Raw genomic sequence first — 72,089 nt, forward strand, 5'->3', positions numbered from 1 at the left:
TGCAAAATATGTGGAGGTTTTTTAACCTGGCACAATAAAAGTTTGATGTTCAGGATCCATGGTTTGCTGGTTCTGCTTCCTTTTTTTGCTTTACCTCCTATACTGAGTCAACAAATATTGTCAATGTACTGGCCAACAGATTCAGTGCCAACTCTCTCCCCCATCAAAGGACCAATCACAATATCAGTAGATTGCAAGGCACCCAGTATTACTGCTGTACAGATTAAAACAGCATGTCCAAGGCCAAGAAAACAGCTTTTATGGGACCTGACAATATCCCTGGCTGTGTTATTCATGAACTACAGAGTGAACTGGCACCTCACCTGTGTGCCTTGTTCAATCACAGCCTCACCTCAGGCTTTGTCCCTTCTGAATGGCGCACTGCTACAGTCATCCCTCTCCACAAAGGAGGAGCAAATACAGACCCTGGGAACTGTTGCCCCATTAGCTTGACAAGTCTGATATGCAAAGCTATGGGTAGCATCACCATGGACCTAATAAATAAAGATATAGGAAACCTCCAAACTCTGGATCCCACGCAGTTTGGTTTTGTGAAGGGTAGATTATGCCTGCTCAACCTGGTTGACTTCTTTGAGTCAGTTACCAGAACTGTTGATGAAGGCAAGGTGGTTCATACAGCCTACCTTGATCTGGCCAAGGCCTTTGATACCATCCCCCACTCAGGAATCATAGAAAAACTCACTAAGCTAGGCATAAACCCCTATATCACTAGGTGATTTTCAAATTGGCTCACAGATAGAACCCACAGTGTGAAAATAGCTGACTCCAAGTCAGACTGTCGACCAGTCATGAGTGAAGTCCTACAGGGTTCGGTCCTGGGTCCTCTCCTGTTTAGTATCTACTTCTCTGAGGTCCAGGCCAACATGAAGAGACTCTGGCTGACAAAGTTCACAGATGATTGCAAGTTGGGAGCCATAATTAACTCCCCAGGTGATGTTGACATCCTACAGAAAGGCCTCACTGAGACCAATGATTGGTGTCAGGACCATGGCCTTAAGCTCAATGCCAAAAAATGTGTCATCATCCCCTTTGGGAAAAACCCGGTTCCCATGAATTACCACATTGATGGTAGTCCACTGAACACAGAAGGTGTCATAAGAGATCTGGGAAGACAGGTTGATAGCAACCTCTCTTTTGGTGGTCCACGTTGCCACTGTGGCCAAAAAGTCTTTCTATGTGGCTCATCTCATTACTAAGGGTTTTACATCCAGGAAGAAAGAGGTCATTGTCTATTTCTACTCTTCTCTCATTAGGCCAATCATCAAGTACAATGCCCCATTTGGCATGTACCTCACTAGACACCTACAACAACTGGAGAAGTTGTACGAAATGCCTCACAAAGAAGATATTAGGCCTTAAACACTTGTCCTATATGGACAGACTCAAAAAACTCCAACTATTCTGTCTCATATCACCTACTTAGAGGCGATCTCTGCTTGACTTACAAAGCCATGTCTGACCCAGCTCTGTTAGAAATGCTACATATAAAGAAATCCCAATCCCTCCACACTACATGCTCCAGAAACCTCAACCTCATTACCACAAACAACAGAACAAGCTGGAGGGACAGGCTCATAACCCACAGACTGTCCATGCTATGGAATAGACTTCCCATACATGTCAAGTGGAGTTCCTCACTGGCCCTCTTCAAGAGAAATCTTGATGAGTGGATGGGAAATAGAAAATTCACCCCGGGGATCACTCCAGTGGCTCTATTTGACAGAGGCACTGGGAACTAAGGTTGGGCGGCACGATGCCAGGATAATCCTATGGGCTAGGCTTGTAAAGGCTCCAGGGCCATTAGCTTAGTACACACTTATGAACCTATGAACCTATGAATATATTATAACTTTGAGGCAAGGTCTGCCATTTTTAAATTGGTTAGCACAAATAAATGTGTTAAGTTTGTAATTCCTACCTGACTGCCCTATGCGATGGAAATGTCACTTATAATATTTATTTTACTTTTCTACTGATACACTGTAAATTGTTATTGTTAATGCTGCATTGTATTGCAGAGTTGCATAAACCTGTGTTCTCTGCATTATAGAACTGTTATAGATTGCTTGATATTTCATTAAGAATAATTTGTTTGTGGGTGGGGCTGTCCTAACTTATGTGTAGTTATAGGGAGCATTACCTATTAAATAATTTTGTGCATAACTGAAGCATGCATTCATACATAATGAGTTCACAGCCATCCTGTCTGTGTATTATATATTTAATTTTGTCTGTTTTCTGTTTCATCTCATTCAGGAATATTGAAACCCAATAAAAAAAATCTGTGCTTCACTAGCCACCATATACTGATGCAGAAAATTATGTCATTATCCAGGCCTTATGTCACCATGGAGCTTTTCTCTTAGGGACAGGCAGAGGAGACCAATCTGCCCAAAGGGTATATGACAGCAGATGGTCGATGAAAGCAATGCTGTCAGAGAGCATTGGAGAAGCGACTCCCAGATACGACACTAGGAAAGTGACATAATAACCTCTGCCCAATCTAGGGAAGGTACAGATGCCCAGGAACAGGTGGCTATGGGAGGTGGTCCTGCTACCAAACCACCACTAACTGAAACAAATGAGTTCCTGCCCACTGCCAGAGATCCAGATAGCTTGGCAAAGGGTTCATAAAAAAATCCTGACATTGGTACTGATGTAGACAACAGACTTAGAATGCCTCAAGCAGAACCTCCAGGTATGTAAAATGCAAATGTCATTGTTATATCTTTATATGTGTGTATCTTAGATGTCTGATATATATATATATATATATATATATATATATATATAGAGAGAGAGAGAGAGAGCCAGTGATAGGTGTGAGTCAGATGACACAGTAATACAGACCTATGCAAGGGTGGTGGGGGACCCAACTGTTCTTTACATTTTTATATTATGAGAACATTCTTAATTTGCACATGTGAAGGGGATTGTCCTCTTTTTCTTGCTTCATTTGCAGTGTGATACTTATCACCCTTCTTTCTTTCCCCTTCCTCACATACAAGCAAATCTAGGTTGCAGGCTGCCAGTCCACCTCCACATGGTATGTACACATTTGATTATTGTTATCACTGTATATAAGGTAGATTCAGTTCTAAATAAGAGTAAAATGTGTGTTGCTCTAGCATCTCTTACAGTTTAACATACTTTTCATATAAGAAAACTATGTGATCAATGTTATTCTCATTTTCTCTGTTTGTTAAGTTTATTGCTTGCTATCATGGGTGATCCTGACAGTGGAAGGGTAGAACTCCCTTCACCTGATGTCAGGGTATCTGTAACCTCTGACAATGATGGTGGTAATGTAGAGGCATAGTCTGGAAGTGCAGAGGGTCGGTCCGACACTGAGATTGTGACTCCCACATCCACTGTCCCTATTTCAGACAAAGTCAATATGCCTACATACAGTATACCCATGAGACAGAGACCTCTTAGGTTTAGGGTGACACAGTTAAGCAGGTAGTGTGGTTACTCTGGTTACAGAGCTGATTGCTTCTCCCTGTAGCCATTGTGAGGTTGAGGTGCCACAGAGGAGGGTTGGAAGATGTGCTTGGAGGAGACCTGCTGTCCATCCTCCTCCTGATGCTGGAATGTCATTAGATGCCGCCAGAAGTATGTGTAAGTCCGTAGTTGAGGCACAGGTATGTTCCGTCTGGGACTTGGAAGAAGTAGTGCAACTACTAAATATCATGCATTCTGATGTGCATAACTCCCTGAACTGTTGGGAAACTCCTTGGATAGAAAGGATGACATCCTGGATCAGACAATGTCTGTGATGGAACATCTTTTGGAGAGAGAGTAGACATCCATGTGGCCAGAGAGCTGCTACATCTTCTGGTGTTAGCAGATGTGGCCATGCAAGATCCTACTCCCATAGTGACAATACTTCCACTGCTCTGTCAGTGATTGTGGTATCCACATCCAGACATGGGTGATCATGGGGTCATGATCCTGGACATAGTCATGAGGAGAGCTCAAACAGCAGACATCACTCAGATTCAGGTAGCACTCTGACTTCTAGCCAGGGCCATGGAAGTAGCAGTGCAATTCCTAGCAGAGGTGGTTCTTGAGGTTGGGTGCAATGACACTGAGCTGACTACTCTAACATGAAGGGCTCACATGTGTCTGAGATGCCAGGACATACAATATTGCTAGCACAGTCCTTGACTGTGTTCATGCAGACACACAAATTGAAAACAAAATACTTGCCCATATCCCCTCACACACAGGCAAGCTATCTAAACAGTACTGTTGAGTGATATACATTTATTGTTAATGGCACTGACCACTGTATACACTGATAGATACATGTGCTTCTTATTTGCACACACTCACTTCTTTGGTGTCAATTTTGCCATCCTACCACCCCCTCCTCCACCATGCAAATGATGATGACCGTGCTCTGACCTTTGTACATGTCTTTGTGATTAAGGGTTGCATATATGTCTGACACACTGTGGATAGCTAATGCTTGCATACTCACAAACTTTCATTTCTCAATATGTATTGCAGACTAAAATGTTTTGAATTCTTGTTCCTGCTGATTTGCAAATTATTGCTTATATAATTGTTGAAACACATTGTATTTCAGCTAATACTATAAGTAAAGTAGTGGAAGCATTAGGTACTTCACTCCTGCTTCTTGGTATAGTTGTGCAAATGAGGGTATAATTGCCTTGTTCCATGTTTTATGGACAGTGATCAATTGAAATTCTTGATGCCCAGTATTGACTATAATACATTACCTAATATAGCAAAAATCTGCCATAAGAAATATTTCTGACATAAGTGTATACCTCAGACAAATGATCTCTTAGGGACAAATACATATTTCCATTAAGTAAAGGTTTTAGAGTTTGACAGACATTCATTTTCCTGTATGTATGTACATGGGATCTTAAGTTTGACAACGATACTGATTGTGTGTGCTATCCTTTGCCAATTAGCCAGAGGAGCCATAGCACACAATACACTATTCCATCTGCCGGCACCATCTGAAGCTGGTGGTTCTCCCTCAGACTCCTCATCTGTATCTGCTGCTGCTGCTGACCCTGCCTATGGTCCTTGAATCTGTGGTCCTGCCCCTTGCTGTCATTGTTGAATCTGTTTTCTGAGAATTATATTGTGTAAAATAACACAGACTGTAAGTATTTCAGCAGAGATACTGGTTCGTACTGCAGTGCACCTCATGATGTGCCTAGACACTGAAACCTTGATTTAAGCAGTCCAAACATACATTATATAATATTCTTAGTTTGAGCACATTCCTCCTTGAATCCTTGCTCAGTGGGTGCTAGAACAGGTATCAATGTGCAAAAATAGAGTATTCCTTTTGCATAAGTCTAGAAATACAGCCATATTAAAACAGGCTTCACAGTTTTCATACAGTTTCAGTAAATGCACTTTCAATCAGTCAAAATAAACTTCAGTCAAGAATACTGATAATAGCAGAATGTGCTGTACACACACATCTTGTTTGTATGCTACAAGGCTTGGCTAAAGACACATGTAGAACTTTACAGGGTTTTGCTATTATTAGGAAATACTTCAGATACATTTAGTTAAGTTAGTTCATTTAGGCTGATATGCAGATAGTCATGGCAGTGCAGTCTTTAGAGGGCAGCAGTGGCGTAACTACGTTAGAAGCGCCCTGAGGCAAACTTTTCCTAGGTGCCCCAACATTCCTTGGGGCCCCCAAGGAATGTCAAAGTTATAATTATTTGTCGCTCCCCCCCCCCCGGGAACCCAAGCCATCGAGATGACCGAAGCCAAAGAAATCACATATAGTCACGTTCGCTTGTCCTATGACAGTGGCATAAAACACTGAAATCTGGAGACGTGCTATTTTAGCAAAAAGTAAAAAAAAAACAATTATTCAAACAGTGTCAAAATGTTAACACTACAGCCAAATGTACCTTTTTATTGCATGCACTTAGATAATCGTCAATCTATATATCAAAACAAAACAAGCAACTGATTGGTGACGCAATCAATGACGTAAATTCTTGAATCAACTTACGGGAAAGAGGCATGACTGGCTCTGCAGTAAGTAAGTAGCTTTCTGATAAAAATGACGGGTCGAATTGTTGCGCTGTACAGGCAGGACCGACAGGCGTCTGTTAATCTAAACTGAACCAATATCTATATTCATATAGATACACCTCTCGAGAGCATACCTCTCAACCTGGAAACATCAAAAATCTGGACAAGGCCCATGAAAAATAGGTACAAATCTGTACGCTGATTAACATAAAATTAGCATACATAATTGTGTAACCCCACGCACTGGAATTATGGGATACCAACTTTCAAATGCAAACTGAATGGACAACCAAAATATGGCACTAGAGTCCCCTTGCAGCCATTCCAATGTCCCATTACCTGGCTATTTCACCCCATTTACCATAAACACTAATGTACATACTGCTTTACTTCTACATTGATTATTTGGACTTTATTTTTGCATTTTATAGCACAATGCACAAACATTACTAGGTATCTGCTAAACAAAGCAATACTGTCTCACAATGAAAATAAACATAGCATTAAAACTTCTCTGCCTTTGAAACTCACATTCATTGAAACATTGAAAACTTGAAACCTACACCACATCCAAAGAAAATGCATCTGGTCAGTGGTGGATAAATATACCTTTGGGCTGTTTTTCAAATCATAGCCATAGGCCCCTTGCACACAAAACAAGAAACATACATGGGTTCTTTGATATACCTTCCTGACTTCTCTTCCCCTGAAGCTTTCAGCTCCTTGTATAATCCACTCAACACTCAACTGTATCTCTCAACTTTGCAGCACAAGAAATCCAAATTGTATTTGGGGGGAGGGGGCAAAAGCCCTAAAAACAGGGACACATTTTAAACATTGCTTATATAATTTTGGAAAGTTGCTAGAATAAAGTGTATGTATTTCCTTGGGCTCAGGACCCTGTGCACTACAGTCAGAGCAACATACCACTATGCCAAATCAGCAGTTTCCTGAACTTAAATGGCTGTCATTTAGTGAATTCAGTTCTCACGTCTTACCATAGCTCTTAATCTCTTAGCACAAAAAACCTGGACAACACCAACAATGGGGAATACAGAATTCAGTTCTCACTTCTCACCATAGCTCTCAAGTCAACCTGTTAGCACAAAAATCCTGGACAAAGCCAATAATAGGGGAATACATTACAGCCCTAAAAATAGGGACACATTTCAAATACTGACCTTATAAACTTAGAAAATTGCTAGAATAAAAGGTTTTGTGTTATTTAATTTTCTGAAGAATATGGTCTGAAATTCAAATGCCTGTCATTATTTATTGACTTCAATCCTTCACTGACTTGCCACAAAAAGCCATAAAACCACAGATTTTATGAGGAACAGAACAAATATGAGGCATAAATCCAGAGCTTTCACAAGGGGCTCTTGTCACTTGTACCAAAGGTTTAATTTGCTATTGTTATTAAATGTTCTTTTACAATGTACTGCTAACGCCTATTTAATTAAAAAAAAAAAAAGATCAAAACTGAATGAAAAAGTTGCTTAGATAAAAGTATTTGCAAACTTTGTCTGAAATTAATCACATAGAACAGGTTGTACTGAAAGCAAAGTTGAACTGTTCAAAAATAAAAAAAAAATATGTTACTTCTGGTTTAACCACTTCAAACCAATCAAGCTCTAACTGCAGGGATCATTTAAACATAGGTTCATAGGTAGGTACTAGGCTATTGGCCCTAGGGCCTATGTAAGCCTAGCCAAACAGTACCCTGGCTTTTGCCACCCAAGAAAATCACTTTTGTTAAGCACTTTCTGTACATTTTCACCTGCTGTCACTATTTTTCTATTGATTAAACTGTCTTTACTGTAACTTGCTTTCCACTATGCAGTGGCTGAAAAACATGCATACTCTGGTTGTCAAATACCTAAGCGGAAAGAAATAATTTGTAATAACAAAACTACTCGTATTTAGAAGAACCACTGCAAAATCAAATTACACTCCTCGGCAAAAGCAGCAAATAAATAAAGCAAACAGGACTGCAATGCACAGGTCAACAATGCATACGAAGGGGGCATAACAAGCGAGTCCAAGCAACTTTTAGTCTCAAAATGCCATCAGTTTAAAAAAAAAAAAAAAAAAAGCACTGTGGTAAAAACAAAAGATCATCCATCCATCCTGAAAGCTCTGTATGAAAGAGGAAACTGTTAAAAGTCTTAGTGTCTTGTTCTCTTTGGCCCATTACACTGAAATCACCACACGTTGGGGATTATGAGCAAAACCCTGTTCAAAAACAAATTGTGACATTTCGGGAATATCCACAAATACCAACCAATACGGCTGATACTTAAAAAGACATGGTAACATCCTTAGGTCCCATGACCATCTCACAGATTAAACAGCAGTTGCACTCTAGCTCGTGTTATGGATTGAGACTTCACTGCATTAACACTGAGAGCATACAATACCATACATTTTTTTTACAATATAACAAGTCAGAATCGCAGCACTAAAACATATAAATCAGTCACACAAAAATGGTTTGGAGGGGTTACTGCCAAGTGCCAATAATCACACAAGAGGTGAAACCATCAGATCTATACATGCACACGGCCTAATAAACAAATGCTAACGGATACACAGAAAATCCAGGATCGCAGAGAAATACGTAAGAGCAAACTTATTACCAAGACTATATCTTACGACCGACCCACTTGTTCCGGCGATCCCAAGCCTTGCAAAGGCAGACGGCACACACATAAGGTTTCCTTTGCTTACTTGTGTTACTTGCTTGCCAGTCTGCCATTCCTGCATACACACACCAGGTTTCATTTCCTTATAGGTCCGGGAACTCCATTCAGTGCTGCTGCTACCGTTCTCCTGCACACACAAGGTTTCATCAGAGCTGTCCTGTCATTCCTAACCTGCACACTCATACACATCAAGGTTTCGTTCCTTATACCTGCAGACTGCAGTACTCGGCGCTCGCTGTTTGCATTTATAATCCATTTCTGGAGGCTGTTCCCGCTCGCATTTGAACAGAACTTTGTTTTTTTGCATGAATTACGTGAGCTCCTACGTAACGTCCTTCTGTGTACTATCTTTAGAAATTCAGCAGTAAAGCAAACCATCCGTGACAACATCCGTCGGCCCAAAGCGCCCCCTGCCGCTTGGCGCCCTGAGGCAATTGCCTCACTTCGCCTCTCGTAGTTACGCCACTGGAGGGCAGTACAGATACTTGAGAGTGGGTGCAGAAGTCAGGTCAAATATCCAGCATTTCAGAATATTAATTATAGTATTAAGGAATAAAGGAATATAAAGAACTTGAATGTAGAGGACTATTTCAGTTTATCAAAGGAATATAAATATGAACAGAGCAGCAGTACTTCAAAACATCTAAAAAACAGCAGTGTTCCTTCAGAAATTCAGACTCTCCAAAATATCAGTGTAAAAGACATTATCCAGTTAAAAGCAACATACTTCATCACCTCCAAAACAGACGACAGATTGTCAAGTTTCCAGTGTGATGTCACACAGCCAAAATACAAAAAAAAGTTAAAAAAAAGGATGCAAGATGCCAGGCTACCTTCTTAAGCAATATCAGCATGCATTTTCTAGCTAAGTCAGACAGTAAATCTCAGCAATGTTTAAATGCATCAGTGAAGGTAAATTGTATAAATATGTCAAACTGTACTTCTACAGTAAATACACCAGTAAATATGAGGTTTAAAGTTAAAAATGGGTAAACAGTCTAAAATGTTCATTTAAATTTCAAAGTTATGAGTTCAGGAATGTTAACTCTTTCTAGACACAAAAAGATTAAATGACAGAAGTACACTGCAACAGACACACTGTCTCATGATTTTCAGAATGAGTCAGTGTCTATCAGTATGGTTTCAGACTTAAATAACACAAATTATTATTTACAGTCTTCAGAAATCAATGTAAATAATACAGCACATGTAATTCAAAATACAGAGTTAAGTCACAGTATTGCAAAAACAGATGTCAACACTGTCTGTGTATGTAACATGCAGATTTTCTGACCAAACAGAAAGCAAAAATTTGCAATGTCACAAGTTCATGTTATTTCAAATACAAATGTTCAGAATATAATAAATTCTAGTTTACTGTTTTCAGAAGCCAGTGCAAATATTGCAAAGATGGGGGATAAGATGGATCAAAGTGCAGATTTTGATCAGTTTGATAAAGCATACACTGACTGTGTTGATGTCTGTTTCTGCTAAAGGGTCAAAGATTACAGCAGTCAACAGTTCTAAGTGTAACAACAATGTACTAAGTATGGACATTTAATCAGAATCACATGTTGTTTTAGACTTCAGTAACAATATTTTATAGAAAAATAAAAATTATGCAGAATGTACAATAGTACATACAGATATCACTTGTAAGAGTTTGTATGCAGCAATTTGTGCAAATGTACAGAATGTAGATTTATAGGTTAAAAATAAAATAAATTCTAGTTCAGCTGCCACAGCTGAAGTGCAGGGAGTCAACGATCTACATACTGAGAGATGCCAGTAAGAAAAAAAAGGTAACACTACACATTTGTCATTCTAGAAGCATGTTATGTAGGTATACCAGAAATGACAGTCAAATTAATTTGCAGAATAAATGGTTTACAGTTACAGATCTGTAAAATTATTTTTTGTGTGTTATTATTTTGTTTAGCAGACATTGTTAAGACCCTTGATTTATGGTAGTAGAGTGTCGAAATGCATAAATAATATCTTGAAACAGACAGACATAAAAAGCATTCACAGATAATAAATGATGTTTTTCTAGTTTACAGAATGCAAATTTAAAGTCAGTGCTACATTTTAAAAGTGACAATGCATTCAAAAGTTCAGATCCCATGCAAGAATTCAGCTATCATGTTGTACTTGTATAAAGGACAGACAAGTAAAGTTCCATAATCAGATCAATTCAACTCTAGTAATAAATGTATATACTATATGAAAAAAACTTCACATACTTGTATAAAGGACAGACGAGTAAAATCCCAGAATCAGATCAGTTCAACTCTAGTAATAAATGTGTATATCTAAATGGTTGAAGATTGCATATATTTTATGCAGAAATTGCAGTTTACCAAGCACACCAGAGCCACAGACTTATGTAACTGAGTTATCAGATTACAAGGCAACTCAGTGAGCTGAATTAAAGACAGCACTGTGTGCCATAAAACCATATGGTAAAGATCAGTTTAATATTATCATTGACAGTTTTATGCAGTAACAGTTCTTACAATTTATCCAAGAAAATTGTAGACAGTAATGATAAATCCTTGCAGCATTCAGTAGTACTGAAAGAATTAAATCACGTCAGCTAAAGAAATGGGTGGAGACTTGCACACTGAATAGTAAATTATGACCTGGGGGTCACAGAGTAAACATAGAGAGTTCAGCAGTTAAGATTAATTTTATAAAGGTGTAGAAATACAAAAAATATTAAAATATTAATACAGTGTCAGATTATTTTCTTAGTTTGATTTGAGGTTATGCCACTGAGGTTTCTGTTTGATTTACTAATGAAGTTATAGCCTTTACTTTTCACCATAGTACGTTATCAATTCAGTTACAGACTTACTAGAATGCATTTATTAATAACATTGGTGTAGTTCACCATAATACATTATCAGCTTGCTAACAGACTTACAAAAGTTTATTAGCAGCATATGTTTATTTCATGCAGAAAATATAAATGAAGTCAGGGCAATGAGCAATGCTATCAGTTTATAATTGTTAAAACTACAAATATTATGTTAAGGACCTGATGCTGCTTTTTTATGTTTTACAGATATTGCTACAATAATTTCCAGGTTAATTTTCCACTTTGATTTTAAATACAGTCAAGGAAAATATTATATCAGCCACCCAGCCTTGTACAAGAGATGGGATGGGGAGGTTTGGAAGGCCTAAGTATATCCAGCATTCCAACTCATCAAAGAACTCTAGGGAGGCCCTTCCAATACCTCAGCAGTGACTAAGACAATGTAGAGTAAGGCCTGAACTTGGCAAGAGCTATGGTGCACAACTCAAGTATCTAAAACGTGCATTTCTTCAATGTTTATTTACATGTGTTTTACTTATCTAAATTCTTTGAAGTTAAAATATGTATACAGCAAATGTGCATTTCTCAATGTTTGTTTAAATGTGTTTCAATTATCTAAATTCTTTAAAGTTAAAAATGTGTATACAGCAGATGTGCATTTATGCAGATTAGAGTTAAAGCAAGCATATAGATGTTTTAATTTTCTCAGACAATTGTATAACAGTGCTAGTTTTCAGATTATGTTTTTATTTGCATTCAGATAACACTGGCAGAAAAGGTATTCCTTTAGTATTAGTTTAGTTAGTTTCCAGAATATAATATTTACACACAGCTGTTTTAGATGTTCAGTATAAATATGTATCAATTTAATGTAAATTTCAGTCAAGATTAGGAATATAATATGTTCAGTATAGTTCATTTCAAATTTCAGAATATAACTTTATTACTCAGTTATACATTTCTAACAGCATTATTTATTTATTTATTTGCCATTTGTTAACCGGGTTAGTCCAACTGAGCCATTGGTCCATTTTCAGTGGAAACCCGAGGAGAAAAGCTCCTGGAATACAAAAACTTTAGTATAATGATTACAATACAGTAAAATGTAAGAATTTAACAATGCATATACAGAAGAGAAAAAAAATGAAATGAGATACGTAAAGATAACAAAGTCATGTAGAGTGTACAGTAGAGGTACAGATGAATCCATGTATATGCAAATTAAGTCTTAACAACTTAATTCAATTGTCATGCTCCATTCTCAAACCACTGTTAGTTATTAAATGAAGCATAGGTCTTTAGAGGATATTCTTTACATGGAAGAGTAAAAGCTTGTGTATGACTTTGACAGTTTGAAACAGAATTGGAGAAGTTATGGCAAGAAGAGGTACTTGAGTTCATGGAGGATTATGGCATTATTATTATGTAAACTGCCATTATGGCATTATTATTATATAAATTTCAATCAAGTTTTAGAATATGACATTCATACTCAGTATAGTACATTTCAGTCAGATTTCAGATATAACGCTCATACTCAGTTATACATTTGTATTAGTTTTAAGGGAAAGTGACAGAATTATTTGTCCATCACACTTCACATTATTCAGTCATTAGATTTAAGGGTAAAAGTGACAGAATTATTTGTTTACAGGCTTATTAAAATAATTTTTAAAAATAAATAAATAGTAATAGTTATTTAATTTTCAGAATACAGTGTACATTGCATAATAATTATTGTACATTAAACAGAAAGTTAAAAAGACACTGACAGGGTATGCAAAGGCATAACTCTAAAATACAGAAAGCATATGTGTTAGTAAAGGTACTTCTGTTACAGCACATAAATATTTACAGAATAAAAGGCAAACATCTATTACAGCACATAGAAATTAAATAGGTAAATAGACAGGATTAATAGTCTGTAGGTGGATTGGACACTCTAAATTGGCCCTAGGTGTGTGTGCGTGCATGTGTGTGCCTTCTGTGGAATGTTGGGCGCTGGGCTGGCAACTCGGCACCATAAATACTCCACTGCCAATCATGAGCGGAGAGGTGATCCATTGTGGTGACCCCTAACCGGGAAAAGCCGAAAGAAGAAGACAGGATTATTAGTAACAAATCTAGCTGAAGATTTACAGACACAAGTTAATACAGTATATGGTAATTATGCTTCATGATGCGCATATTAAAAGCTTCTTAAATTGCTTATTAAAATCATAGCATTTTAATAAAGCTTTCTGACTTACAGTAATGTTTAAACCAGGGAACATGCCATTCCTGCACTCTGCAATGTAGATGGGAGAAAATGAAATAGGTAACAGACAGAGGGAATGAACTGAATGCAAAAAAGGTAACTGATATTGTTTATACTTCATCATATTATGTCCTTTGTTTACCAAACTGCAAATGTTTATAAGGCAACTGAACTTTAGATTACTGTTTCCCAATAGTTTTTAAAGAGATGTTCCTTTATTCCAAATAAACAAATCATTCTCAATGTTTTGTCAAAAAATCTGTGAAAAAGACATTTATGAATTTATCTTGTACTGTTTAAAAAGACAGGTTTAGAGAATTTGATATCTAATAATGAGCACAGACAAATCGAGTACCATAGCTGTTCTGCACAAGGAAGAATACATCAACGCCATTAATAGTTTATTACATCATACATTATCATGTGAATTGATGACTACCTTTGAAATAAGTCAGATAGCTATGATGATGAAGACTGAGCTACGACATGGGTATACAACAAACGCTGATGCTGATTTTTTAGCTTATTTTTATGCACCTTACTATCACAGAGAGAAATTAATGTAGCCAGAGGTATTTGAAAGAAGTTCCAGGGAACTAGTACATCTTGGAATGGTTTGCAATGTTAACATATTCCGCTGAAACAAAGTTTTATACATCACTAAGGAGGTTTTTACAGTTTTAATGTTTATGCAAATTGTCTGACACAAAATGGGATATATCTACCAGAATGTAAACTGTGTACTTTTTATAGCGGTAAGTGTAATCAAAATTGAAGCTTGCTCTTTAGTTGAGAAATGTCAGATCAGGGAATGGATCTTTTTTTTTTTTTTCTTTTGCTTCTCAATTTAGAATTGAGGACACCAGGTACTAGATGAGCAATTTAAAATATATTTTAAGGAGTGCTCATGTGAATCTCTCTCTGAAATCAGGAGAATGGTAATAACAAATATACTTTGTAGATACATTCAGCAAGCTGGGAAAGAATATGAGGTTTGTTTATTGTATCACTAGTACTAACATATGACTAGAGAAATGGTGATATTTTAAATATTTTAAATATTTTAAATAAAACAGTGCTGCTAGGATACAAATGGATTACAGAGTTAAGGGTTGATAGGTTTCCTGATTTAAACAATACTGTCAACATAAAACCTGTAGTAGAATGTCACGGTTTTAAGAATTAATTTAACAAATTTTTAATGTGAAATTTTGTTTTGAGTATCATGCAATTTGCATTGAAATTAAAAGTATAAATTCCATTTTTATGAATTTATATAATTAAAAAAAGCACATATGTGACAACATTATTTTTTAGTAAACTATTTGCCCATTGAAAGCCTTTTGAGATGGTCTTTCTCAGCTTCGTTATATGACAGAAAATTTTCTAACATGTACGAGACAGCAGACTGCAGTCTAAGATTCTCTTCCATACCATACCACACATCTAGTGCTGGAATGTTCCAGATGCCAGTATGTGCTGGAATGTTCCAGATGCCACTATGTTCAGTGGTTAGCACACTTTCTTTCACTTTTTTTTTTTTTTTTGAGGATGAGATTACTCTGCAGGCTGTGTGCCATCCTGACTACGTTACACATCTATCAACAATCTTCTAGCCAAATAAATAGTTAATCTGCAGTTTAGTATGATGGTTAGAGCTTCATCTTCTGACGGCATCTTTCTCTGCAGTTGGCTATGTTTGCTAGCCATTACCACATTCATCTGATATAGTGCATTTGCAAGAAGTAATAACATTCTGCCTTGGGCAATATTCACATTCTGGTATTTTCCTCAAGTTCTTATTTTTTCCATTCAGATTTGTTGCATACTGTCTCAACGTATCACATGACATACTTTGAGTAAGTCATACTTGCATAGTTTGTGATTTCATTCCATTATTCCAGGGATTCTTTCAGAATTAAAGATGTTCTTGTAAACATCTATAAGCATATTGAAGTGTCTTGCTCTGAGAGCAAATTATTTTACAGTACATCCTCAAATGTGCATCTTTGTGTTCCCCAAAAGGAATGCATCATTCTAAATTCAGAAGTTTTTCACACATAAAATATGAACAGGGCTTAAAGAGAAATGAAAACCGTAAGTTCGCTATGTTTGCGAGCCTTATGGATCTTGTGAAATGCTTTATCTTACATCTGAAGGGGAAAAACTGTCAGCTGCAATTAAGAATTGAAATCTTGATTTCTTAAGCATAGTTTAAGAATCTGGTGGAAATCGATAAATTTGTGCAAAGAATAATGGCAAGCTATTTGTCTATCTTTTGCCATTTGAAGGAAGCATCCTAGCAGATGGGTCTAAAAATTGTATAACCCCCATGTGTACAACTAGAGGTCAAAAGGTCAAATATATCAGCATGTAAACAATGAAGGAAACAGAAGGGCATATGAAAAAAGTCACACACACAAAGTGAGACAGATACATACAGCTCAGGAAACAGATTGCTAGATGTGTTTGTTTGCATATAAATATTTGAAATTTATATTAAACACACACACATATTTATATATACTTGTATTTTTAGACAGATAGATATAATATATATCCTTATTTGAGAATACTACATACGTAGTGCATTCCATTAAAAAACTACATCGATGAAGTGTACCACTGAAAAAATACATGAAAAAGGCATTTTTTTTTATTTTGCAGGAGGCTGTACCTCTCCACCCCTCACATGGAGAACTATAAACCATGTGGAAAATGATAAATATTCTTAGCCCACTGTTAACTGATCTTGCATGAAGAGACTTTGGTTACATTGTCACACCAATTGATGAAAGAAGAATCAATCAAAAGAGACAATGATTCCTGGTTCAACAATTAAAAGAGTCAACAAATTTAAGACAAACCATATACTTGCATGAGTGCCCACACACACACACACACACACACACACACACACACACACACACACACACACACACACACACACAGAAAATGCCACAACAATCAATGAAAGAAGAATCAGTCAAAAGAATCAACAATTCTTGTATAATAGTCAATGAATTCATGGGGAAATCATAGGTTTACATGTGTATATAAACAGACGTGCACACACACACACACACACACACACACACACACACACACACACACACACACACACACACACACACACTTACATGGGTAAAAATTATTTCTTAAGTTTCTTACTGCAAAATAAACTATCATTCAGAATTAATTTGCATTTGTTGCAGTGAAACTGTCACAAGAATATATTTTACGAAATTGTTAATGTGGTATGCTGCAGAAAGGTTATAACTTGTTAGAGAGTTCCCAGAATAGCTTACAAAGTCTGACTAAAACTGACTGATTTGGCTGCTGGAGACAGGAAGTCTACTTCTTGTCAGTGAGATATAAAAATGAATAGATCTTGTAAAATTCTAAGAAAGCAGTGTTTATATATGATCCATTGACCACCCTCAAAAAAGAAAAACATTACAGCTTGTTGTCCCAAGAGGAGTCTTTTTTGACCTTATTGTGGAGCAGTCCATCATAGTGCTCCATTTATTTAGCATTCCAGTGCTCGTATCAGCTACTGAATGGCAGGCTGTGTGAGTGACTAAACACAATTCTCCAGGGCTTAACTTCAAAACAGGGAATCCCTTATTCATTCCAGAAGCCACCACAGCATTATAAATACGGTGGTGACTTCTGGAAAGTAAAACAGTGTAACTTATTTTTGTTCTTGTTCGGATCATTATAAAATCATTATAGGATTGATCATATATATTTAACAAGAATCATTCAACAAACTATTGATTATGGTATATAGCAAATGTCTTTCCACTTTTGTTTTCCTTCTGTGTAGGTAGGTGCATGTATCTAGTTCTTAAATCCCCTTCCTGTCCAGATGTGAACTGATATGTAGTATAATTCATAGATTTTAGCACACAAGAAAGAATAATTGCCCTCTGATTTTCTCAAAGTTAAAAGTGTAGCAACTCAACTATATGGGCAGTGTTGTTTAGTAATATATCAGCTATAAAATGTATTTTCATTAACTTTCCGAGTTAGTTCTACAACTATTAACTATTGCAGTTTTTTTTTCAAATGATACAAACTCTGTATCACTTCTGGTGGGTTTAAGCAGTCTAGATGAAGTGCAAGAATGCTTTTCACATTTATTAAATTTAGAGAAATAGATTATTTTTGAAAGTAAAATGTTGGTTGACATAAAGAAGGAAACATCTAACATATCAACAAACCATGTGCAGCATAAGTCAATGTAAAACACTTCACTCTGGCATTGATTTATACCATAACAGGGTTACCAGGCATTGTTTGTATATGTGAGAATTTCCTGATTATTGTTCACCTTTGCTAGTTACTATAGTTGTATTGGTGACAGAGGGGTTCTCCTATAGTTACATGAGGTGAAGGTGCATGAGCATAAATAGCACAAAGGCAAAAAAAAAGATGAAAGGCATATTTTACATAGGAAATCCTTGCTGGCACAGTTTCTAAGTGTACACCAGCAGTGAGTTACTTGTTTTGGATGATTTAGCTATTCTTCATGTTGGTGCAATGATGGAGTTGGTATATATAAGTTCAGGGTGGGTCAGAGGCTTCTCCACACATCAGGGGGTACAGGGGGAAGGACGGTTAAAACTGATTTTTTTCACTCTTCTGTGTTTTGGACATTTTATTTCACCGTTCTAACTTATCAGCTCAAAAAAAGCTATGTTTCATAGTAGAACCGTGACAGATGTTCATTCCAGTAAAATGTATTTTTTGCCATAGACCTTCAGAAGTGTTCAGGTTAGGTCATGTAAAAGCAATGACACTAGCTTTTAATTCTTTCTTCCCAAAGAGTCAAATATATTTTTATTGAATCCAGGCTAATAATCAACCATCTGGAAGGACGATAACTCTGAGGGAAATGACGAAGCCATACTGAAGCATAACATATTTAGAAAATTCAATTAATTTCTATTGGAAGAATAGAATTCCTATTCACAGCATTTCTTACTAGAGTCACAGCATGTATTAGAATCAACCATACCTCTCAACCTCTTAAAGCAAGAAATCTGGACAAAGCAATAAGTAAAAGTGAGACAAAGGCTCAAAAATAGGGATTTTTTTTAATATTCCTCTTACAAACTTAGAAAGTTGATAGAATAACAGATTTTGCATTAGCATGGATTTTCTGAAGAGTATGAAGTCTAAAACTCAAATTTCTGTCATTATTTTCTAACTTAAATCTTTAATGATTTTCCATTAATTTGCCAGAAAACCACAATTTAGTGAAAAACAGGCCAAAAATATGAGGCAAAAATCTGGACATTCTATGAAAATCTGTACAGTTGAGAGGCATGACCACAAATGTAGAAGTCAGCCATGTTGGATCAAAATAATTTTTGGAGTGAATGTATGAGTATAGAATCCTCCAGAAATGGTTCTGCAGGGGGATTCTGCATCTCATTGCAGGGAACCTGTCCTCTGTGCTCTTTACTTAAATAAAGGAATTGCACAGTCACACAGTTATAAAGTACAAGCAAACAATCTTTTTTTTTTATCAAATTTCTTTTTATTAAATATTTGTTCACAAAATATGCAGAAAAAGATAAACAAGACGCATACATGTAGTACAGTTGATGTTACAGAGTGCATACCATAAGCAAGTAATAATAGTTATTGCCCACTTTACTCATTAACATTCAAATTAAGTAGAATTACCATTTGTGTTACTCCGAGAATATGGTTGTATTGTAAGTTAGTCCAAGAGCTTTTATCATATAGCAGTTCTCTTATACATTATTTTACAACTGCAAGCAATATTAGAGGTATAACATCAGCCTATATAATGATAACAATCTACTCTACTAAACCTTATATACATATATACAAATATGTCACCTTAATTATTGTGGTTACTAATCTCAACAAAGTGATGTGTTTACTATCCTTATATAACTAGTATTTAACATGCTGTTTATGACAGAATATCAATTAATCTGTTGCAGTACCTTTGATAGTAGATTAGGTTTTTCTGACTTTTTGTATAAAGCCTCTTGGTCAATATATGTTTTTTCGCATGCTTTTGTATTCTGACCAGGTTAGTCTTGATCTGTCTATCCAGTTTTTTACTATGTAAGCTTTTAATAGGGTGCATAGTGTTATTATAATGTGTTTAGAGAAATTATTGTTGTATATGAATATATGCAGTATAGTTGTCTCTCATGACAACGTGAATTTTGAATACCCCAATTTCTCTAAAAGGAATCTTAATGAGCACCATAGTTTAAAAAACTGTTTTGCAGCTCCAAATGAAGTGGAGGATATCTGCCTCTTAGTTAGAACAGAAGGAACAATAGAGTGACTTGGAAGGGTTGAATTTGTTAAGGTGGACAGGTGTATGGTAGGCATTGTTGAAGAACATGATCTGTGTGTATATTAACTTTTTGTATGGTGTCAGTTTCATAGTATTTCTAATTGCTAATTCCTTTTGATTGTATGTTATGGTGTTATCTTTTCTTTCCCAAAACTTAAAAAAAAAGCATAGTACTTTGATATTTAATATTTGCTATTAATGTATATGTATTTGATATCAGTTTCTTTTTACTTAAGAGCAATTTTAGAACTTGTGCTAAATTGACATCCTGCTCAACTACATTGATATCTTTGGTTATAGTACTTACTGGGTATAAGATTTGTTTAATTATCAGGTTATTTTTATTGTTAGCTTTAAGTAGTTTCATGATATTTTCCATTGGAAGGTTTTTAAATGGGTAAAAATCCCATACTGTATAATTTTTTATTAAAGGGTATTTATCTAGATTTACCATAGTGTTTGCTAGTTGTATATCTGGATTGTTATGTATTGGTTGCAAAAGTGTAATTGTGTCTTTTAAATTTATTGATATCAGTAGCTTCTTGAAAAATTCACAGTTGTTTAAGATTGGGTGAATTTTTATTGTCTTAAGAGTTTCTTAGTTTTAAGAAGGGAATCGTTTTTGGATTAACTTTATAAGTTATAATATCCCAGTGAAATAATTTAATCCATAATGGGTACCATTCATTTCCTATTGGGTCATGATTTGCTATCTGCATGATGTGACCTGCATTAATAATTTCATAGTACAATTAAAATCAGGAAGGCCTAGGTCTCCTTTTTCTTTTGTGGCTATTAGCTTATTATAGCTAATTCTTGTACTTTTGGGGTATAAAGTACAAGCAAACACTCTAAACAATACACATCTGTGCTTTTATAACATCTGAAGCATTATGTGCAGGTAAACTATGAAAGTCTTATGTGCAATAAGAAGGAAGCATAGATGAGATAGGAAGAATATGGACATGCCTCCAAAGCTGTCTAATCCAGTTGTGTTCTTGTTATATTAATCACTGCATACAATACTGGCACCATGAAACCACATTAGAGAATGAATCTTGCAGATCCATTATAGTATCAGTTCTTATGAGTGGTATTACTCTTTGATCTTATAGGTTCATAGATTCATAGACTAGTACTAGGCTAACTGCCTTTGTGGGCCATTTTAAGCCTAGCCAATTACCCAATATAAGAATCAAACCCTGCACCTTGTGTCTGCAAGGTAAACACCTTAACATTTACACCAACCTTATATTCCTAAACTCAGGCACATCAGATGAGATCAAGTCAGACACTCTCTCTTCATCTCTGCCAGAGAATGGAAGACTGTTTCATGTCCTCAGCTTGATCATAAATTATCATGACTCCCTAAGTATACACAGGACTTCTGAGCCACCCACAATTTATTAGATACTTTTAGGACCTAGTGTGCATATGCATGTGCATGTGTGGGGGTCATGCATTTCACATACAAATTCACTGACTATGCATCAAAATTTTGAATTAATTACTTCCTCATCTTGGTGCAATTTCTTCCTAAAATAGAATTTTTACATCACATTTCACTTGGATGGCCATGCTTTGTTATGCATGGATTCCATAATTGCTTCTGACTTGAACAGAGACAGCTGTTGGAAGAGTTCATCAGTATTTATAAAATCTACTGGTACACCAATCTGTCTGAAAGCCAGACTTTGCTGTTCTTACCAGATATTCTTCTCAGTATCAATTTATAAACCTCTATGTGGATGTTAGCTGCAGGGCTAATACCAGGGTGTCAACATTTTTTAGCTGTCTGGAAACAAAAGTATCAGGCAACTGTTCAGAGACTTCTTCAAAGCATTAGAGACATGCAGGAAGAGATTCTTCTCCATAACTATCAAGTTTTCCAGACTGGTCTGCTCTTGACTAGGCTCTATCAGAGTAAAACACTTTCACAGCCAATAAGTTCAACTTTCATATACAAGGAAGTTTATTGTGATCCCTGGCCTCTTCACTTCCAGCTTACCTGACTAGAATGAAAATGTCTATCTATGTCTCTATCTATCTATCTATCTATCTATCTATCTATCTATCTATCTATCTATCTATCTATCTTTCCATCCATCCATCCATCCATCCATCCATCCATCCATCCATCCATCCATCCATCCATCCATCTATCTGTTTCTCTGTCTATGCATGTATGTAAGTAATTTTGTTTACCAAGAAAGTTTTTCTGAGCCTTGGTTCATTTTCAGCAGAAATAAGGAGATAAGCTCCACATTCAGTACTTACACAGATGATGTAAAATACATGCAATGCAAGCATATAGTTATACATCAAAATATGTGATGCTCAATGGCTTGCATACTTCAGGTCAACACTGGTAACAAACTACTTAATCCTAGATGCATTATTCAAAAATGTAGAAGTTTTTACAGCCACATTTTCTCCAGTCCAGCCTGAATGCCAGTCCTAGCAATGGCTCCATGACTGAAGAATGATAGTGACTAATACTAAAAGTGTGATCTTTCAAAGAAATACCAAAACTCAAAACTACACCTAAAGCTTCATAAGCATTCTTTCTAGGGAGATGAGTTTACATTCTTGCATCAAACTTGAAGGATGAAAAGGTCTCACAGGCAAATCATTCTGTAAAAACTGCAAGAATACCCAGCTGAGTTAAAACCTTCACTATGTAAAACCTTTAACCTAGAGTGGAGACCCATGGGCTAAATGCAAATGACCCCTTAAGGGCATACCAATGTTTCAGCTACATGGCTTCTGAATGCACATGATCTTTTACTTTTTAAATCTACAAAGCCAAAAATAATGGGGTGACAAAAACCCAAAATTAGGGATAGATTTAAATATTGTTATTATAAACTTAAAAAGTAGGTTTTACAGTATCATGCACTTTTCTTGAAGGATATGAAGTTTGAATCTTAAATGTCCGTTATTATTTGATGACTACAATTCTCAGTTATTTACCAAAAACCATAAACTTTATGTGGGGCAGATAAAAAAAATAAAAGGAAAAATGTGGGCATTCTTTCAAATTCTGGTTAGCTGAGAAATATGTTTTGTTCACATTGATAGATACCATAACTACCAGCCCAAAGGTTTCTAGCAATTCCCATTGAACAGGAAGAGTTACATCTCAGTTGTTTAGATAATATCAACATGTTGTGGGTAAATGCACTTATTTTATGGTTTTCTTCTCCTAATTGAATCCCAACTAACTTATTTTCTTTCACTGAGTGAGCTAAATGGTAAATTACTATGGTGAACAGAAGGCATGATAGAGGACATCCTTGCTAGTTTCCTTGTTCCAACAAAATGGAAATATAAGTATCTATCTTAACCACTGATGCCCATTTACAAAGAGTACATTTTAGGTGAATATCCAATTTCATGTTAAACTAAATGTCATCAATGTTTGATAAAGATATTTCAAATGCAACCTGCTGTATGCCTTTTCAGCATCTAACACCATAAATAAAACTTAACCAAAATCACTTTGAAATACTCTTCCAAAAAAGTTTTCCTGATGGCATCCATGGCCTGCTTTCCCTAAATGAAACCACACTGAACTGTATGGCTCAATTTTTCCCATTTCATGCAGCCTGGTTATTCACATAATTATTGTGATCAACATTAAGCACTGAGATGGGATGATATGACCAGAGCTGCTGCTTACTTTTTCCTAGTTTTAAAACTAATAAAATTGTGGCACCTTTCATAACTATGGTATCAGCCCCTTACTTTTAATCACTTTGGAAAATGCCAGAAAATCATGCGATATGGTAGCTTTCCTGTTTTTTATAGACTGCACCTGCACAGCCATCTGGCACAGGAGCCTTATCACGTTGATGCTTGTTTATGTGCAGCCTTATCTCCGTCTTCTATAAAAGTAGCTACAGATTACTCTTGCTCATGATATGAAACTGACAGAAGATACCAAGCATCCAGAAAGTCCCACATTTTACCATTTTCATGGCCTTTGCTGGCAGTTTTATATTCAGAAAAAAATGCTTGGAACCCTTTAAGATATCAACTTATCATGCTCTGTGTGTGAGTTCCCCCAACTTAATAAGCATAACTGAACCTTGAACTGACCTGATCCTCAACTGCAGAGCAAAATTTTTGATTACCTTAGTAGATAAAACTTTAAAACTTCACCTCAGTTTTCGAAATGATACCTCTGTAAGACAATTTGAATTTGCTACTTGACAGAAGCTAGTTGCTCAGAATCTATCTTCCTCCACCTTGCTTTTGCATCTCTAAGAACAAAAGTTTAAGTTGTGCATTTGCAGGTTTAGTTAATCCTGTCTTAATGCTACTGGCAGTTTGCTCCCTTAGATCTGATGCATGTACCTGTTTATACAAAAAGTAGCCTGGGAAGAGCCCCCCCTCAGGTTAAAGTCAGGTACTTCCTACCAAAAATTTTGGACCAGTTTTTCTAGTTTTAAGTATTAGAAACTATGTCTTTAAGACAAGAAATGTAGGATGATACCTTACTTCTGGGAGATAATGTGATATATAAGGGTATGTCACCCGACATTGTTGCTTGTTAAATGTCCCAGCCTTTCACCTGAATCTGCAAAGTTTCTGAGCAATTATCTCAATCTGTTCTAAAACAGCCCTTGGAAATATTGCATTACAAGCAAAGGAGTTTTTCTTTTAAACTCTGCACCACCATCTATTGGTGGAAATTGCCAAAAGGCTATGGTAAACATTTTTTGACAGGGAACATTGCCTCGGGTCTATAATAGTTGATGTGTTATGCAAAAAATTCAAGTCTCCATCATCTTAGTCCAATAATTGCAAAGCCAAGGTCTCACTGCCTTAGGAGATTACCTGGCAGGTATAATATATATATATATATATATATATATATATATATATATATATATATATATATACACACATATATATATATATATATATATATATATATATATATATATGTATATATATATATATATATATATATATGCAACCAAGCATCATTAAAGACCCAGACTATCTGCTCTTAATCCCTATGAGCTTACCTTTACTTTATGCCATTTATCCTTGATTTCCAAGTTAACCTCCTTAAATGCCAGGATCTATTCCTTCTCCATGCATTTTACAAATGCAGGTAAGACAGTGGTCCTGAGTGTAATCCTTCCTTCACCTCAAATGATATCTAGTTACAAAGAAAAGATAATTGGTTTCAATATTTTATTAAATAGCTAGTGTCATTCCAGCAGGATCCAGTATATGCAAGTATGGGATAAGTTCCCTGACAGTTCAGCTTGTCTTTCTAAAGACGGCATGCACGTCTCTTTCCAAGGCTTTTGCATGCAAATTAATTATTTTGCTACCCTGCAGTGCTTTTTATAGGAAAAGTCCAGTTGATTGACATTTCAACCTGTATCAGCCCCCAAATCAGATCACATTAAAGTGGCTCTCCTCAGTGCCAGAAGCCTAAACAATAAATGGTCTAATCTTAAGACACTGTTGCATTTGTAAAACATCCATGCCTGTGTAGTTACTGAAACATGGTTTAAATATAAATAGAACACACTCTCCATACCTGGGTTTTAAAAATGTTCATGTACTCAGACTCAGTGGCAACTGTGGTGGAGTCTCCATATTTTTTAAGAAAAATATTACCTCCAAGCAGATCTATGGAGACCCACTATCTGAACTCACAGAAATACAGATCAATCTAGATATGATTAGTTGTCAATTAAAAGCTTGCTACAGAACACTTTTTATTCTCCCTGATAATCTTGTAAGATTACTCAGTGTTCTCACTAACCTATCTATCAGTAAAAATTCCTTTATTTGTGGTTAGTTTAACTATACTTCCATTGTAGGATATGCCCAAAATTCCCAAGACTTTGCAGATAACTCCATTGAGCAGTTGGTAAAAATAACAATAACAATGCTAGTAATAAAGGACACAGAATCCTTGACCTGATTCTTACCAATATGGCTGCGTCAAGCACCGCTCCTCGGGTATATCTTACCGAGTGTAGTCAGGCCATAAACCTGTGACCCTCTCCTTCAAACTGCTAAAAGTCCCTGTAGCAAACTCCACTTAAGTTAAAGACTATAAACATGTCAACCTCAATCTACACTTTGATGAAATATCAAAATTCACTTTTGTCTGCACTATCCCTGATCAAAATTCTGCAACAATCTTCACTAGGGAATAATAAACCTGTTTAGAAAAATGTATAATGTTAGTAGTCCCTATCAGAGCCAAGTATCACTGGAAATTAAAAAATAATCCACCGAGATTTATGGCTAAAAACATTTGCAGATGACTGAAAAATTAATATTGTTAAGTCACCTCTGACACTCAAACCCTGGAACTAAAACTAAGCACAGACAAAATGCTGAAATGCATACTATTGTCACCTTCGGCAGACAACCTCTTCCCTTATCATACTATATAGGCAACACACCACTTCAAAATGAAAATGTAGTCAGGGACCTTAGTACTTGGGTTGATAATTCCCTGTCTTTTGATCATCATGTGACTATAGTTGTAAATAATTCATTTATTTAGCACAGATAATTGCAAAATGAATACCTTTGAGGTATAAACATATCAAACAATTAGAAAGACTCATGAGGTTTCTCAAAGAAAAATATTATATACCTAAAGACCCTGAGCTGTCAAGAAAGACTGGAAGCTCTATTTTTCTCTTTTAGTGTCTTGTAGGCTTTTGAAGGGAGGGTGATGTTTTGCTTAGCATGCCATAAGAGACTGAGTTGTCTTGCACCTCCTGTGTCTCTGCAAGTCCAGTGGCTCCACTGACACTAGACCCAAAGACCTAAATCTTCACTAACAGACAAATAAAACACAATGAATGGAGAGATAAAACATATTGAAAGGATGCAATGCCTGAATAACATGTCCTACATGGACTGACTCAAAGCCCTGTAACTATACTCAGTATTCTGCAGGCTGCTAATAGGTGACCTGTGTCTAGTATACAAGGCATCATCCACCTAATTACTGATGGATTTACAGCACATCAGCAAATCAAATGACATCAGAAATACTTGGCTAGGAATCTAAACCTCTTCTGCAGCATGACCAGAACAGTTTGGAGGACAGATACATCTCACAGAGGATACCAGTGCTGTGGAACAGACTCCTCATCCACATTAAAAAAAAGTTCATCCCTGTCTATTTTCAAGTGCAACTTAGATCTATAGATGAGAAATAGAAACTTTACCTCAAGACTGACCCTTGTACTAAAAATGGACAGCGGTTGCTCCTAAATGCTCTATCTTATGCATTGGTCCCCTCAAATAATCAATGGTATGATTTCAGTTATTTTCATTAGAAGTAATATATAATTATGGACCATGGGGTGGGTAAGGCCAGTCTATAACCAAATGGCTTAGATTGTTTTGAGTACAAAAAAACAAAACTGGCTAGGCTTCAAATGGCCTGCAAAGGCAGCTAGCCTAATACTTACCTATGAACATATGAATGTGTGAGAGAATTGTAGCTTAGCAAGTCTTAAACATGTGGATAAACTCCCCTTGCATGTTAAGTAGTGTGATTCACTGTCTTACTCTAAGTAAAACCTAGATTATTGGATGGGTATTCACAAGTTTATTTCAGGATTGACTGATATGGACCCCATGGAAAACAGAGGTGCTGCATGAGGCAGAGTACTGGCATAGCATAAGTGGTCACAAAACTAAATGGCTTTGCAATATCTACAAAATCCATGAATTTATGAAATTGTGAGAATCATGTGATATAAATTCAGGAGCAAATTTCCTTAACTTTTTGTCCTCTGTGGCACACATGTGCATCGTCTGCATCAACAAAATGTCAATTTATTTCTGCTTCATATATCTCAAGACTTTACTCTATTCCTATTTCCAAGATTGTGGGGCCTGTTAACACTTCCAGAACAAATAAGCATTACTTTCAGGTGCCTACATCTAACACAGAAACTGCATATGAGCCAAAAGGCCAAATGTCCTTTCAAGATCCTTAAATAAAATGTGTTCTTATAGTTAGACTCTTTACTATTAAAATACCAAATAACAAATAACAGCCACAACATAATTAACCTTCCGGATCTTAACCCCAAAAGAAACTAGAGATGGAGGCATAGAAAATATAATAGCATTTTCAAATAAACTTAAACATGCATATCTTCAGCAACTGTGTACATAAATACAAATAATTTCCAAGAAATACCTAAAATACTATACCTTAGAACCTCAAATTTGGATTAGGATGCTGAAATCAATGCCTACCAGCAACACTCCTACACATTCTGCTTTCAAAGGAACATAGTTATAATAGAGACAAAACATATGCAAAGCTAGGTCTGGATTTGCATGCTGGACACTCAGAAGGTCCAGTCAAGTTGTGGGAGCCTTGCATGCTAACCCTAGGAATTTCAAATACACCCATTACCGATTGCCCAAACTTGTCCCCCCCCCCCTTTCTGGACACATGTTAGCACTTGATCCTAGTTCTAGAGTGGTAGGAAGTTTTGGGTTTGATGTCTTTTTTAGTCATGCCTGTCTTTGGCTTGACGACTTTCAAGGAAGGGGTGCAGTGATTACTCAACTTGACCTTCAAAGCATCAAATATTCAGTTCTAATCTGCAGTACTAGTATATATTTCATCTTGCTTCAATTTCCAGCTTATATAAAGTAATAGACCAGCAGGTACATAAGTTAAGTGGGGCCATCATATAACATGAATTTACCTAGCATTTGAAGCTTTTGCACTAACTTTGTATGGGCGGCCTCTTGCAACCCCAAATGAAATAAACCATAACCTAAAATACTGTGGATCCCCTCAAGACATAGTATGGTATTATGGGAAAAGGTACAAGCAAAACCCTTTATGTGGAACTAGGTACTGCAGAAACTACGTTGTGAGAAGTCAAATTGCCTGCAATACCTTATTCCACATAAAGGAGAAACTGCAAATCAGGTGTCAAGATGGTGGGGCCTGTCTGCTGTTGATGTGCATGGTAGGTAGTAGGGAAGTGAGACAACCATCAAACTCCTCTGAGGATGGCTCATTTCAGAGTATTTGTAAAAACACATTTCATTTTCCAATGGACTAGTGCCCCTGAATCCTCTTCTCTCATCTCAGAGGGAGTAAATGCAGGCATGACAGACATGTTGGCAGCCAAAATGCTTGCATTCACAATTTTACCTTACCATTGAAGTTGCTCCACTGGAGAGCATCATGACCATGCAGCTCCAGCTGTGTGTCAGAACTAGTACTGCTGGATCCTCCCTGTCTGCAGTAGCAATTATAACACACAGATGGAGCTGCTGCACCCAAGAACTTTGGCTCTCTGTAGCCCCACTGAGTCCAATTACAATGTTGGTACTATGCTCAAACTAGATAACATTTTTCATTAATACTGAATGGTCCCATAAGAGTATGAAAACTTCTTAGCTTTCCTGAAACATATTCAAATAAGAAATGTATCACTAATCCTCAGTGACTTGAACAATCCCTCCATCAACTGGAATACCTACAGCTTCAATGTTTTCTGGATTGGGCAATCAAGAGGTGTCTATAAAAATTGTCCTAAGTTTCATTGGGAGTGTTAAAATTTTGTACCTAGTATTCACTAACATGGCTGCAGCATGCTCATCCATTCACTAGTGAAGTCCAGCCACCAACTTGTTGCCTTCACCTTCAGAACATCCACCGCCTCTGCAAGGACTTCATAAAGTAAAGCCATTTGCAATTGTTTGACAATATATCTAAATTCACCTATGTAAACCCCTTGGTGGACATAATATATACTGTACAGACACCAGTACCAAGGACCTTTACACCTATTAAAGGAAAATTCCACCTTAGAACTCAAAAAACACATTTTTTTCATTGTATCGTTGTTTTTGAGTTATTTTAATGCCTCAAAATCACTCCAAGTGCTTCCTTTACAATTTTAAGGTGTTTCCCTCAGAATGTCAGATGATGAGGACTGCCTTGATAATGTGATCTTGTTTTCTTGCTCTCATTCCTTCTTCCCAGAATACATTTCAATCTCTCTTTATATTACTCATGCTAGACATATGGAAGTGGTGTTTTCTCATGCCATTGAGATAGACTGTCAGGACTTTGAAGCAATGTCATCTAAACACACCTTCTGTAACAGAGCTACTTTTATGTTTCCCTGACTGAGCCTCATTTATGTGTCTGTCAGAGCTTGCTCTATGCTTTAAATAGCTATTAGTTACTTCCAGCAAAGGAAAGTAGGTAAATAGCAAGCTTTTGTAATGGGATTTTTTTTTGGAGTTCTTAAAGAATCGATAGACTTTCCCCCCCACACTTATGCTTTGGTGTGAAAACTCTCACTACAGTAAATGATCCCTGCTATACATTTACAAGTGATAAGTAGTAGGACTCCAAACTAATTATGTCTACTACTTTTCAGTTCCTTCAGTGGGAATTTTTTTCTCTCTCTCATGAATGATGCAGGATTAAAATGTGCTTTGCTAGTTCCTTAATTACTGCTGTCATGTTCAACTTCCATTTATTCTATTTCATATTTATTTATACTTTGGTAACCAGGAAAGTGAACTGGTCCCAGGACCGTTTTCAGCCAAAACCTGGGCTACATTGGTAAAGATAATAACAAGTGCTAAATGCGCTTAGCAATACAAAGAAAAAAAGAATACTGACAAAAAAACATTGATCAAGACTGCATGTGCAACACATAGCCAATGCGTGACAGTGATCAAGTAAATGATTAACTCTACCATGTTGTTTATTATAAATAAGAATTGGATGCACCCATATTGCATGCACACACACACACACACACACACACATATATATATATATATATATATATATATATATATATATATATATATATATATATATATAGTATGCATGTGTATGTATCGACAAGTTCACCAGCCTGAACATAAACCCCTATGTCACGAGATGGGTTACCAATTGGCTCACAGATAGAACCCACACGGTGAGAGTTGCAGACTCTAGGTCCAACTCTAAACCAGTTACAAGTGGCGTCCTCCAGGGCTCAGTCCTCGGACCCCTCCTATTCGGTATATACTTCTCAGAGGTACAGGAAAGTACAGGAGGACTATGGCTGACTAAGTTCATAGACGACTGCAAACTGGGGTCCATAATTGACTCTCCAGCTGATACAGACATCCTCCAGAAGGGTCTCACTGAGACGGATACCTGGTGTCAAAATCATGGCCTCAAGCTAAATGCCAAAAAATGCATAGTCATCCCCTTTGGAAAAAAACAAAGTACCCATGAACTACCACATACGTGGTAGTCCCCTAAATACAGAAAATGTAATAAGGGATCTGGGGACCCAAGTAGATAGTAATCTCTCCTTTGATAATCATATTGCCAAGGTGGTTAGAAAATCCTTCTATGTGGCCCAACTAATCACAAAAGGGTTCGCATCTAGAACAAAAGAGGTTATTGTGCCCCTCTACTCATCACTCATCAGACCTATCATAGAGTACAATGCCCCATTTGGGATGTACCTTACAAGACACCTGCAACAGCTGGAAAGACCACAGAATTACCTCAACAAGAGGACTGCTGGCCTCAAACATATGCCCTATGCAGCCCGACTGAAGAAACTCCAGCTGCATTCGGTTGCATACCGCTTACTCAGAGGTGATCTCTGCCTGACATACAAGGCCATGTCGAACCCAGAATTGATGGACATGCTGCACATAAAAAAAAAAAAAAAATCCCCAAGAGTCACACGCTCTAGGGATCTAAACCTCACCACAACGATAAATAGGACATGGTGGAGGTATAGATTCCTGTCCCAGAAACTCCCCATGCTTTAGAATAGGATTCCAGTCTACATTAGGCAGAGCCCCTCACTAACACTCTTCAAGAGAAACCTTGACGAGTGGATGGGAAACAGAAAATTTACCCCGGGGATCACTGCAGTGGCTCTGCTGGACAGAGGCACAGAGAATTAATGGCTCTGCTGGACCGAGGCACAGGGAACTAATCTAAGGGGGCACATTCTGGTTAGGCGTATAGATGCCCTCGGGCAGATAGCCTAGTACTTGCCTATGAACCTATGTATTATGTATATGTGTATAAAATACATGAGTAAAAAAATATGCGTGTGTGTGTGTGTGTGTGTGTGTGTGTGTGTGTGTGTGTGTGTGTGTGTGTGTGTAATGAAGAACTAGATTATATGCCTGTGTGTGTACTTCAAATCCTTTCAATAAAAACAAATTGTGTATCACCTCTGAGTGTATGTGTGTCTACAAATAAACACATACACACCTACACATGCACACACGCACACACACACACACACACACACACACACACACACACACACACACACACACACACACACACACACACACACACACACACACACATACAGACATGCACACACACACATATATATATATGTGTGTGTGTGTGTGTGTGTGTGTGTGTGTGTGTGTGTGTGTGTGTCTGTGCATGCATGCGTGTGTGTGTGTGTGTGTGTGTGTGTGTAAAAATGTAGGTATCCTGTAGAATACTATATGTAGGCTGTAGTACTGTGTTTAAATGCATGTCTGACTGTGTGTGTGTGTGTGTGTGTGTGTGTGTGTGTGTGTGTGTGTGTGTGTAAAATGAAAAACCTGATAATATGCCTGTGTGTATGTGTGTGTCTGTGTGTAATGAAAAACTAGATTATATGCCTGTATGTGTACTTCATATCCTTTCAATAAAAACAAATCAAAATGGAAATTTTGTGTAACTGTATACACACACACACATATATATATATATATATATATATATATATATATATATATATATATATATATATATATATATATATATATATATATATATATATAAAATGTGTGTGTGTGTGTGTGTGTGTGTAAAAATGTATGTAGCATGTAGAAAACTATATGTGGGTTGTAGTACTGTGTTTAAATGCACGTCTGACTGTGTGTGTGTGTGTGTGTGTGTGTGTGTGTGTGTGTGTGTGTGTGTGTGTGTGTGTGCGTGTGTGTGTGCATTTAAACACAGTTGAGTACTTCTGACTTTCTTTTCTTAATGGTTTTTAAACCAAAAGCACATAGTAAACGTATGTTAAATTAAATTCAGCAGTGTATTATGGTTGCCATCAATGGTCACATTTCCTTTGTGGGCTACAAAATGCTCATGCACTCTAACAATGTAAGGACTGACTCAAAGCAGTGGGAATCTCTTACCATGGATCTGCATGTACCACATATGCATCCTCCTCTGGAAGGATTTCACAAAAAAGCATAAAAGACCTTTTTATAAACAGTATCAGTGCACCTAGCTGATAAGGTTGCCACTTGTCTCTCTTTCTGTAATTCTGTCCTGTGTCTGTGTATGGTCGGGGGGCTTGAAAATGGTAAATGTGATGGTACTTTACAAGAAAAAATATTTTCTGACTTTTTTCTAAATGTCACTGAAATCTCTAATACTACATTTAAGTTATCTTATCATATAAACTATTATAAATAGCCAACATTTAAAGCTTAACATTTCAATACTGTGTTGCTGCTTATGTAAATGTGTCAGAAGAGCTGATCTAATACTTTGTTTTGCTGTGAAAGGGGAGTGTTTATTTCTCGTCGATGCAATAAAAAACAAGGGAAACAGTTCCACAGCTTTCTGTCTTTTTTATAGCAGCTTCTGTGTTCCTGACATTAGCAGGATTAATTGTCCATCTAAGACTGACAGCTGGGTAAACTACAGATTTAACTCTGTCTATGATATGTCATGTAGGTTGAGACAAACTCCTCTGCAAATTATGTGAGAAGTTGAGTTTAAAAAATGTAGGTGGGCTTTCCCTTCCTTTGACTCCAATGCAAGGAAATAAAAGTTTTAAGAAGCACAAGCAGGTTTCTGGTACCTACACAATGCTGGAGTCATATTGTACACAGAAAAGAAACCTAAATATGAGTTAAACTGTAGAAGAGGGTTGAGTTTTCCTTTAAGACAAATGCATTGACAGAGTAGTCCCTGTTAGAACAAAAATACAATGGCAAATTCAACAACAAACCACCCTAGAAGCTGATTTATAGTAACAAACTTGAAAACAAAGGGAAGAAACCACTCACATTACTGCTCACATAAGTCTACCCTCCCACAGCATGAAGATAATATAAAAAAACTCACTATGAAACTGAAATCAGCTATTACAAAAAGCAAAGCATCCTATAAACGTATACAAGCATTCAGGCACAGGGTAACAATAAGTCATTCTTCAGTTATTATAGAAAACTACAAAACAATTCACATTAGCTCTTGGAATTTTTCCATAATGGAGTCTCACACTCAAATCTAGAAGGCAATGGAAACATACTAGCGAAGAAATTTAAGCCACTTTATTGTCTGTAATCATCAAACCCACTTCAGTCATACTGGACTCACTCCTCCCATTATTTTTTAAGCTCATATCCATAACTAAGGCACTATTAAAAACAAAGAAATATTTCTTCCATGGTCTCAACAATATACTGAGTTGTCTGATAGCCTCAAACATGTCCTGGCTGATCACCTTCACAAGTTGTTTTACCTAAGCATAGCTACAGGCCATGACCCTAAATCTTGTCCTGCTGCAGTGATCATGCCCTTCACAAGGGTGTGCCCACAATGTACCCAGATAATTAGAAAGACATCAGCCTTTTGAGTCTTTTCTATAAAGCCATCAAGTGTATCAGTACCACCCTAATTAACCTCTACATAAATAAAATGATCAACCTTAACCAGTAACAATTCAGTTTTGTGAAGGGTAGCTCGTAAATGCTAGATCTTGTCAACTTCTTTAACAAGGTTGCGGGTAGTGGACAGTAGTCAGTCTGTCCATGCTGTATATCTCAATCTGAACATAGCATTTGACAACAAATGCAATTGCAAATTCAACAACAAACCACTCTAGTGGCTGGCTGATATTAACAAACATTAAAACAAAGGGAATAAACCACTCATATTACTACTCACATAATGTGTACCTCTATGGTATTACATTGGGTTGAAATGGCTAGGTTTAAAATAAAGGGTTGATAGCCTAGTAATCTCTTATGATTTTATGATCATACCATATGATGAAATTATAAATAAACTTATGGTACTAAACACTGACCCTTATGTGATAGGATGGAGAGCTAACTGGCTCAAGGACAGAAAGCATACAGTTACAGTTAGTGATGATTCCTTAGACATGGGGAAAGGTTACCAGCAGTGCCTCCAGGGAAAAGTGCTAGACTCCCTGCTTTTTGCTATTTAGTTATTTGACATTAAAACTGATAACAATGATCTCTGATTAACCAAGTTTGCTGATGACTTTAAGCTAGGTGTAGTCATAAAAAAAACAGTGATACTGGTGACCTTCAAATGAACTGACATTAATTATCTCCTGATGCACTGAAAAAGGTCTTAAACTTAATGGCAAGAAATTCAGTATCATCTCCTTTGGAGACTGCAATTTTCTATAACCTATTACATTCAATGAAATCCCACAGTCTAGTGAAACTATGATTAGAGACTTGGGTACCTGGACTGATAGTCCCATATCCTTTGATCATTATGTTATAACAGTTAACAGGAAATCCATCTATATCTCATAACAAATTGCCAAGAGCATCTCTACTAGAACTAAGAAAGTTATTCCACTCTATTCTGCCCTGTTCTGATCCATTATAGACTACAACACAATCTTCAGCATGTATTTTAAAAGGTGTATCAAAAAGACTTGAAAAAACGCAGCGGTTCTTAACAAAAAAGTTGTCCGGACTAAAAGATCTTAGCTACCAGGAGATGCTTAAATACCTGTCCCTGTATTTGGTGTCACATAGGCTCCTTAGCGGTGATCTCTCCCTCACTTAGTGTGCCATCAAGGAGCCTACTGTCTAGGAACTTCTGTTTTTCAGTAAGTCTGATAGCACTACTGACAGCAGAACAAAAGATCTCAACATGCACAAAGAAATAAACAAAACCAAAGGGAGAAATAGGTTCATCACCCAGCTTATCCCCTTGCTGTGGAATAGGTTTCACCTCACATGTCAAGCAGTATATTTTCTTGTCAACTTTTAAACACAACTTGGTAATTGGATGGGATTCTTAACTATACTAATAGGCGTGGCTTTATTTGAAAAGGGCGGGAGGGTCTGAGAGTGGTAACTGATAAAGGCATATATGGCCTTTGACTAATTAGCCTTGTACTTCCTATTGTCTTATGATTCTGTTGTCCGGATGTAGTGAGCTCCCAAATATTTCAGTACTTCAGCATTACAAGGTACTGAATTGGCTGGTTCCTGCCCCTGGATGATGTTATACTTGAGTAGCAGTGACAGCATGGCTGAGGCCATGCACCCTCACTACAGAGATGTTTATCAAATCTGGCCAGCAGTTCTCTTAACTTTTGTCTGTTATGCAATGCATAACCTCATCTTACTGTCAGTATTTCATTTTTTTTATTATTGATAAAATCAATAAAGAATATTAACTTTAAAAATAAACATAAAACTATACTGATAAAAAATTAAATGAAGCATTATAGTTGCACAAATAAGTAAGTAAGAAATAAAATACGTGTGAAATTCCAATATGACTGCATTTTTCACTGTCTGAAAAAACTGAAGAAATACTTAAATAAAAGAATAGAACATTCATGTATCATGCAATGCAGAGTAGTGACGAGTTAACCTTTTCTTATATCTTCACACCAAATAAAGCATCTGCCATTTTATTTTTTTCTAAGAACCCTAAGATGATAAAGACAATCCTATGTGAACAGCGTAATGCAAAATGCCAACACAAGCTTGTACTTCGGCTATTTGCAGATTTTTGTAACATATGTAAAATGTTTGCCTCAAGTGCACAAAATTGTGGTTTGAAGACTGCAGACATTGGTCTGAAATTATTGTTTTATACCTGGGCATGACATTGTTGGTTCTAATGCTGTAGATGTGTTTCCTCGCTGCTTATACAATCATATCCAAGTTCACTATACACACAAAAAAGGGAAATGCTTGGATTCTGGGGAAAAAAAAAACATTTGCTTTACTTCTTCCTTTGGTAAACATGGAGAAAAGAAGAATTTTTAAAAAGCATTTCTCAAATTTGTATACTTGCACCACTTGCAAGTTAGCAGTAGAAATGGCAAGCAGTTTGCATGCAGTACTTCAACTTCATCCAACTTAATTTTGCCTTAATTTTCAATGTGATGTATACTATTGTCAGTATTAATGTTTACAACTGCTTGAACACATAATATACATAGCACAAACTTTCATTTCCACTATTAGACTCTGCTAGGGCATGCTTTTGTTATTGCTAACAAATTATTTTCTTCTAAAACCATGATAGGGGTAGTACCCTGGCTTGCCCTAGGATTATTCTACCTATTGGTCATTGGATTCTAGATATTCATGTGATTATATTTATGTGATTGCTTTGACATCCTCCGTTGTTTTGCTCAGCGACTTTGATATTCATTTTATTTCTCGTTATGCTAAACAATGTTTTATGCCATCTTACAACTAAACTAAAAACTCATAATTCTGCAGGCTCACATTTTTTATAATTGTTTAATGTGCCAAGAATTAAGCTTCCACCCATCTTCAGTTCAATGGTTTATACTTTTTTATATATTAAACAGTGTAAGAGTATTCTGTATTTTATAAGAAGTAATACTAATGTGTTATGGTATAAAAGGAACACAGAGGTATGGCATAAATGCTAGTAGTCAGTGCATCTGAAAAAAATAATACTCTCACATTCCTGTAAATGGGCAAGAACTGACAATTATCTATTCCTATACAGCTGTTCCTATGTCTGCTTAGAAGAAAAATAGCTAAATGCATACATTATTTGCGGGCAATGATCTGCTGTCAGTTCATTCTCTTAGCCGTTTCCCAAGGGTATATGCACTTGTCACTCTCGCAACCAAAGAATCATGATACACAAATGTGCAAATGATGTGAGCATGAGAGAACAAACGGTTTAAGCCCCAATGAGATTTCTGTACAGGATAGTGACATGGAAAGGGAGCAGATGGCATATAATGGTCTATTGCCCTCTTGACAACTAAAGAAGGAAAAGAATAGGCCTACAGTAATTAGCAGGGGGTGTAAAAATATACTGGAGATCTTCTCAAACATCTGCTTTAAAGAGATAAGTAAAGTCCTGCGACCGTAAGCCTTAATTAGTTGATACTGCATTGCTAATTACTTATGGAAAAAGTGAAAGAAAACATGGTTAGTATAATAACTTGGAATGCTTCAGCATTTAATGTATCATCTGACATCACGTATAAATTATACTTCATATGATTTCAGTGTGAAAGCTTGAATTTTAATACAACTCCTGGGAAAATGTATTTTGCTTCTGAAACTGATGAACATTTTTATATCATTCTTTTATTCATATATAATTTCTTGTGTGTATGTGTGTGTGCATGTGTGTGTGTGTGTGTGTGTGTGTGTGTGTGTGTGTGTGTGTGTGTGTGTGTGTGTGTGTGTGTGTGTGTGTGTTTGCATTTATTTTTGCATCCTGGAGGTCTTAATCTAGTGGTTGTAAAAACATGGTCTTGCTATACAGGAAATATAAATTCTGATGAAATATATCAGAAATGACGTTTTTATTTTGTGAGAACTCCTAATAGCTTGGAATTTAAAGATCTGCTTTCAATTAAGGCAGTGTCTGTATTCTCTGTGTTCCAATCATAACTAGAAGCAGTTATGCCTTTCTATGTCTAACTCTCTGTAAGAGAGAAAGTACAAAAAAAAATCAAACATTAATTATAATAATTCCTTCTGAACCTCCAATTAAATAAATTAAAGTGATATTTCCAATGATAAATGAGAGAAGCTAAATTGTATTTATTTATTTGCCAGTCTTTAAAACAAACATAAACTATTTAGCATTTGCCTGAAAAAAAACAGTAATTACAATGCAGTGAATTTAAGCAGTAACTCATATTAGAACATAATTTGTGCACAAGTAAAGATTTATTCTGCCACATCAAACTAAATACTTAAGTATCACAAGTATGCAATACATTTTATATATACTTGCAACATCGCGGTTTATTTACAAGCAACTTAGAATTCCAATACTTTAAAACAGCCATATTGCGAAAGACAATTTATAGTTGTGCTGTTCCTATCAAGATTTAATGTATGCATCAAAAATGATCTGAGCCACGCTGTATGGCAGAGAAGTGCCTTTGCATCATGCTTCTTTTTAACATGTTAAGTAAATGGTTGTCACATAATTGCCTCTTGAAATTGCATTTGTGTATATGAACCACTGTAAAAGAAACAGTCACTTGCCAGTGTTGAATGCTGTTTTGCTTTGTAGACTGAAACTAGTAATCATGGAAATAGAATTATCTGTGAATTAAAATTTGTTGCATGTGCATGTATACAGCATAGACTGGGCCAGAGTGTAAGATGCTGAAGCAGCTCTGCATGTAATCTATTCAAAGGAAGAACCACACTGCAGTGCAGTGTGGTGCTAACAACACTGTTGACATTATTTCACTGCAGAATAGTAAAGATAACTTCAGTGGATGAAAAGCATACTATCAGACAAAAGAAGAAATACCTGCAATAAGACATTAAAATCATTACATACAAATGATGTGTACACTCAAAAGCTGCTAGCACCTCAAGGGAAGTGTGGAATATTAGTAACACTTGTAAATGCAATAAATATTATTCTGACTGTTACTGAATGGTCAAGGATTGCAATATCAATCACATAGTATAAAAAATTAAGGAAACATCAAAGTAGTATTGCAGTAAAATATATAAATATGTAATTGGTGGGTGTACTGAATTCTCTTTTTGAGGAGCACAGTGCAACACAAGTGCTACTAGTAGTGGTGGGCATAGGAATTTAGAAATCGGAGAGCATAAGTAACATAAGGCATACTAAATTAATACCTGGAAGGATAAAATGTGTCAAAGAAAAAGCAGAGAATGTAAATTAATGTTTTGGGAGCTTTGGCCAAGAAGGGAGTTCAGAAAATAAAAGAAAAACAAAAGAAATAAAATGGTTGTATACTTCCCAGAAATATAGACTGCTGGAGCAAACCAGGTCTTTAAAGGTGGATAAGAAATAAGTGAAGAGTACAGAGAAACATATAAACAAGCAAAAGTATAACCAATTGTTAGGGAAGGCTGCAACAACAAACTTAGAGTAGGTTAGTAGCAGTAAAATAATATGTAATTGGTGGATGTACTGAATTCTCTTTTTGGGGAGCACAGCCTCTTCACTATCACAACTTCAGTCCATAACCCAAGACGTGTTTAGCACAGTAGAGAATTGGCTTCTTCACCGATGTCTCATCCTCAACTGAAACAAAACAAAAATGCTACTATTCACTCCCATCTGCAGAGCCCCTCCATTGCATTTCACTGTCACATCTAGCAATTATACTATCATATCTCCCGATTCTACCACAAAACTACTTGGAGTACTAATCAATAACAACCTCACCTTTGAGCCCCATATTAACAACACTATAAAAACAGTAAACAAGAAACTAGGTTCCCTTTATAGGATCAAACCCTTTCTGACTCCACTAGTCAGGACCAATATTGCCCATACCCACTTAATCTCAACCCTACTATATACATCCCCTATCTATACTAAACTATGCAAAAGCAATCTGAACAAGCTGGCCAGCTCCTACAATAATATTGCCAGATTTGCAACTGAGTCTACCTATAGAACCCATCACTGCAACAATCTTAATCTACTAGGATGGTGAGAATTGTCAAATCTTATTCTATTGAACTAACTAATACATAAGATACTGTATCGTCCTACAAATACTCCAATACTCACTAACCTAATCACCCCCTACATTAACCTGAAGACCCTGCGCTCATCTAATAAATTACTGGTAAAGACAAGTAAAACCAACAATCTGGCTGGAGACTCTCTGTTCTCTAACACAGTGGGTAAAACCTGGAACACCCTCCCAAATGACCTAACCTCCCTACCCTCAACTACCCTATTTAAAACCAAACTCAAACCATACCTTAAATCCCACTGGCTGTGCCCCTGTGCAAACCCAGACTAACTACCTCCATTGCTGTGCACCATTCAGTGGGCACAAAGCCTGATGCAAGGCTATTATTGAACATGGTGCTTAGGTGGGGAGCCAGATCGTTCTGAAGTTCATGTAAAACGCAGCCTGGGATGTTGTCCAGTCCCATGAATGCTGTGTTTTTGACTTTAGAGAGTGCAGCTTTTACCTGCGTAGTTGTGATTACAGGGACTCTGCATTCTTCCTGTATAGATATGGGCCCTTTAGGGGGTGAAAGGGTGGTAAAGTTAGCACTGAACCTATCTGCCAGTTGGTTCTGTAATTTTCGTGTCTTTGAGCTGTAACTCAGAGCAGATCTGGGTGTTGCCATTGAGATTCTTGACATAGCTATAGAATACTTTGTGGTTGTCCTTGGAATTAGTGGCAATATTGTTTTCATAGCTAGCTTTGGAGGATCTTATAAGGGATCTCAGCTTCTTACTGAGGCTGACCAGGGAGCTCCTCCACTCATGGGATTTTACTCTCTTTTGCAACAGTTTCTTCCTTCTGTTGTACAGTTTGTTTATGGCAGGGGACCACCAGATTGGCTTTCTTTTTTTGGCGGATAGTGTCTTGGTTCTGTTTGGAATAACACAATCCATGCACTTGTGTAAGTGCTTATAGAGTGCATTTGCGTAGGATTCAGCAGTTGTAACTGTATTGTCCATCTGCATGGGTGTCATGAAGCTCACCACTTCTGTCTTAAGAAGCATGAAGTTGGCTTTGGAGAAATTTTTTACTGTGGTTTCCTTAATGGGTGGTGGGGGCGGGATGTGGATATCAAGGGTGATTAGCTTATGGTCGGATCGGACCAATGAGGAGTTGACTTCAGGTGTGGAACACTGGTGATTCATGTTGGTAATGACTAGGTCTAGGATATTGTTACCCTTGGTGAAGGTGTGGATAAGTTGATCCAGGGCATTGGAGTTTATGAATTACAGAAAGTATTGAGCTAAGGAGTTGGCACACAAGTAGTTTTCCCAGTTGATGGTGGGGTAGTTGAAGTCACCCATTATTAGGGTGTTTGGTTGAACCCTAATATTTTCTAGTATATCAAGAAAAGAGGAGTGGGAATCCTGGGGCATGGTGGGGGATCTGAAGAAAGCTACAATTTGGATTGCAGTTTTGCCCAGTGTTAGTTGCGCTTGGATAACCTCGGATGCATTATGCTGAGCAACTAGCCTGGAGTTGTGGATATCCTTAAAGAATATGGACACACCTCCGCCTTTGGTGTTTCGTTCCAGGTTACATGGCCGAAAAGAGTGGTATGAGTTATAGCCTGGTAGTGCAGGGATGCTCTCTGGATCCTTGAACCATGTCTCAGTCACTGCACAGATATTGATGTTCTCCATTTTAAGGGGTGCCTCAAGTGAGTGCATTTTGAGATTTAGACTTCTAGCTGTGAGTAGCATTACACTCAGTTTTTTCTTGCCTGTTCCTTTTATGGTGGTGAATTTGTTATTTGAACCTTGCCTAAAAAAGGCACTATAAGGGCAGCAAGAGCCTTAGCCAGTATCCGGAATCCCAGGGGCGACAGGTGCAGGCCATCTGCAGCAAAGCATTGTGGTCTGTCGACCATGTCATCCCAAGCAGACAGATACTGGATCCCCTTAGAATGGCACCAGAAGCTTAGCCAATTGTTGAAGTCAATCATTTTGTACTTATACTGCGGTATCATTCTGGGCAATGGCAGAATGCTACTCAGGGCTATGGTCATACCTGCCTGGGCTACAAGATCGTAGAGCTCTTCCATGTCTCTTTTCATGTAGTCCAGGGAGGTACGTCTCAGGTCATTCACACCAACATGGACAATGACAGAGTCATATTTGTACTTGTTGTGGAGTGACCTGAGTGCGTGGGTTATGTGGCGGATCCTGGCACCTGACAGGCAGCTGACAGTAACCTTCTCCTTGTTTAGCCTGGTGAGTGGGACATCAGTGTGCCTGACTAAAGCGTCACCTATGACTAGTGTTTTGGGTACGTTGGGTTGCCTTATTGGCTGTGGTTGAGTGGAACACTGAGTCTGTGGGCTGTGTGTCATTTGGGTTGTGTTGGGGGATGGAGGTTGCTTGCATTTCTGCTTTGGAGGTCTCTGTTGCTTAGACAGATTATTATTGAGAGCCTCCGCAAATGTTTTTGTGTTACTATGTGTGGATTTTGGTGGTGTAGATTTAGTGAGACTATGTGATGAGTGTGGTGTGGTGCAAATGTTTACCTTCTCCTCATGACTGTCAAGTTCAGTTGGAGAGAGCTTTACCTCCAGTTTGTCTAGATAAGTGCATCTCTCACAGGTTGTAGTGTTGGGTGGTAGGAGGAGAGGGTTGTCTGTGTTCATGAGACAATTTCTACATTGCCTCAAGATGCACAGATTCATCAGATAGACAGGAGAGAACACTGGGAGCTGACCCTTGGACATGCCTGAATAAAAAACTATTTTGCTCTAGATAAGTGAGGAAAGTGAGTACAAGAGCTGTTTTTCTCTAAGCAAGTGAGAAAAGTAAGTACCAAAACTGTTTTCCTCTAGGTAATGAGGAGGATTGAGTGCTATAGTAATTAGTAGCTTCTTTAGTGCTTACAAGTTCTGAACAAGTGCTGAGCATGAATAAGCAAATTTAAGTGCTAAAACTAAGAATCTGTATCTGCTCTAGATGAGTTACAGGACAGAAACAAGTGCAAATGCAGGCCTGAAAATCTGTAAGTTGAGAGAGATGGAAGAGATTGCCCAAATGGCCAATGACTACAATTTCTGCACCAGAACCACCCCTTATGTGGTAGACAGGTTACCTAGTGCTTACCACTCCCACTGATAAGCTAGAAAGCTTCCCTCCAACACAGAAAGGCTTGGGGGGGCTCAGAAGCTTACATACAGTCTGGGATACAGCAAATCTGTATCTGGAACACTAGTTACAGGAAAGGTAGGAAACAGGCTTACAGTTTTTTTTTTTTTTTTTTTTTTTTTTACAGAAAAGTAGCAAAAACAGTAGCACACTTGAGTATGTAGCAATATTAGACCAAACACAGTTTAAAAAATGCAATTAAATGAAAAAGGACTAAAAGCAGGTGCAGAAAGAGTTTATTAGGTAGAATGTGGTAAAGTAATGGGACTGGGGGTGTGTCCCAGATCAAATCTACAGTGGGGCGGCCAACTGCAAAAGCCACCAAATTTAAACTACAAACCAAAAATAGGAAGGGTGGGTGAGACAAAACAGTTTCAACAGAGATCTAAGCAACAACTAACAGTACAAACTTTAAAACCAAAAAATATACTCAGGTCTGTATATTTGCAGATCAGTCTCTCAGAACAGTGAGACAACAGTTTTAACAGAGATGTAAGCAACAATTACCAAACTCTATAACCAAAAAATATATATTCAGCTCTATATATTTGCAGATAGTCTGGAAGGCAGTCTCTCAGAACACAGGTTCCAGCAATTAAATGCAGGCTGTTACTAACAGGTCAAATTAAGTGATCCTTGAGGTAGATAACACACAATCTGTAAAACACAGTTATACCAACTGAAGACATGGCAGAAAATGGGTAGTTACAAAAAATAGAGTTGTTCCAATTTATTTAACATGCTACCACTGTCGAGATGACCCATCTGCAAGGGCTGATGAATGCTTTGGAGGAGGAAGGTATGGCTAGAGGAGGTTGTGAGGTGTGGGTATATATTAAGTTCTAGATAACTATGTAATGGGGAGGTATTTGTCAGTGAATGAGCCTAATGGAAAATCTCTAATATTTAAGGATGGGCATTGGATGCATAGTGTATTTTTGTTTTAGTGGCAAGGTAAAGTTGGTAGTAGGTTTTAGGGTCATGAATAACATACTAGGAAATTGAATGGTCATTTTTAATTGCAACAGCTGAGGTTATTTGAGAGGGTTTGTTGGATCTGTGAGGTGGTCTGTACCTCGCAAGACATCTGCAACAGCTGGAAAGGCCACAGAAATACCTCACTAAAAGAATCACAGGCCTAAATCAGATGCCCTATGCTGACCATCTAAAAACAAAACTCCAGCTATACTCTGTGGCATATCGTCTTCTCTGAGGTGATCTCTACTTAACATACAAGGCCATGTCAAACCCTGAGCTGTTGGACATGCTCCACTTAAATAAATCCCAATCCCTCCAAGCCACATGCTCCAGGGATCTAAACCTTGTCATCACAATGAACAAAACATGCTGGAGAGATAGGTTCCTGACCTAGAGACTCCCCATACTCTGGAATAGACTGCCCATACATGTCAAGCAGAGTGCCTCCTTGGCCCTCTTCAAAAAAAACCTCAACGATTGGATGGGATAAAGGAAATTCACCTCAGGGATCACGTCAGTCACCCTGCTAGACAGGGGTCCAGGGAAGTAAATATTGTGGGAAGAAATATCCAGGGAATTATTAAGGCTAGGCTTGTATAGGCCCTAGTGCCAAAAGCCTAGTACCAGCCTAAAATGAGACTTTTGATTCTGGAGGACTAGTTGCAAGAGAATAAGTAGATATATTGGGACTGCTTTCATTTAAACTGATGTTTTGTGTTATAACAAAACTTTTTTTTACAGTTAAATAGTTATGTTTTAAGTTGTGTTTTGATTGGTGTTGTATTGCTAGAAATGCATGGAGTAGTTCACAATTTTATTGTTCTGCTAGAGCTGGGTAGATATAATTTTAAGGACAGTTTATGACTGATAAATGTAAGTTTATGGTTCTATTGTACTGACATGGTTGCTTCCTTTATTTGTTTAAATGTGGTTGTTTATGTTGTTTCTGAGGAATTAACAAAGTGCATTAGAACTAAGGCTAAATGCATTTTTAGGGCAGTTTGGTTGATTTATATATTTAAGTTGGTTACATTTAAGTCACTAATGAAATTAATTAGCTTAAGCAGTTTCTGAGCTTAATAACTGTCTGAGAAAGAATGTGACTTGATGCACATCTTTTATGATAAGGCTTTCTTAAACTACTTTATTCAAAACCTTCATTAACAAAGCACCAATGATTACAACTTTATAACCAAGTCTAAACTTTTAAAAATTGCCATAGGATGGATGTATTTAAATGATAAATGTTCTAAGCTAATATATGCATATATGGCAAACCTGAAACATCACCAATAGATACCCTTTGGTTGTCTTCCACCTCTTCCTCCACATCCATCACAGCAATGCACAATTCCTCTAAGCTGCTTGGATGCCTAACAGTTGACAGGAACTCATTTAGGCAGACATCTTGCCAACTCTCAACATGGCTTTAAACCATTTCATAGCACCACCTCTGCCCTCCTGTCCTTTTCTGATGCCATTAACAAAAATCACAATAATAACATTCTTTCCTCTGCCCTCTTTCTTGATCTCTCTAAAGCCTTTGACATGGTAAATCATCAACTACTCATAAACATACTTAGATCCTTTTCTCTAGATAATCTGGCTATACAATTGTTCCAGTCTTACCTAAATTATAGCCAACAGGCTGTCCTTTGGCAAACAAAGATATCAAGCTGTCTTCCCATTACCCTTGGTGTTCCACAAGGTTCCATATTAGGACCTCTCCTATTTTCCATCATTATCAGGACCTACAATTAGTCATTCCACATGCTACCTGCATTCAATATGCAGATGATTCCACATTAATTTGCTCAGCTACTTCCCCCTCTGATCTACAGGCCCTAACCCAAAAAGTGTTCAATATAGTTGAAACTGGTTCCTTAATCGTCGACTCATACTGAATCCTAAAAAAAAAAAAAAATTGCTGCTATTCGCTCCTACCCATAAGTCCTCATTGCTTACCTTTATTGTTAAGTCAAACAATAGTACCATCATATCGCCTGATCCCTCCACCAAACTAGGGGTATTGATTGATAACCTGAAATTTGATCTACATATTAACCATACTATAAAAACAGTCAATAAAAAACTTGGCTCCCTATACAGGATTAAGCCCTTTCTTACACCTCTAGCTAAGACTGTTATTGCCCGTACCCACTTACTCTCTACCCTCCTTTATGCCTCCCTCATATTTACAAACTTGAGTAAAAATGACCTTAAGAAACTGGCAAGCTCTTATAATAACAGTGCTAGATTTGCCACAGGAGCCACATACAGAACTCACACTATCATAACTTGAGCCAATTAGGATGGTTAGAATTGCCCAACCAACTGCAAAACAATCAAATTATAATTGCACATAAAATACTCTACCAACCTGAAAACACTCCCATACTTAAGAACCTTATCACCCCATAAAACAATCTTAGGACCCTACGTTCATCCAACAGGCTTCTAGTACAAATAGCTAAAGCCAATAACACAGCTGGTGACTCCCTTTTCTCTAACTCCATTGGCAAAACCTGAAACATACTGCCTACTGATCTTACTTTGATTTCCTCCATATCCTTATTCAAAAATAACCTTAAACAGTACTTAAAAACATGCTGGCTATGTCCCTGTACTTACCTTGACTAACTCTCCACTATATCCCTAGGTTCAAGGATACTTTATGCTGTACTATGTTTGAAGGTTTCTGATAGCCCATAAACTGTGTATGTTTTAAAATGTCAGACATTATGTCATTCTACATGTTAACCTTGTGTATTTTCTAATGAATTTAATACTTATATCTCACATGTATAAATGTAATGTATAGTCAATGTCTATTGTTGGAGCTTTTCTCCCTGGGCCTCTGCTGAAAATGGACATATATCCAGTTGGACTAGCCCGGTCAACAAATGTAAAATAAATAAAATAAATAAATCTTCATTAAAACTTGTAAATAAGTAATATATATGAATATATACATCTTACACCTCCCATACCAATAACAGAACTAAATAAGGTGAAAGAAATGTGTTTCTGTCCATAATATATAACAGCATTAGCAGTGAAACAAGAGTATGGAATGACACTTGAAAAATAAAATAACATTTCATATTCGGATGTCTGTTAACAATCCTTAGGGCATGTAAGCAGAACAAAGCTTTTGTATGTACTACAAGTCAATGATCATGTTTTAATAGTAACGATTAAAACTGTCTTACAAAAAATAATTTGCAATTTGTAGACAGCACACAGTTAAGACATGAAAATCAAAGACCATGAATAAAACAGCCATTCCCTGACCCTACACAAGCTAACACATGTCAAGGACACAACCCTTCTAATGGGAATTGGATATCAGTCTTTTATGTATGGCATATACAACATCCCTACTATAGAATATTTTCTGAAATGTTACTTTCACATTGCTACTACTATTATAAGTTTTAATGTGTTCAAATCCTCAGGGACATGTTACTGTAAAACCCTGTAACATTAGATGAAAACTACTGCAACATCAACTAGTATATCTTCTGTACCAACACAAATGGGTAAAGTGCAAACAACAGTCAATGTTCTAGTAAAAAAATAACAACATCATAACCGTGTAAGCATTATTTGTAAAGAACATAACATACATTGACAGGATTTGTAGTAAAGTTCACCTAAAGTAATGCAATTGTAGCAGTTTAACTCAAACAGCAATATCTGACGTTGGTGAATCTAAGCAGGTTTCCCTACTGTGACAGAAGTTCGTTAGCCCAAGGTTGCTCTTACATAGCGTAGATTAACCCCAGGGGATATGGTGAATATGTAAATCAGGTGTCAGCTCATTATCATTCATGAAACAGTCAATATGCTGAATGTGCTGGGCAAGTACACACGGTGTGAGGACCTACACAATTCCATGCACACACCCTATCAGAACAAGAGTGAGTATTGAAAAATGGGGCTAGGTAATGGCTTTCAAGAGTGACTAATTAACAGTAGTGCACAAATAATTACGTTCTTAACACTCTTGACACATTTATGTACATTTACTGAGGGTGTAACAGAGAGAATAGACTTACAAAACAGTTTGTGATTACATTGCCTGACTTAGGAGATAATCTTTAAACCATCTTTATGACTATATGCTTAAGAAATAACTGTGCCTCTGAGTAAAAAGTGTCTGTACATTATATCAAGTTTTTAAAACTTAACATCCAAGCATAAAAGTTCTAAATAACTGTAGACTATAATACACTTATTACAAACACATCAGGAGTGAGTACTGCTCACAAAAAAGGGAAGAACACACTCTCAAATTGCATAAATTTGTATTGCAACATGATTTATTAGCTTGACTGGTGCGAATATCCCATTTATCTATCTAATGATATGAGCTAGATATGAAAATCACAATAAACTACTCAACTTACTCAACTTGCTCTCCTCCTTTAACTTTTGTAGTTCTTCTATCATTTGGTTCCAAAACTATCTTTCAGGATGTCAGAAGGCTGTACAGTGGCAACACCACCTTTCCTTCTATTCCCCCTGTGTCCTTAGGGGTCCCACAAGGCTCCATCCTTGGACCTCTACTCTTCTCACTATTCACTAACCATCTCAACACTTCCACTCTTCATGCATCTGTTATTCAATATGCAGATGACTCTATGCTAATATGTGCAGCCCCCTCACTGCAGCACCTCAACCCCATCATGCAGGAATCTTTTCTATCTGTAGAAGCATGGCTCACCAATTCCCAACTGATCCTCAACCCCAATAAAACAAAACATGTTTGCCACCCTACAAGATCTCCCTCATCTTACCTATCTTTTAACATTGACTCCAAGAATAAAACAGTTATCATCCCAATAACTCATACTAAACTGCTAGGCATCAAAATTGATAACAACTTAATATTCAATATCCACATTGCCCAAGCATTAAAAAGGTTCATAGGAAACTAAGTCTACTTTACAGCAACAGACAATTTCTAACTAGAACCACAAAACCTACTATCACCCACACTCACCTACTGTCAGCACTCCTATATGCCTCCCCATTTCTGACCAACCTTCAAAAAACTGACATAACCAAGCTTGAATCCTGTTACAATAAAATATTGTCTCTAACTCCCCCAACTTTTGCACTATAAAAAACTAACCTTTGCCCACAAAATTCTCCATCAACTTGATACAGTCCCTGCACTCCAAAATCTTCTACTACCATATTCCACTTCTAGAGTCCTCTGATCCAGCAGTAAATTGCTCCTGAATACCACAAAAGCCAACCTCACAACTCTTCTCAAATGCCAACCCTAAAATCTGGAATAAACTACCATCCCCCATTACCTCCAGCTCCGCCACAGCACAATTTAAAATGCTAATAACAACACACTTGAACAATGCTTGGCTATGGACCTGTATCTTTCCTGGATAATACTAACCTCTATATAGGTAGCCATATACTGCTCATTGAGTGCTATCGTACTCCTCTTCCTGATCACATGCACATTGCAACTCACTAAAATCTAATTTATATTTGTTCTACATATTATGTTGATGTAACCATTGGTAAATTGTATTTCTCATCACTATGTAAATACTATTGTTTGCTTATGTATTGTCCTTGCAAGTTTGTCAACTTCTACAATGATAATGTTTTTATCTTTATTTTTTGCTGGAGCTTTTCTCACCAGGCCTCTGCTAAAAAGGGACTTGTGTCCAGTCAGACTTTCCCAGTAAACACATGTAAAATAAATAAATAAATAAATAATGTGAAATGACAAAGGGTAGGTATAAGAAAATAGGTATACTGCTCCCCTAAATGTAAAATATTAGACTGCTAAAGCTTGAGCACCCATGCTCTACTTTCTCTGTCTCATAATATCATGTAAGTGACAAATACTGGTAATAGTTTCAATGTTCATGCTAATGCCATGGTTTCAAGGTTCAAATCTAGAGAGGGTGATGTCTTTGTGAAAGTAGGTATCCTTAATGTTCACATATTCATAGTATAAGAATAGAAAGTTGAGGAAACAGCACACAGAGATGTTTTTCCTTTTTTTTAGATTCATCCTTTGTGTGATGATTAGCATTGTCAGTTAGTGTTCAGTAGCAGTGAACAACAGTTCACTTATCAAGGCAAAATCTAAAAAAAATACATTTAAATGCCATCAGAAGAGCAAATAAGACTGGCACCACTGTACTCACATCAGCATTTTGGGCAGTACTGATTGCAAGCACAACACTAATACATTTCCTTTAAAAGTGTGCAATTCTTACTTGTATAAATGAAATAATATCATGTAATCTCCAGTGTAGCCCCTTCTTTAAGAAGTGTCATTACATGAAGGCATGATGATGTATAATAGAAATGCAAGTTATCATGTAGGAAACACTATCATAAGATTGAATATGTCAGGGCAATACCATAGGCGCTGGGTTCACCTCTAGGTAGGTTACAAGGCCACCACTTGAATAAATCAGCACTCTACTGTTTTTTGTTTACCTGTTTTAGATTTTTAATATTCTGCCTTTGCAGAATGCTTGGCAATGGTCACTGCTGACTGTCAGTGGTCAGTAGCATTGAGTGAACAGAAAAATGCAATTTGGCATGCCATCAGTAGTGCAAATAAGACTGGCACCAGTGCACTTTAGTCAGCACTCTGGACACTTCTGAGTGATGAAAATACACTCAGTAGTATAGCTAGGGAGGGGTGAGAGGGGCAGCTATCCAGAGTACAAGGTGTTGGGGAGGTATGATCAGCCAATCCAGATTTCTCTTTAATGAAATACTGGCTTTTAAAAGCTGGTATTGCATTTGCAGTCAAAACTTAAGCCTAAGCACTGTAGCACTCCATGTGTAGTGTAAACTGTAGCAACACTTTGCTACAGTTTAGAAGTAAAAATAAAACAGAAAAAAAAGTAAAAAGAAAATATTTTTGTAAGTAAAACTAAGAGGTTTTCTGTGGTGTGCCAGCAAGCTATTAACTGTAATAACTGTTTGCTACTTTTATAGTTTCAAATAATTTATTTATTTAGTTATATATTCTTAACTAAAGCAAGATCACAGTACTGTTCCATGCAGTCTGGGTATAAACTACAGCAACTGTTAGCTACATTTGAAGCAAGCAGTTTACTACAGTTTAAAATTATTTATTTATTTATTTTTAACTAAAACATGAGCAACATAGCAGTCTATAAAGGCAGGATGAAAATAATAGCAACTGTTTGCTACATTAGCAGCAAGAAGTTTGCTATAGTTTAAAAGAAAAAAAAAAAAGCTTTAATAAATTTCGTATAGGCATAGTGCAGAGCCTATATGGAAGTTACTGTGTCCATGCATGTTGTTCCCCCTCAGTAGAGCTCCATGTATATTAATGACGGTGTATTGCTGATGGAGAGCCATGGAACATGGTTATTGAATCAGTGCAGTGAGGGTGTGACTAACTGTGTCCGCAGATGAGTAACACACCCCCTGCACTCTTCAAGTGCATGATAGCAATGTATTTAATTTTTATTTAATTATTTTTTTTAAAGTTTGTGTGGCACAGTGTGCAGCAATTGACATGTGCCAGACATCTAAAAATAGAAACCTGATGCATTTAATTTGTGATTCAAAGGTGAAGTTTAAATATTGCTTGGTGGGTTTGCATGGCATGGCGTACACGTGGGTTTGAATACATGGAAAGGAAATTAAGCAATTATTTTCGTAATATGAATTATGGCAATTATTTTTAAATCATGATCTGCTGCACTCAGCTATGCTCTGCTAAGCCTTGCTAAGCCATGATAAGCACTGCTTAAATGACCTCTGTTTATGCACCACTTAGCTGTGCTTAGCTGGTTTGCACACTGGTAAGCAGTGCTAAGCATTGCCAGTTTAAGCATTACTCAGCTCAGATGCACTGGTTTGCATGGTGCCAAGCGATGCTCTGCATTTTTAAAAATTTCCCAGTGGTGAGTAAGGGCAGGAAAAAGGGCTATAAAGCCTGATAGGGAGGGATACACCATAATCTGTTGGAGTTCTGTCTCTGAAGGGTACAATAGCAGGTGCTGGAGAGGGTTCACACTTTCAGGGACAATGGTGGGGCATTGAGGAGTCGAGGGTCATGGTCAGACTACTTGTGAAAAACTATGAAGACCAGCCCATCTAGGTAGGTTACCAGGTCATGGAGTACAAAGCAGAGGCCTGGGACTGGCTGGCAAGGGGCATCTCCAATGCAATTGGTATCCCCTGCACAGGTCAGCAGTGTCATCAACACCATGATAACCTGAAAAGAAGGAAGGGGGCTCTATTGGACACCAGGGTCCAAGAATTCTGGGCGAGCAATGTTCCACATTTGTGTAAGTATGTTTAATTGTGTTTCACCAATATTTAATTTTGAATTTCTGCTAAACTGGCATGTATAATGGTGTTCATCTCTCCCAACAGCTGCAAAGGTGAGATCTCGCAATGTTGAGGCACACGCAGGGCATCTGGGGAGGTTGTGCCATGAGTGTGGTGACTACAGCTGTATTATGCCTTCTATAGTCAAATAAGAAAGAAAGAGTAGATCATGAACCATTTATTTACAAAACATTTGTAGTGCAATAACTGTGGAATTACACCTGCAAAATGCCAACTGTTATGCAAGAAAAACTTGAAACTATTCCAGTAAATGCATGAAGGTATCTGTAATAAACTGTTGTGCAATACTTGTGGAATTAGCGCTGATATTTCAACCCATTAACAATATATTATGTACACCTGCATTTTATTTAGTAATGTATAGGTTACCTAGTATCTCTGTCATGATTGCAGTTCATGCGTTTGTGTTCAACTGTCACTGCAGTGTACTATAATGCTGTAGTACTAGTGCCAGGTCATATTTTGTTTCCAGGTGAGCTCTAGGTAAATATTAGTAAGTCAGATGTTGGCAGTATTCAGTAGCTCAGTTTGTTAAATGCTGTGTACAAAGTACATTTCGTCACACACAGACCAGAGTTCGAATTCAATGCTATGTACCGAAAAAGATTACTGAATTAGATATGTTTTGATGACTGATATTCTCTCTACAGGGACTCCTGGTAAATGGGTGAGGTAGCTCATATTATGTGTAAATAATTGCTTGTTCAGATGTCACAGACTGTTAAAATTATTACAACCAATGTGCTAGTAATGCATAAAATAAGGGGAATATGTGCAATAATAATAAAATATGTTAACATAAAAGAAATAAAATGTGTTAATCTTGGTATAGGTGTATGCCTGGAGTGCAGTCTAAAGGTTACTGCAGTCAATTAATACATGTGATGCACATGTCCCCTGCAGTCACTGCTACTGGGTTCTATCCCCAGACCTCCCAAGCAAGGCATGCCAGTTGTGTAGTCTCTTTACTGTACACATGCATGTCTCTCAAGTGTCACGCTGTCATGGAATGAAATTACTGTTGCATAATCCGTCTGTCACAGATGTATCACCGACATGGTTATATGTCAATAGCAAAGTAACAGTACATCATTCCACAGTACACCATGGTAGTTATATAGGTCCACCTGATGTGCAAGTCTTCCTTGTAGTCGTGTACCTGCAGGTATTACTGATTGACCCATAGTGTCCCATGCAGATAGCTTGAGAGGTATGTATGTGCTACAGCAGTTACAGGGTACATTTACACATAAAGAAAGGACATACCTGTAGGGTAGATAGCATTACTGTTGTCAACTATATAGCCCATGATGGTATTAATGGACTGTATTTCTCGTTCTCCACACCACTTATCTTCATATATTTATTATTGTTATATATTAGTTATGGTTTACCATTAACATATGTTGTTCCACAAACTTTATTTTGGGGCATGTGTTTTATTAATATTATGTATGTATTGTTGTGTTTCACATAATATGCATTAAACTGTAATTGGGTTATTTCCAATGTTCTGGCATGCTGTTATTACTAACAATAGTTTTGTTCATAACTCACCTATATGTATTGGTTAACCTGCATAATCGACCTACCCTACCTCAGTCAGCTGTGGCACTGGGTCCCAGCACATACTCAAGCCGGTGGTGCCCCCTCCACTGTCCCTGCACCAATTTTGTCTGGAACCACCTCAGGGGATAGGGCCCATTCCCCACAGAAGTGGGGGTGGTGGGGGGTTGTTACCCAGGATCAGCTATCGGCCATGGTGCACAGGATTGTTCATAGGAGCTATGAATATCGCCTGCACCGGATTGAGGGCAGACTCGACAACCTGGTGGGGTGCCTGCTGGCCCCAGCACTCAGCCCGCAGCACAGCCACCTTTAGGGCTGTGAAGGAGCAGTGCTGAATGCCCATGGGTAGGGATCTGAGTCACATTGCTGCCATCTGGAGGCACATGCACCTTAGATTCCACCACATCTTCCTCATCCAAGTTGTTTACCCCCCTCATTTGTCACACACCACCCTTGTCAGCTGTCTTGTCTGTCTTTTCTGTCTGGAAATGCAACCTCTCCTTTCCAATTTACCTCCCCATATGTACCTACATCCCTCCCCCACATTCTCCTTAAAAAAAGTGGGCACCTGTCTCTCAAAATTAAAATGGCACATACATCGATCTCCATTTCCACATGTGCCCACTGGACACAACTAATTATAAAATTAATTAATTAACACATTTATGTTGCCTTCACCCCTCTCTTTGGGATATGAGGCTCTAAATTCATGTATAAATTCTGTAAAACCTGCACAGCTGTTGCTGTAGAAGAAATGGAAAACTATGGTCCTTTACTACACCCTTCCTGCACAACCCTACCTGCCTGTCAGCATGTTTTTCCCACTGCTTGCCCCCATTTTACCACTCTCCTATCACCCCCTTTTTCTTTTATTTAATAACTTTTAGTGAGGGTTTACATGGAGCTAAGCTACAGACTGCAATGTAACGTGGCAGACAAACCCACTTAACATTGCTTAAAAGTGCCTTAATGGTCTTATGTGTTTCTCACAGTGTTAGGCAGATCAGCAAAATAATCACCCCTTCCAAATCTCAGACCCAGGCCCCTGTCAATTACAGCATTGTGCATTAGCCCATTAGGCCACTCTGCTCTGAATTAAAGCAGGTGTTTCCAGCAAAATATACTGATCGCCAGTGATAGACTGCAAGTAAATATAATAGGAAAAATGGATGTGTACCTGAGACTGTGATGCAAACACTATACCAGTACACAGCCAAATAAATAATAATGAATGTATGTGAGGCCTGTGACAGCAGGCATACCTGTCAACTGTACAGATTTTTGAGAATGCCCAGAGTTTTGCCCGCTAGTTTTGGCCCCATTGTCCTAAAATTGTATTTTTCTGGCAAACTACTGGCAAGTCATCAAAGATTGAGGTTAGAACATCAGGACAGATATTTGAGTGTCACACTTCATACCCTTCTGAAAACACATGTTAATGCAAAACCAGTTATTCTATTAACATTCTAAGCTTGTAAGAGCAATATGTAAAGATCTTCCCTATTTTTAGGCCTTTGTCCCACTTTTACTTATAGCTTTGTCCAGATTTCTTGCTCTAAGAGGTTGAGAGGTATTGTGATGCCAGTGCACTGGCCCAGCAATCAAGGAGCCTCAGTCCTCACCACTAACACCAGTGAGGGGGTGTCTATGTAGGGAAAGGATAATAAATACACACACAGTAAAGTACAATTTCCCTTACGAGCACACAGAGATCACAGTCAGTCTGGGGCTGGTTTCCCCCTTTCTCTCCAGGTCTCCAATAAGACTCCCCACTGGAACAGCTATAGGGTCCAGATCTCAGCCTAGTGGGCAAGCTTAAACCTCCAGTCCAACCAGTGCTTTGTGTCTCTGCTCAAGTAGCTTACACACACACTTTGAGATAAGAGTTATATACAATCACACAGACATTCCTGGGGAAGGCTGGCACAGGTTCTCCAGCTGTGCCCCTTTTCTGCCCAGTCTAAAAGGTAGTAGCAGCTGCCACCACCCACTAATATCAGCTACTCAAAGGCCCTTCTGAAAGGGTGCCCAATTATTACTGTGCAATATTATTATCCAAATGGTAAGCGTGACTGAACTGTCAAGGTTTATTACAGTGTCTTGGTACAGTATCACTATATACATGCAATGTACTCTTAGATCTTAAATTATCTCTACACAAAACAGCCACAGTTGAAAGGTTTAAAAATATTTAATAATAAATAATAAAAACACAAGACAATATTTCTTACTAGACAGTGCTAGTCAAGAGTTCAGAGATCACAGAGAAATGCTTAAAATAATACCATAGAAAAGTTCTGACATCACAGAAAACAAACTAGTCTAATCTTCTTATTTCCAAACCATATCTAAGAGAAAACACAGTTCTAATTAACTTACATATAGAGCAAAGCAGTGCTGGTGATGTTGGATGCTCTCAAGACAAAATGCTCAGAGCTCTCTGATTCTCTTTCTTTAAACTGATAACACAGAGCTGCTTCACATGTCATTCTTCACACTTCTCTGGTGTTCCTAGGCTAACAGAAACTATATTTGCATTCTTTACACCTGGTCAAAAACCAGAGCAATAAAGGACATTTATACATGCAAATTCTAGCTATTAACTCTGGTCTTAAAACAATAGGCAGGATGCCTCCTTCTAGACATATCGGGTCCAAATTTTGACATAAAAAAATTAACTTATCAGCTTTGTTACAGCAGAGTGCAGTGTTGTTACATTTTTGCAGTTCAATGTCCAATGCAGTCTTTTCATATTTAAGAGAACAAGCCTGTGGCTTACATTAATATTTACAAATGACAGAATTATCTACAAAATTCTATCTGGCTAGGCTGGCAGCCTTTACCTATCTTCACAGGTATGATAGCAGATAATTGTTCCCTTTTATTAGCAACATGCTTGTGTGTTTTTTCTTTTTGAACCTGTATCTACTAGAAAACTGCACTGAATACTACTTTGTATAGACTAGCTAGATGATGTGTATTCTCCATCTTACTGTATGTATACCATTGTACTATTTAGTTATTGTATTTTGCTTATATTTCTGTGGAGCTTTTCTTCCCAGGCCTCCTCTGAAAATGGGCTTCTGGCCTAGTCAGACTTTCCCGGTAAACAAATGTAAGTAAAAAAAAAATCTTTAAACACACCTGCTAAGGCAGCAATGGCAAAGTACATGTGTACAACTGGGATTGTGCTGCACAACAACTGCTTTAGAAAACCATGCACATAATGATGGATGCAGTCAACATGTGCCACAGACTGTATGTATGCACATATATCTTGCAAATACAGCTGCTACAGTACCGACTCAGTAGCTCAGTCTGTTAAATGCCTTGTATGTAGTGTAATTTGCCACCCACAGTCCTGGTTTCGAATCCAGTGTGTTGTACATCAATTACATTCTTGTGAACAAAGCAACTAATGACTGAGTCATGCAATTTTAACCCACACAGGTTGCTGCTACTATAATAACTGCTACCCATGTTTGCCAGTCAAAGGCCTGTAGGTAGGGACACACTTCACATATTTCTATAGCTAAAGTATATGCCGCCTACTATTCTGTGATTGGCACTGTTACATAACAGAAGTACCTTGTGCACATGCCTTGAGTGGACTGTGAAGGGTACCCCTACCCTGGCTCTGCTGTGATGACACAGCTGACATTGTTGCCTCAGTCATATGTACAGCTTGCTGTCCTCCAAAGAGTTCACACTCCCTTCTATGTGTCCAAAGCTGCAGCTGTATATTAAGCTAGCTGCTACAGACCTACCATACCTCACAACCCCCTAGAATAAGTGATCCAGACACAGCCATACATAAAGGGTGGGGGGGCAGAGGTCGAGCGACAGGGACATGTTTCACAGTTTGCACCTACAAAGCTAGTAAGCTGCTAGAGTAGCAGCCATTGCAAAAGCATGCATAGTCTGATGGGTATGATGTCTCATATTCACATGTCTCCCTCTCCTTACTGACCTCAAACCACAATGTTTACTGGTGAACTTCCAGATAATCACAATGTCATGGGACAATGGCCAAACATATCATACAAAACTGTGGAAATACCTCAGAAATTTCAACAGTGGACAATATTTGTACCTACCCTCTGTGATGCTGTAGTCTCCACACTACACTAATGTCCATCTCTAGATCTAAGAAAGGGGCCAAGGGCTACAATGAAGGCCTTAAATAGTGCACTATGGTGCCATGTCATTGGCTAATGAAAGTGCAACCCAGCTGTTTTGAATGCAATTAACAAGTCTGAGACACAGATTGGTGCTCAGGCAATTACCTGTTAATGAGCATTATCTACAAAAGGCAGTCACATGCCTATGGGGAACAGGCACACTTCAAAAAAGGAGTATTTCCTTCTACCAGGTATTTAATAAATGTCCCCATGTAATGGGATGCAGATGGTATGATGGAGGTATGGGGAATAGGGATTACAACAGTAGGCCTGTCATACATCTATGGTATTGACATGTTGGTGATACTCTGCTGTCCAACAGCTACAGGCATGCCTCACAACTGTCCCTGCTTTGAGTCAAATCCCAGCTTTGCCCCTGTTACTCCCTCCTATAATGGTCAGCTGTTGTAGGAAAGCTAGTGGAATCTGTTAGACTTAGTGACACTAAGTAAGGGTGTACAGTCCTGTAAAATCAAATGATGTACTGTTATTGATAACATCTCAGTCTGTCAATGCCACACATAAATAGTACTGGTATTCTACAGGTGTCCCTGACTGTTCATGATGTACCCTGGCTAGGTCACTGTTTTGTTGACATTCATCTCTTTTTGGTTGAAAGCTATGGCTAACATACCCTTCAACCCCCTACAGCAGGGAATTGGTCAGAGCCATATGTAATGAAGGGACACAGGCTCAACCTCAGTGACAGGGTATCCATATTGGCCATACAACATAAATCTATGAATACACCAATAAATATTATTGTAGCATATGTGTTCTATGAGGGGTCTGGCATGTAACAGCCAGATTCCCTAGTCTCCATCAACAACCATTAATGATTGGCCAACCATTTGTCAGATATTCATGTTTGTGCCAAAAGAAACACATTCATGAGGCACATGTTTACAGTGTGCAAGCATCTTTGTAGTGGGGAGGTGAGATGCCTATAGGGAACATACAGTACAGTGGGTTTGCATTGTTGTCTGTCATTGTGGCACACTGCTGTTGCTGGACTGTCCCCATATAGTTGTTGTAATATCACACAGCTATTTGCCTGGCAGTGGCTGTATTATATATTAATAGGAGCTTGTCCACTCTGCCATGTACAGTCCACAGCTGTCCAACATACATGTGTAAGGCTAGCACTAGGCTTGACTGTGTACATGCACACCCTCAAGCATCACTGTCACATGCAGGTCACCCACCAACACAGATGGCACCTCTCCACGGCACATATGGCCAGCACCCCTTCCTGACTCGCATACATGGTGCCAACTGTATGGAACAGTTTAGGCCTCTGGCACCCTCACACCACACCCTGTGTATGTGACAATACCTGTGACACAACCCTGCCATCTGTTCTATCAATGCAGGGACATGTAAATATGTGTCTGATGCACAGGATGACTATATTACTTTTAATGTAATTGTGTAGTGCAGTATTCTTATGTCATTGCAGGTGTTGTGGGCCATGACTGGTACTATGTGCTAGCATGTGTTATGACTGCACAGCAAACCTTGTGCATCTTAGGTGCATGATGTTAGACTGGTGGTAGTGTGACAGAATGACAGATGTTTCATGTACCTGTGTATGTTTTTGTTCCAGGGGTTTGTGTGGTTATTCTATGGATACAAGGTGGCAGTACAGCCCCATAAGTTGGCATGGCAACACAGCAAAAATATGATGTTAGCAAGGTACAGCAGTATTTCTGCATGGTTTCCTAGGTGCATATGTGTAGAAGGTCATATCTGGGACAATGGGGCAGCTGGCATAATTATGCATTCATACTTTGTGAGAAGGTCCGCTACCCTTTATATATGCCACCTGGCTTTTCTAACCATACAAACCTAAATGGAGGCAGACATCAGTGATGCCTATACAGGACCTGGAGCTTGTCACAGGCTGTAAAATGCATAACCATTGCACAGAAATAGCCCACATAGGCATGTGTGCAGTGATACTAGGGGATATATCTGTAACCACACACATGGACACACACAGAGTTGGCTGGTGGGATATTAGAACCCCTACCCATCTACTACTACACGCTGTCACTTGCAGTAGTTATACGCGGCACAAAGTTTAAACTGTCAGCAAGTATTCTTAAGATGGATGACATCAGCAGGCCTTGTAGGGGAGGGCATTTAGAGGCTAGCAGCTAGTCTTATGCCCATAAGATGCATAATCATTGCACAGATATTGCCCATATGGGCTTGTCCATAGTGCTGTAGCTAGATATGTGTATTTACACACCCACAGAGAGTTGGCTGATGTGAGATTAGAACCCCTACCTATCTGGTAGTACATACCACAGCTTACAGTAATTATTGCATGCAAAACAGAGATTATTTGAAAGTAAACTGTCAGTCAGTGCTGTTAAGGTGGATGACATCAGCAGGCTTTGTAATGGAGGCCAATGTAGAGGCCATCTGGTAGTCAAAGGGCCTTAAAATGTGCAATCATTGTTCAAAGATATGCATGTCTGTACTGCTACAAGGGGTAATATTTACACACAGGCAGTTGGCTGTTGTGAGATTAGAACCTCTATCTATCTAGTAATACACACTACAGCTTAAAGTACTTAGGGTTGCCAATCCTCCATTTTTTCCAGACTATCCAGAAATCAAACTGATTCTCTAGTAGTCTGGAAAACACTGTACAAACTCTGGTATTCTGTTTCAAAAAAGGAAACAGACTATTGGAGTTTGTAAATCATCTGATTTACTCTGCTTTTTTACAGAAAAGCATAGTAAATCAGCCAAAAACAGGCAGAATGAATGGAAAAAGAGGGCGTTCCCCACCAGCTGATGTAATCGTGATGTCACACAATGGGCGTAATTTGGGTGGGAGAGGGGGTGGATGGGCAGGGTTACTGGTGATGTGAAGGGTGTGGCTTTACTCTGGTTTTAGCTACAGTGAAAGGTGGCAACCCTAGCAGTATTATAAGTATGCAACACAGAGATTACTTAAAAGAAGACACCCACAGAGATTTGGCTGATGTGAGATTAGAACCCCTACCTATCTAGTAGTACATACTACAGCTTACAGTAATTATTGCATGCACCACAGAGATTACTTGAAAGTAAACTGTCAGCTAGTGCTGTTAAGGTGGATGACATCAGCAGGTTTACAAAGGAGGCCAGTGTAGAAGCCATTTGGTAGTCAAAGGGCCTTAAAATGTATAATCATTACTCAGAGAGAGGCATGGCTGTGCTGCTGCAAGGGGTGATATTTACACACAGACAGAGAGTTGGCTGTTGTGAGATTAGAATCTCTACCTATCTGAAAGTACACACTACAGCTTGGTGTACTTATCGCATGTGCTACAGAAATTTCTTGAAAGTGGACTGCCAGCCAGTACTGTTAAGGTGGATGACATCAGCAGGCTTTGTAAATGAGGCCACTGTTGAGGAAAGCAGTTAGTCAGAGGGCCATAACATTATTAACCATTGCACAGATGGGCATGCCTTTACTGCTGCAGGGGATATATCTGCACACACACACACACACACACACACACACACACACACACACACACACACACACACACACACACACACACAGACACACATAATTACCTGTTGTGAGATTAGCACCCTTACCTATGCAGTTGTGTACACTATAGCTGGCAGTACGTATTACATGGGCCACATGTTATATCTGTTGTATTTGTGGATGCAGCCACAGTACTGGTGGTCTATGCAAAACGGCCTTGTATTACACAGCATGTGTGGCCTACAGAGTGCTCCACTGTGCTTCTGTTATTGTCTCTAGTCTCATAGGGGTGGGATACCTATTAACAACGCTGCTATGTGTTTACAGTTTCCAGTATAGCCATGTCTGGCTGATTGCAGTTTGGTAGGTGGACAATTGGCCATGGACAATATGACCTGTCCATGGCCTGAGTTACAACCATTACACCACCTGCTCCCCATTGTCTTGTCTATTATGGGTGACATTCCACAGGCACAGGGTTCTCTGGGTGTGTGGATTATGTTCTTTTGCAGCATTGGTGTGTTACCATCAAACAAATGCTGTGATGTATAGGTGCAGATAACTCCAGCATTCTGCATGTAAGAGGGGGCATTCATACACCCCATATATATATATATATATATATATATATATATATATATATATATATATATAAATATGTATATATATATATATATATATATATATATATATATATATATATATACACACACGTGACTCATACCTATCAACTGTACAGATTTGCACAGAATGTCCAGATATTTGCTTAATATCTTTGGTCCGTATTACATAACATTGTGGTTTTGTGGCATATTAGTGGCAAATCATTAAAGAATGATGTTAGGAAATAATGACAGACATTTGAGATTCAGACTGCAGGCACTTCAGGAGATTAATGGTAATGCAACACTTGTTATTCTATCAATTCTTTATGCTTATAAGTGCAATATTTAACACTTGGCTCTATTTTTGGTCCTTTGTCCCACTTATATTCATGGCTTTGGCCAGATTTCTTACTGTAAGAAGCTGAGACATTTGATATGACTGGGGTACATGCTGTAACACCACATACAGGGTGACAGTTAGCAAATCTCTCCCTGTACATGTTTGTGCTGAATGTTCAGCCTACTGCCCCATATGTCTGCCCTGTTCCTCATACAATTGTGGTTTTCTGGTACTACAGTGTAAAATGCAGGCACTGAAGTGCTGTAACTAATGAGATATTTAAGTGATGGCCTTTGCATCCTGCAGCTAATCTGACCTATTGCAACCTGGTGTTATACTAGCCACCTTCTAGGTTACTCAGACCATGTATGATGTCTGTCTTTAGATTTGGCCCTCTGTCCCCCATTTTCTCTGGCTTTGTCCAGCTGTCTTGCAGTAACAGATTGCAGCATTATGACAGTCTGTGGGACTCCTAACATACGAGTAACTCACATGCAAAAGTTGTAGATGCTACCACCTTCGAACCATCAACACCATCACGGTCCCATGGTGATGTCCTTAGCCCAGTGAGTCACACCAGCCAACAGAGAGAGAGGTTCAATTCCTCACACTGTCAACAGCATACAGACATACACTGACCCCTGCATTTTACCCACAATATCGTATGTCACAGCCCTGGAAATGTGTTGTCTGCTGATATATCCTTGCAAACATACTCTGTTACTGCAGTTGTATGGGAACACAGATATGTTGGGAGTAGGGTAGTCTGGCACTGACAGTCATGCATCCATCCTAGGACCCCACTGGTTGGCATTTCCCTTGAATAAGGCAGTGGGGTTTCCAGCTATATGACCTAATGATTATTATAGGGCACTCAGTATTAGACAAAGTACTTGTTGCCCCAAGTGACTGTTAGAGCTCTGCAAGTTGCCCAGTAGCCCACTCTATTTCCTTGCATACATGCAGCAGCTCCATACATATGGTACCATAGTCTAGTAACCCATGCATTTGTTGTATAGGAGAGTGGCTTACCTTGTGAATGCAGCAGCTGAGAGACCTGTGTTTCAGGGCTGACTGTCTGATTCCACCACAACATACTCACACGTAAGGCAAGTGCAAAAGGCCAAAAAGCCATATATGAAAGTCAAAAAGAGGCCAGCACCAAAGAATGAATATATATCTAGTTTATTATGGCATAACCAAAAGAAATCTGACCAGTTTCAGCCACTTGGCCTTCCTCAGTGATACAACACTGACAAATTCAAAATGCTTAATATAGCATCCTTAATTAATTAAGGTTAAACAAGTATTTAAAGTCACAGTATATTAGAAACCACATATATCCTGACAAGGGGTCTTATAATGCACATAGAACCAAAATTCCAATAATTTACAAATGGTCATTCAAACCAGGGGGAAAAAGACCCCCCTAATTTAATAATCCAACCCCTCTCTTTATTATTTAGTAATCTATGCCATCCCATTTTCGTGGATCTATCCCCCCATATGTTGACAATAATCATGAAATGAAATTTGGCTGTTTTGTAATTCAACGCGTTTGTATAGAGCATTGGTCAGACATGGATTTCTAATGTCACTAAGATGTTCTAACATTCTAACCCTGAATGGTCTGGACGTCTGTCCCACATAAAATGCGGAGCAAGAACAGGTGGCCAAATAGACCACCCAATCCATTCCACAATTCCCAAAACATTTGATGTTATACACCCTGCTAGTGTTTTTGCTGGAAAATTCCTTAGATTTAAACATATGTATGCAGAATGAACAATGCCAACAGGGGAAAGAACCAATCAGTTTATCACCTGTTAATGTTAGTTGTTGGCCCAAACCTGTAGTTGTGACTCTGTCTGATGCATGCAGTACACAGCCAGTACATGGTTAGGTACAGGTTGTGTGGTGGTGGCATCCTTTTTACTATGTATATAAGTCAGAGTAAGGTGTCAGTCCCTAGGACCTTACATTGTCAGTGTGTGTGCTATGTGTTGCCTCTTGGCCAAGGCCAGGTCATACTGGGCATGCCTATGTCTGCCTACATGGACAGCCTCAGGGGGTTCCTCCTCTGAGTCCCCCTGTGGGTGTGGCTTTGGGGGACCTAGGCACTGGTGGGGGGGCTGTGTGTCCCTTCCCTGTGATGATCCTAATGCAGCTGTTTCCACAGGATCATATTGTGTAGCATGGCACACACTGGGAACATCTGTGCACATATGGCTGGAGAGAACAGCAAGGCTCCACCAGCTATATCAAGGCACCGAAGCATGACTTCAACAGCCCAAACACATGCTCTATGATGTTCCTAGTTTGTTTGTGTGCCTCATTATGGCAATCTTTGGTAGGTGTGTGTGCATTTCTGATGGGTGTCATCATCCAAGATTCCCGTGCATACCCAGCATCCCCCAGTAGATGGTCGTACGGGATGTCCCCCCCTGGAAAACATTTGGTACAGCTGTGATGCATGCCAGATATGGGAGCTGTGATAACTGCCAGGGCTGCCAGCACACACATTCATAATAATACCCTGGGCATTGTACATGACCTGGCAGGTGATGTAGTGATACCCCTTGCAGTTGATGTAGATTCTACCCTCCTCATTGGGCAATGCTTTGATGTGGACATGAGTGCAGTCTATGGCACCCAGTACCTCAGGGTAGTGTGCTACACAGTAGATGAGATGCATACTGCTGGCCCTCTCCTCAGGGGTGTGGGGGAAATAAATGTGCTCACTGGTATGTTTTTGCATGGCATCCAAGAACTGGTGGAGTACTCTGGATGCTGATGCCTGTGATACCCCCATCATGTTCCCAGTTGGTCTTTAAAAAGTACCTGTAGCTAGTATCCTAAGAGCTACACATACCTTTGTTACCACTGTGATGCGTTCCCGTCTGTTGGCTCTGGGTCTGAGTTGAGGGAGGCAGAGCTCAGTGAATTCTTGTAGTATGTCCCTGTCCACTCTGTAGCTCCAGCTAATGTAACCCCTGAAGGTTACCCTGAGCCTGAACACACTTCTCCGTCTCATTCTAGGTCTATTGTCAGCAGCAGCAGCATCAGCACTTACCTCAGCATCTAGCACATACAGATGTATCAGAGCTGCAGCAGCCCCTAGCATTTTCTCAGTTATAATTCCCAAGTCTGTACTCCAATGTTGCAGAGCATGGAGGGAAATCAGATTGTAAGGTGTATTAATACTTTATATTGCTCTGCTGCAGATGCAGCCTATGTAAATGGCTATGATGGATTCCACCTGCCAAGTCCATCACTGAGGGGTTGGAATGGCCCAGTTTAGGTGAAACAAGGGTCATCAGTATTTTATATATGATTGACTTTCTCAGCCAATTTTTTTTTTTCTTTTTTTTTTTGACAACTTTCTTTGCTAAGCACTGTGGGGTGGCATGCAAACACATGCTGCAGGTATAAACAATGCTCAGCAGTCAATAGACACATCCCCATGAATGGGCAGACTCAGCACAGCTCAAACCAGTTTAAACATGTGCCCTGAAGCAAAACACAGCTCAGCAGCACTGGACACTCTCCCTGCTCAGCTCAGCTCAGTGGTGTGCAAACAGATGCTGCTTTGCTCCAATGTGCTTAAAGAAATAGAGACACACCCCTTTTTTATGTCAGCTACTTCTGTGGACACCAACATGGTTCCAGGGCTACATGCATTTGATCTGGGGGACGGATAACCATTTTTGATATTCAGTAACCCCAGCTCATTTGCATACGGATCCATACACACAACCTGGATACTATGCTATTTCAGGACCTGCCTCCTTAGCAACCATAGACATCTACCATTGTACATACCTCATGCAAGGCCCTATAATGCATTATTGTCACATATTTTTTTTTAATTTTTACACTTTCAAATTTTTTTTTTTTGCTTAACAGCATGTTTGCGCACTGCTGTGCACCATACAAACATTATATGGGTATTAAAAAATATTTAAAATGTTGTTTCATTACTTTATGGACACACAGGGCATCCTTTTGCATATATCTGTGTCTGCTTTGCTATTTCTGACCTTCTAACAGGGCTTTACAGCCCCTGTTCACTTTTTCATTTCATGCACATGGAATTTTTCTTTGTAAACTTATGACACCAACATGGGATCTGCACAACTTCCTATCTGCTTGCTAGATTGCTCTCTCACTTACATGGAATTCACCTGCTTATGAGGTGATTTGCATGTCAAGGACACTTCCATGTTGGTATGCTCTTGCAGGCCCCTCAGCTCTGTTTACTGGATTGCATGGCTGATTACTTCCATGTAAGCTCCCTGCCACTTTGCCTACATGGAAAATTAATCCATGTAGGCTTTATTGAATTCCCCATAAAATGCTTTTTAACTAAAAAATGTGGAAGTATAGTTGGGGATATGCACACAAATGGGACCTGAATGCCTGGGATAGGAGAGAGCCCCATGCCAGTAGAAAGAATGGATGACTTTTTTTTTGTGCTTTTCAGTGTAAGAGCTCAGGAGGAGAGTGGATTTAACTGTAATAAACCAATTACTAGACACATGGATCTAATTGTAATAAGCCTATTGCTAGGATTTCAGAGGGTTTTATTGAGTGAGTTCAGAATAACTGGTGTCACAGCCATTTTATTAATAATTTAACATGAAGTACAACTGTCAAGTTGTGAAATTAAATTTACAGCACAACTCTGTAATAAATACTAAATATGTCAACTGTGCTCTGTGTGATATATGTTAAATATAGCAATGATTGCATATGTATTATCATCATAATAGTGTTTGGGGGGGAAGTATGATTCAACACAAATATCAGTATTAGGTGTGTAGGACAGTATGTCATGTAAAGTATGTATGTCACCTTCCTCAACATGTTTTACTGAGCTCATTCAAATCAATGCATAGAAAACTGATTTAGAGCAATAAATATTGGCTTCTAAATATAACTCCGGTAACATAACACTTTCAAGTCAAACCACCAATGCATTATTAACACAGTACAATCCCATACATAAGAACTTTAGTGAAAACAGCACATCAGTTAAATAAAACTAAATACAAATGAAATCTGATCTAGTATAAAATACTTAAAATCCTTAAAAACACTTCATTTTAATACACTTGTTAACAAAACCATACCATTTAAACCTATGGGGTGGGGAAAAAGAAGTTATGTACTCACTATAACGTTCCATCTGAGTAGATACTTCATTTGACTGCAACCTGTGGGTGTTGGATCCGACTTCGGATCCGATCCGGCAGCTTTCCAAGCTCCAAAATCCGAGCTCCTAGCTCCTCCTCCCTACCCATAATCCCCTACTACCAACCACATTACCTCAGATCATTTTTTTTTGCCTCACCAACTCGAGACAGAAACCAACTCCGAATGATCAGAAAAATTCCCAAGGCTCGGGGGATGGCAGGGGGGGTCGGTTGCAGACAAATGAAGTATCTACTCAGATGGAATGTTATGGTGAGTACATAACTTCTTTATCTGAAGTAGTTACTTCATTTGATCTGCAGCCTGCAGGACAGAGTCCCCAGCTAACCTACAAGAACCTGGGTGGTCCTTACGGAAGGATATTCTGAAGCACCGCTGAGCCAAAAGAAGCCCTACTCCTGGAAATCATATCCAGTTTGTAATGAGAAATGAACGTATGGGATGAGGACCAGGTAGCTGCTGAACAAATATTGTCTACTGGAACCCTAGACCAAAAAGCTGTTGAGGTAGCTACAGATCTTGCAGAATGAGCATGGACGCCAACTGGAGCTGGCTTCCCAGATGAAGTGTATCCCAGCATAATGCACTGACAGATCCAATTTGCTACAGTCACTTTAGCAATTGCCTTACCCATGGCTGACTTTGCATAAGAAACAAACAACTGGTCCGACTTGCGAAACTCTCTAGTCCAGTGCAAGTAAAAACGCAGTTGTCTGTGTACATCCAATTTGTGCAACGTGTATTCGCCTTTGTTGTGAAAACATGGGAAAAATACAGGAAGATTTATTGATTGATTAATATTTGATTCTGTAGCCACCTTAGGCAAGAAAGACGGATTAGTCCTGAGGGACACTCTATCTTTCTGAAAGATAAGGTTCGGAGGTTTGATACACAGAGCTTGTAATTCTGAAACCCTCTTGGCTGAAGTAATAGCCGCCAAGAAAGCCATTTTCCAAGATAAGAACTTCAATGGAACCGAGGCCGCAGGCTCGAAAGGTGGTCATGTTAAGGCTTGTAAGACCAGAGTGAGATCCCACGGGGGAACCACAGTCTTGACAGGTGGTTTCAAAAGAAAAACACCTCTTAAGAAGGTTTTGCACAACTTTGTAGATGCTAAGGAGCCTATGCCGTCCCCCACGTGAAAATGGGAGATGGCCGCCAACTGCACCTTGACTGTGGAGGCACTTGCTCCCTGTCTAAAAAGCAGGGAAAGGAATTCCAGAATAGTCGGAATAGGGACAGTAAATGGGTCCAATTCTTTGTCTTTGGCCCAGATGGAAAAACATTTCCATTTACTGTTGTAAAGTTTTCTGGTAGATGGTTTATGAGCTGCCACCAGAATGGCCTTAACGGGGGTTGAGATACCGGGAGTCCTAGTCATTAATGGAACTGGATCAACCAAGCAGCAAGCTTGAGATTGACCAGGTTTGGGGTATGGCATCTCGCTGGGTGCGAGATTAGGTCTGGACTGGGATCCAGAATCCATGGGGGAGCCACACTGTGAGACCGCAGAAAGGGGAACAAGATCTGTCGAGGCCAGAATGGGGCTATGAGGATAACTCTGCTCCCCAACCGACAGGCTTTCTGGATGAATTTCATCATAAGTGGGAGGCGGGGATAAGCATAAAGGAGTCCGGGAGGCCAAGCATGGACTAGAGTGTCTCTGGGGGTCTCCCCTCTGGGGGGAACTATCACAAAGTACTCGCTGCATTTTGTGTTTAAAGGAGAAGTGAAAAGGTCGCAGCGAGGCTGACCCCATTTGTGGAAGATCTGCTTCGCAACAGACGGATTCAGAGACCACTCGTATGGAGTGAGGAACACTCGACTTAGCTTGTCCGCTAATATGTTGGACCATCCCGGAATGTGCGTTGCTATCAGAAAGTGGTTGGTGGAAATCGTCCATTCCCACACTCTCATGGCTTCTCAACACAGGGGATAAGATCTGGTCCCTCCTTGTTTGTTTATATACCAGACTACTGACATGTTGTCCGTCTGGATTGCAATAGTCCCTAGGGGAAGAAGGTCATGGAGAGCTTGCAATGCCAAAAGCACCGCCCTCATCTCTAGGACATTGATATGCAATGCGGTCTCTAGGGAAGTCCATGTGCCTTGAACGGATCTGCCTGAACAATGCCCCCCCCACCCGAGGTAAGAAACGTCCATGGTCAACGTCGCTTCGACCGGGGGAATCACAAAGGGCATCCCTTCTCTGAGTTCCTGTGCCTGTAACCACCACAGATGGGAGTCCCTGCACACCCTGCTCAGGGGTATTGGCATGCATAACGGGTGGATCGACAGGGACCATTGGACTTGAAGGGTCCATTGTAATATGCGCATTCGCAGATGGGCATGAAGAGAGAGACCGATCACTGCTGACATAGACCCCAGTGCCTTCAGGACTAACTCTGCTGGAGGAGCAGGGCTCCAAAGAAGGGCTAACACCCGAAATGACAAGCTGTTCAGCCTGACTGACGTTAGAACAACTCTGGAGATTCGTGTATCTAACCTGGCCCCTATGAATTCTAGGGCTTGAGTGGGGCACAGGCAGGATTTCTGCTCATTCACTGAGATGCCTAGGTTGTGGGCCAGAGACAGAGCATAATCTCTCGCCACACTGAGATGATGCCTGTTGGTCGCGGTGAGGAGCCAGTTGTCTAGGTAAGGGAAGACCTGAATGCCCTGGAGTCTCAGGTGGGCTGCAACCACTGCCATGACGTTGGTGAACACTCTGGGGGCTGAGGTGAGGCCGAATGGAAGAACCCTGAATTGATAATGATGGGCTCCGAGCCGGAAGCGGAGGAACCTCCTGGATCGTCTGTCCATTAATATGTGGTAATACGCATCCTTGAGGTCTAACGAGCACATCCAGTTGTTCTCCCACAGAAGGGGGAGAATTGATTGGAGAGTGACCATCCAGAACTTTTCCTTGGGTATGAATAGGTTCAGGCCGGAAGGGTCTAAGATGGGTCTGAGGTCTCCCATTTTCTTTGGCACCAAAAAGAACCTGGAGTAATAACCCAATCTGGACTGATCTGGGGGGATGGGCTGGATGGTTCTTTTTCTTAGCAGCTTTGAAATCTCCAAAGCCGCTGCCTCCCTCTGATCGGGTGGGACATCGGGGAGACGTCTGGGTTTGGGGGGAAGGTTTATGAATGGAATGGAGTAACCTCTGGATATGATCTGGAGCACCC

Source organism: Protopterus annectens, chromosome 11.part0, assembly GCF_019279795.1.
Source record: "Protopterus annectens isolate FY-2018-M chromosome 11.part0, PAN1.0, whole genome shotgun sequence".
Lineage (NCBI taxonomy): Eukaryota > Metazoa > Chordata > Ceratodontiformes > Protopteridae > Protopterus > Protopterus annectens.